Source organism: Rosa chinensis, chromosome 2, assembly GCF_002994745.2.
Source record: "Rosa chinensis cultivar Old Blush chromosome 2, RchiOBHm-V2, whole genome shotgun sequence".
Classification (NCBI taxonomy): Eukaryota; Viridiplantae; Streptophyta; class Magnoliopsida; order Rosales; family Rosaceae; genus Rosa; species Rosa chinensis.
This window is the reverse complement of record NC_037089.1, coordinates 60930643-61001562: the sequence shown is the minus strand read 5'-3', so window position 1 is coordinate 61001562 and position 70920 is coordinate 60930643. Positions and strand designations below refer to the sequence as shown.

Genomic DNA, 70920 nt, shown 5'->3' with positions numbered 1-70920 from the left:
TTGCTTGATAGCGACAAAAAACAAAAACAAAAACTGTGAGATTGCTTCCCACCCAAATTGCATACAGATTGATTACTTGAAGAAAAAAGAACAGAGGAGACCAAAACACTACCTGGATCCAATATTAGCAGACACCAACTTTCACGTTATTCAGAAATTTCTGATATTTTTACCTGCAAAAATTGAAAGAAAACCAAATGGAAAATCCAAAACAATAGAAAACGGATATTGGGGTAGTTTTTTCTCTATTTTTCTTTCATGCGATACCCATATATGACTTTGATGCCTTGTGGGGAGCTGTGGGACAGATCGAACGTTTCATGTGCAAATTTTAGATAGTAAGCTTATGTACACACTAGCAAATTTTGGTTCAGTGACACTTGATATGGAATGAGCATCTTAATTGAGTTTGGTATGGTTCCACACTTCAACTTAGTCTGCTGTCTTTCTCAAGAAACAAAACAGCATCACCGAACCAACAAGTATCGATACATCATTAGTAGTCAAATCAATACACCGACTATTTATAATTTACAAAGACATTATTATTTTTTTATTAAGATCACATAGTTCCTCAGAGACTCTGATCAGCATCGGCGGGATTTGAACCCGGATGTGAGGGTTCCACACCTAAAAGTTCTCACCAACTTGACCCCTGTGATGGTTATAATTTACCAAGGCATAAAGTCAGTTTACTCTTTGATTTATCAATACATCAATTTACATCTTATAAAAACGATTATACAATAACGCATACAAATGGAACCATTGACCACTACCATATATAAGTAGTAGCCTGACTAGCATCTAATCAAGAATAAGAAGCATTCCCACACACACACACACACATATATATATATATATATATATATATATATATATACCTCAATCTAATCCAGAATAATGGAGGTCAATTAACTACATTAAACAAGTAGAAGGATCCAAGTGGTGCTAAGGTCACCAAGTCTGTTGCCAAGAAGAAGTGAATGGATCACAATGCAATTTTACCCGCTGAAGACATCTTATATTTAAGTTTTGTGTTTTTGAACCGTTTGGTTATTCTAGCTTTTAGTTTTCTCGCTTCTAGTTCTCTGTGTTTCTGCTTGTCCAGTCCTTGCACTCAGAATTGGGCGCTTGACAAGCGGTGGTGACCCAAATGTTCTTGTTGTGTCGTCTTTTCAATTTGTCAGAGTTTGAGACCGTTTACTTTTGAAGCTTTTGTTGCTAAATGGATGATTTTTGTTTGGCTATATATTCTCCTTTATAGTTTGTTGTTAAAAAAAAAAAAAAAACTTTAATCCACACTAGTGTTCCATTTTTTCAAACAAGATATTCATTTTTATCATTATTTGAGCACCCACTCTGTCTCTCCCTCTCAACTTCTTCACCAACTGTCTTACACAATGTCTTATTTGGACTTGTTAGCTTAGAGCTTTCTTAAGTGCACCGTGCTGCTTTTTGCTTGATCACTTCCAGTAAACTTTCAGTCCACCGATGACAAAAAAGACAATTCCACTAGGATTCTCTAAACTTTCCAAATTCAAGAGCAGCTTAATCTGGTGACAGCAATTGGGTTATGCCCACCTGACCCATTCTTGTTGTTTTGCTCCAATGTCTCTCACTGATTGCCTCTGTGGGTATGCTTCTGTAATCTAAACTCATCTTGAAGTTGCTTCCTTAAAGGTACTTCCATGTGTTGCTTCATGGTGGTGTTCTGCCACTTTGCTTTCTCTTATTTTTCTTCTCTTTACTTGGATGGTTGGAATTGAGCCCAGAGCTTCTCTGTCAGGGAAATGGGGAGGCAACTGAATCTGCTTTTTATGCAAATGTGCTTGATTCTGGGTGTTTTGCCATTTCATGGATCTGCAGGTAATAAATTTTGATTCTTATGGTTAATTATATTTGATCAGTATAATAGGATTGATTACAAATTGGTCTTCATTAGTTTTAAACTCATAAATCTCTATTATTACCATCTATTTACATCAAATATATTTCAATTTTACAAATTTTAAAAAAAAAATTCAATTAACAGTAACTAACTAGTCAAGAAACAGAACGGGTGGAAACTCATGTCTAGTGGCAGTGAACAACTTTTTGACAGGTTGATCCCTTGACTTTTTGACCTTGACATTTACCCCCAACGGGTGGACTTGCTCTCAGAAGACCTAGAAACGGGGAAAGAAGTGCTGGAATCTTCTTGAACTTATTGGGAAGATGCCACGCCATTCTTGCACCATCCAACGGTTATGAATTAAAAGACTCCAAAAACTCAACTCCTTCACAAAAGCAGTGGATCAACTCTTCCCCCATGCTCTTGTTTCCTTCTCTGTACATACCCCAACCATCACCTTCTCTACAAGAAAGATCCAAGACCCAATTTTCTTGTAGCTGCAATAGATCCAAAACCCAATTCAATCCAAAGTGTAAGTTTGTATATTCAATAGGGCTAAACCAACCCAACTTGATTGATGCTTCAATACATTTGAGTAAATACACAGCTGACCAATGAAAATAAAGAATTTGGAAAAAAAACCAAGAACAAACCAAGACATCTTTCTTGGAATTTCTTTGGTTACAGAGAAGAGAAGGGAGAACAAGAGAGAGGAATTTCTTTGGAATTTTATTGCAGCCACTAAGTACATGGCCAATGGAAACTTATGGTATTAAAGTTCCACAATTTTCATCTGAGATCCTTTTTTTTGTAGATTAGTAGATAGTAGTTCAAATATTTTGGGTTGGGAAGATAGGCTTTTGCTGCTATTCTATGCTGCACAAGGTCAGCAACTAAATGATTCACATTAGTCAATGGGTTGCTTTCATGCTTGCGCAATGCGACATTAAAAGTATTGTTTTTTATTTTATTTATTTGTTACACACACCACAAACTGGCCACTAGATGTAGGAGCGGGAGTTCGAACCCGGGTGTGGGGGTTCCAGACCTGGAGGCTCCACAACCCCACCATAACCTCGTGGTTCATTAACAGTATTGTTGATCCAAGATTTGAGAAAGTTTCAATATCAACTGTCCGGCTTGTGATGATACGCATGCCAATGCGTGTCTCCAAAAGCCACCAAAAAAAGCCACCAAAAGGCTATTTTTTTTGTTGGCATTGTCTCACAAAAGTTTGAAAATGACATTTTTGATGAGAACTGTGACAGAAATTGACAAAAAATGAAACCAAATTAAGCCCATGTGACACGAATTTCCGCCATGCTTTCGCCAAACATCTTGTTCTCATGCTCGAGTATTTCTCAACAGTCGAAAATTCCGAATGAAGTGCTGATCAGCTCACGGAAAAGTACTTCATTACATTAATCGGCAAAAAAACAAAAAAGCACTCATGATCTAATCGTAACAGTAGTGTAATTACAGGCCGATCAAAGGACATTCAAAGAAAGCCCACAATCCTAACTAATTGATATCTAAGAATCTCAGATACGTATGGTACTGCGCGGGCGCGCACACACACAGAGTCAACTGATGCATTGCACAATCTATCACCGCCATTTACTAACCATATCTAATCTCTTCACTTAATATAGGCAGAATAATCTCATCAGCTCTTGTTTTCAATATCTCAAAAAGGTTGGAATGAAATCATTAGAATCCTTGTAACGGCAGTAACCTATAAAGTAGACATGGAGATTCAGATATTAAGTACGAATCAAATTGAATAGACCAAAGCAATTTGCAGATTACTGAATTAGGTATGTAATAATGATAATCAAAGTAACATGCCATGAAAGAATTACCAAAAAGAAAAAAGCAGAAGTTACCGCATGCTGTAAGAATTTACCTTGCTGGTATGCTGTAATAATATCTTCAGATCCCAAAATCTCTTTTGTGCATTCTTCATGCCTCTTATCAATTAGTATCGACAATCCCCCATTATCATCAACATGGCCAAACAAAATGAGCTTGGAATTGGGATGCTTAATATTATCGTCATCTGGCAAAAATAGTTCTGCTTGGTAAATTTTCATCACACCAGCATCTGCTGCCTCCAATGTTAGATAAAAAGAATCCTCCCACCACAGCTTGCTTCCGCTCACCACTCTCTTAAACTGCAGTTTAGCATTCTGAAAGCAAAACCAGAACTTTAAATTTACTATATATGCAAAACCTATATTAAGAAACTCATTCTCCGCAGCAGGGTTGAATCATTCCAGAAACAGATAAAAAATGTTAAATGGAAGGCATGCATATTAGACATTATGTTTTATAAATCAGTCATTAAGAATCAAATAGAAAAGCTAAAGCATGAGGTAGAATAGCATGCTGCTTTTATAAATTCAGAGTGTTTTCAATTCAAACCTTTTCCTTGTTATACATTTTCACAGCCCAACGTCCAAATCGTTGCATCTTGCCATTATTTGATAAGTCATATGCAGGTTTGATACGACATAGTTTGATACATAATTTATTAGAACAATTAAGTCCCTGTTCAAAGACAGAAAAGTGAGAGTGTGAGACAGTCCTCTTGAAAAAGAAGCAACCATTGAACAACATAAGGCAGATGGTGGTCCTGGCCCAACATCATCTGTTAAACATGGACATGAAGGTAATAAGGAAAATGGATGGCTTGCAAATACCTGCTTTTTACACATCGGAATTTGACTCTCTGCTTTGTCTTCATTGTCCTTCTGAGCAAAAAAGTTTTCTGGTTCAAGTAAATAAAACACCCAGCATTAATATCCTTAAATTTGTTGCTTTGTTAACTGAACTAAGAAATATAACCGACCTAACTACCTGTGCCCTCCCCTATATACAGATGTGCATCAATTAAGTTATCAAATCATATCCTTATCGATGATATACTTAATAAACTGAAGTGCCAGAATAGTTACCTAGGTGATCAAATAGTGCTATAGGGCACCCATCATCGACAACAAGACAGAACCATTCCAAAAACATGCCATCAGTGAAATTTACTGAAACTTTTGCTTGGTAAAGTTTAGCGACACCGGCATCAACTGCCTCCAATGTTATATCATAAAGGCTGCTAATTCCTGTGCACAGCAGATGCCTATGTGCCTTGACAACTCTCACAAACTGCAGTTGCATTTTCTAAAGGAGAACCCAAAATACTTTATTTCAAACAAACTAAACAATTAACCTAAAGCTATGATTAGTATAAACAAAATTGCATTTTAGCGAAAAAAGAAGAAGCATTTGGCTTTCATTAATCTCATAATGCTATCAATTTGATACCTTTCGCTTGTTGAACTCTTCCATGGCGAAACGGGCAGGCTCTAATCCTCCTAAATCCATATAATAATCAAATACCTATTCAAAACAAACCAACCAAAAAAAAAGAAAGAAAAAAAGCAGAATTATAATCCTAAAACAAAAATGTGAAGGCATGCAATATGCAGAAGAGCAATTCCAGTGTGGTTATGTACCTTAAGCTCCTTTTTTTTGCTTTTATAGCTTCCATAATCGAATCGGTGACGGAAGTAATGACCGGCAGGAAACCCCGAAACGGCCCGGCTTTGGCGATCGAGGTTTTTGTCGATAGCAAAAGCCCTAAGCATCAGAATTCCACTTCTGTTCTTGTGAATAGAGTTACTCGCCAGCTTTGCGAGTGCAGAACAAATCGCCATAGCCATGTCCGCAGTTTGGAGGAGAGATGGCGGCAAAAAGAGAGAGTAAAACCCCTATAACTAGAGAGGAAAATTATACAGAAAATAAATATATATCATATTATTTCAAAAATATATGTCATACTAATTTGATTTTCACAAATAACGGACAAATATTCTAAAATTTAGAATGATATAAATAAAAAAATAGAAATAATCTATATAAAAAAATTATTTTTATAGAGTTTCCAATGTTAAATTATATTAATCTCTATCCGAACCAATGATTATTCATGATTCCATAATCCAATCAATTTTTTTTTTTTTACAAGCAGGATCTAAAAGGCCCAAACAGAAGCAAAAGAGAAGCTAAGAACTTGAACAAAAACCAATCCTCCTAGCTCTAGTTACATCAGACAAATCATCCAAGAAAGTTTGGGCAGCATGAGCAGGGATTGTCAAAAGTGACCAATCCAGGTTCATGAAGAATGCTATTCTTGGCAAGGGCGTCAGCAGTTATGTTACATTCTCTAAAGATGTGTGTCAGTTTGACATTCTGAAACTTAGCTAGCCAACATTAAATCATAGCTAGCAAGCATAGAACCAAGGAGATGCAGAGAATTGTCAGAGTTTTGCATAAGTTGAACCAGCACAGCAGAATCTAATTCAATCTCCAAATTAGTAATGTTATGCTTTGAGGCTAACTTTAAACCAAAGAAAAGACCCCAAGCCTCAGCATCAAGAATTTCCCCAACACCAAGATTAATTTGAAACTCATCCACCCAGTTGCTATTATGGTCTCTGATAACCCCTCCTGCACCAATTTTCCCAGAATACGAAATTCTAGTCCCATCAATATTCAATTTGAAATAGTTCATAGGAGGTATGCTCCAAGAAAGCATCATGTAGCTGTACATGGTGTCAAAATTGGCCTTTGATTGCGCACAAATCCATTCTTCTGCATAATCCCATATGATCCTCTCAGGACAGGCAGGCATGACAAACTTAGGATTGAAAATCACCTTATTCCTCCATTTCCAAATTAACCATAAGACAAAGACAAATAAACTGCACCACTTGAATAATAATATTATTCTTGATCCTTGTATGGCAGTGAAGCTGAGCAACCACCCAACTATTCCAATCTAGAGAGAAGGAGTTAAAAATGGTGCCAGGTTTAAGGAAAGATTTCCAAATGGCCATAGACCTGTGGCAATCTCTAAATAAATGAAGAAGACTTTCATCAGCAGAATTGCAAATGGGGCAAGTAGGGTTGGCAGTGAGGCCTCTTCTGGCTCTATATGCACATTAGTAAGAATCTTTTTGTGGAAAACACTCCAGATAAACATCTTCAGCTTAAGAGGACAGCTCAAGTTCCAAATAGCATTCCAGATAATCCAATCAAAATTATTACTCAGACTATCACTCCTAATATTTATATTTAATATTAGAATTAATAAACCAAACAGTAGAAAGAGAATATTCATTGGGGGTATAAATAGGCAAATAAGAATTTTAGAAAAACGGTTCGATTTAAAATATATATATATATATATATATATATATATATATAATTGTAAAACTGAGACTGAACCGTAGATAAATATTTTGGTTCGGGTTTTTCATTTTCAAATGCTGGAACCGATAAGGACCCGAACAGTTTCACTTCGACTCAGTTATGTATGTTTCTCGATTCCTGCAGTAACTACCAAAATAGCAAAACTAGTGAACTGTTTACACTTTACAAATTTCCATTTTTCCAAGCTTTTAAGTCTAATCTGGGCAACTCAAACATTCACACATATGCCAAGAATGACCATATTAAGGACTTACATTGAGAAATTCTCAAAACAATCTTGATAAACCATCAAAGTGATCAAAAATCCAAATTGAAGCAAATAATTGAAATAAACAGTTTATCACTTTATTCTAGTTCCAACGGAGTTGCAATCTACAAAAGTGCAAACCATCAAACTAATCAAAATACTAAACTGTACTACACTACTGCAAACTTTAAACAAACAAAAAAATGATTTCAAAGCTCCGAACTACAACTGAGTTGCAAACCATCAAACTAAAGCAGTTATGCACTATGCAATAAGGCTGGAACTCAAGCAGGCAGCCAGGTAGGCTATGCATTTATGCATCAACTTAGCAACGCACAGAACCACAACACAAACCAGCAAACAACGGTAAGTTCAAAACTGCATACATAACATAAAAGAACATTTTAAAATTAGAAAGCACAAGTTCAAAAATCTAAATAGCTAAACTGCATACACAAGAACTTATGCACATTTCCAACAAGGTACAAGTTCAAAAGAATCAAAATTGCATAGTTGAACACAAAAGCACATTCAACATTTAAAAACTAAAACTTTATAAAAAAAATGCAAACAGGCAAAATGTAGACCTTTAACAGTTGGAGGCTTTAATCATTTTTTTGTATTTGGAAAGCTTAGAAGACTTTGATGCATCTTAGATCTTGGAAACCTTTGGAGCCCTTGCAGCCTTTGCAATCCTTTTTTGGTGCTGTGATTGCGGTGTAATTGCAGTTTATTTGAATGAATTTTCTATGGATATAGAAAAACAATTTAGCTTTAAATGTGTGTGTGTGTGTGTATATATATATATATCTATACTATTATTAAGAGAAGAGGTTTTGTAGCCAAAACTAATTTTTTTTTTACATTTTCAACCCTCAAAGATTAAAATATCATGGATAACATTTTATTCATCAGGGACAAAAGTGTCAAAAAATAATAAACAAAATAAAAAACTAATTAAAAAAATTTCCTAGAACTACCCACTCTAAGCATAACTACCCACTACTCCCACACCCATCGGGTGTAGGCAATTGCTAGTGTGTGTATATATATATAATTTTGGCATCACGACCGTTCAGTTTTTAGGTCCTAATGTATAGATCATTTTACAAATTTTCAGCCAAATTGATGATCATTAAGATATCGAACTAGATTAAATCAATGGACAAACCGAATCTATCCAATCTGAATTGTTCATGTTCACAATTGTAAATCGCAGTTATGAATGCCTTAATGATTATCAATTTGGCTAAAAATTTATAGAGATGTACACATATATACATAAAAACTGAATGGTTAAGATGTGAATATGTGATCGAAAAGTGAGATAGCGATCCCCTAAGATGACTTAAAAAAGGGATCCCTCACTAGAAGGACTATATATATATACATATATATATATATATATATATATATATATAGACAAACTTTTCGATCACATTTCGGCATCTCAACCGTTCAGTTTTTAAGTCATAATGTGTAGATCATTTCTGCAAATTTTCAGCCAAATCGGTGATCGTTACGGTATCAAACTAGATTAAATCAATGGATGAACCAAATATGTCAAACTTGAACCGTTCATACTTATAATTTTAAATCGTCATTTTGAATACCTTAACGATAATCAATTTGGCTGAAAATTTGTATAAGTGATCTACACATTAGGACCTAAAACCTGAATGGTTAAGATGTCAAAATATGATCGAAAAGTATGTCCAATGCCCTATCCCAAGAACATAGCAAAAAAAGAGGATCCCTCACTATATATATATCCTATCCAGGGCGGAGCTCCGCTTTGAAATTAATGTGAAGTTCGAGTTTTTGGTCACTGTTTAGGTTGATAAATTTTTTTTTTTTTTATCAAGATCACACAGTTCATCAAAAACTCCGATCAGCATCGGCGGGATTCGAACCCGGGTGTGAGGGTTCCACACCTGAAAGCTCTTACCAACTCGACTCATGTGGTGGTTATAATTTACTAAGGCATAAAGTCAGTTTACTCTTTGATTTATCAATACATCAATTTACATCTTATAAAAATGATTATACAATAACGCATACAAATGGAACCATTAACCAGATTATACATCAATTTACATCTTATAAAAATGATTATACAATAAAGTCAAGCATTTCAATACTTTAATCCACACTAGTGTTCCATTTTTTCAAACAAGATTATTCATTTTTATCATTATTTGAGCACCCACTCTGTCTCTCCCTCTCAACTTCTTCACCAACTATCTTACACAGTGTCTTATTTGGACTTGTTAGCTTTAGAGCTCCCTTAAGTGCACCGTGCTGCTTTTTGCTTGATCACTTCCAGTAAACTTTCAGTCCACCAATGACAAAAAAGACAATTCCACTATGACTCACCAAACTTTCCAAATTCAAGAGCAGCTTAATCTTGTGACAGCAATTGGGTTATGCCCACCTGCCCCATTCTTGTTGTTTTGCTCCAATGTCTCTCACTGATTGCCTCTGTGGGTCTGCTTCTGTAATCTAAACTCATCTTGAAGTTGCTTCCTTAAAGGTACTTCCATGTGTTGCTTCATGGTGTTGTTCTGCCACTTTGCCTTTTCTTATTTTTCTTCTCTTTACTTGGATGGTTGGAATTGAACTCAGAGCTTCTCTGTCAGGGAAATGGGGAGGCAATTGAATCTGCTTTTTTTGCAAATGTGCTTGATTCTGGGTGTTTTGCCATTTCATGGATCTGCAGGTAATAGATTTTGATTCTTATGGTTAATTATATTTGTTCAGTGTAATAGGATTGATTACAAATTGGTCTTCATTAGTTTTAAACAGACGAGGAGGCACCAGAGGGAGGAAAGCAGAAAGATTAGAGAGCAAAAAAAAAAAGAGGAAGGCTTTGCAACATTAAAGAGCAAAAGCCTGCAACACTAGGCACTCAAGAGAGAGGAGACAATAAAAGAGAGAGTTCACAAAACGCCGAAGCTCTATAGCACTTCATCCTTAAGAGCTTTCCAAAAGAAGCCAGACAGAGAACCATGTTGCTGTAGAAGAAGCTTCATAAATCACAGGTATATAATTAAAGTTATCACATGAAATTACTGAGCTTTCATGGTGCAGACGTTACTAAGGTGTTTCTTTAACGTTGTCAAAAATACAACAATTCATGAGGCATTCCCAAAATCTCTTTGGAGCGTTTGTTGTTGCTCTCACCCTCATAATCTCCTGTTGGTGACAAAGGTAATTACCACAACAGCAACAATGGAGGAGTCAAGTTGTTGCCCATAGTAGTCCTTATGGCCTATGCCAAAGCCACAACCCCATTCTTGCCTCACTTTGTTCCTTCGATGTCTATATGGTGGTGCGTCCTGCGTATAGGTGGCAAAAACAAAGTGAGTCAAGACAGACATGGTTGTTTCACTCTTCCAAGCACGTCAAATCACATGAACAACATGGTGGTCTACAAGCTCAGAGGCCTGATGATTCATGATCAGCCACAAGATGAGTGTCGCTGCAACAAATTTGGTGTGGCTATGTATCAAAATCTCGTTTCCGACACCCTCTGATATCGACGAGCTGTAAACTTGCTTGCAATTGAGCGCTCCCTTTTAGTTCTTTAGACATCGAGCGTGATCATTATGCAAGATTGGCTTGGATGATCATGAACGTGTCTCTATGAACAACCGATCATAATCATTATGCAAGAATGACTTGGATGATTATAATCGGGCTCTGCAAATAAGAAGTCAATACATGTTGCCCAAAGACACACCATAAGTTGTCATCTTCTATGTTTTGGTGAAACCGTGAAGCCGGCTAAGAAGTACAAATCCATCTTTTGTATCAATGAGTGAGAGAACTGCAAATGAAAAATAAACTATTGCACTAGTGTCATCAAAAGAAGTAGAAGAAACTATATGGCTCTATAGCAACCCCTCTCTTAATAGCAAACCTCCACTACCTAAATGATGGGACACGGACTCTTAATACCGAAGCTCCACTACTCCACCAAGAAATAAGGATGAATTCTTTAGCTAAAGTGGAAACAAATTGAAGAAGGGAGGATGCAAATTAGAGACAAACTCCACCGCTTCAAAACATGTGTCAAATATAAATTAATGGGAATTATGAATCCCATATAAAATAGCCCACTTGAAATTATGTTGGGTGGCATTTACGCTCACTGTGTGCAATTTTCCTCAACAGTGCTCTACTGACGACTCTATTTGCTTTAACACAACGATAAGGGCTAGTTTGGTATTACTGTGACTTTAAAAAAAAATTGCTGCTACTATGTTGTGAGAATAATCAGCTGTGAATTAAAACAGTTTCGTATTTGATAAATAATATTTTTAAAATTGTTGTCAGTACATAAAACAACTGCAGAGTGTATTTTGATCCACATCAGCTTCTAAAAGCAATCTCTAGGCTACTTCTAAAATCTGCTGCCAGTGACCTATAACTTTCAATTAAAATTGTTTTTTATTTATTTACCAAACACAATAAAATCTAAAATTTTAAACAAAAGCTGATTTTTTAAAAAGCGTAGCAATCCCAAACAGGGCCTAAAGATAACTCAATATGTAAACTGATTGCAACGAAGCATAATTACTATAGACACAGCTTTCCTACTATGTGTCGCCAAAGAATAAATTTGACGACACTTAACCTCACCCTGCCACTAGGAAGTAGCGACTATTTAACCAAGCAAGGAACTCACGGCCTACTTAAAACAGACAAGACACATTGAGTGCACATGCAGACAGATAGCTCAACTAGCCCTACATGATAGCTATAGGGACTTATTACTCGCAAAAAACGCAATCTAATTAAACAACTTAAATAAATAACAACTTTAAAGAAAAAACAGCTAGGGCAGGGCCCAAACCCAAGCCCGGGTAGCAAGGAAAACACAGCTCACATGCAAGGCCCAGTCCAGTTCTTGTACAACTTCCATCGTCCTCCCACAATCCTTGTCACTCCACCACCTGCGACGGGTGCCACCATCAGCGTACCTCTAACCCAAAGTGCCCATGACTGTTGGTCCATCGCTTGCGTCCCACCAATCTGATCATTCCACTGCCAGCACACCACACCAATCCAGAATTTCCAAGAGGGCATGATATTTGAGAAGGTCAACCCTATATATATATATATATATATATATATATATATATATATATATAGAGTTTTAGTCGTGAAAGGATAGCAAGGTCCTCATGAGAAATCTTGGTCAGTTTATAATGAAGGCAAGAAATAATTTCATGCATATATTAATCCTATGAAGGCCTAAAATAATATCAAGGTCCTCAAGTTTATAAAAGTTTTGTCATCACTTGCTTCTATTAATTGACACTAGCATTTCTCTACACATGCTCTACATGTGCAAGTTATTATTATCTTTTTTTTTTTTTCAGAAAATAAAAAAGAAAAGAGTTGGTTATTGCAGAGAAAAGAAAATGGGAAAGAGAAAAGTGGGTTGTGGGTATTTTTTTTTTGGGCTAAATACTGGTTACTACCCTGTGGTTTAGGTCCAAAATCAAACAGTCCCTGGACTTCTAATTTCATTAAAAATACCCCTATACTTTCAATTTTGATCTATTAGGTCCAATTCGTTAATATTCTGTTATAGGTTCAAGTTATAGTTGGATTATTTGTTAAAAAACTATTTATTTAATAGATTTCTAATAGTGGGACGCACTCCTAAACTGACTATGCAGGTCACCTCAACACCACATCATAAAACATAGCTCATATATGAGCCACGTCAACAAGTTAAATAACTCAATTGTCGGAAGACTAATAAATTGGACCTATTATATCAAAATTGAAAGTGCAGGGGTGTTCTTGATGAAATTAGAAGTTCAGGGGCTGAATTGATTTTAGACCCAAACTACAGGGTAGTAATCAGTATTTAGCCATTTTTTTATAACTTTTTTAATAAAAATACATTTTGGAAATGTCTTAATTATCCTTGTGATTTAATTAATTCTCAAAATTTATTAATCTTCTAGGGTTAATTTTGTCAAAATTTTAGATTTTGGCTTACAAAGCCTCTTCTCTTAATAATAGTATAGATAATTATGTTAATAATCACAATGATTAGCCGCAGATATCGCTCATTCGTTAATAGCGGTTATATTATGCCAAAAACATAACAAAGAACAACAATATCTGCTTCCATGATATTGAATTTGTAAGGCCCCGTACCTTAAAATCTTTATGAGTTACGTTTTTACCGGTTTTGACCGAGGAGTTGACTTTATATTTTGTCTGTTACGTTGGAATATTCCTTTGTCTGTTACGTTGGAATATTCCTTGAGAACGTCGTAGGTTACGAAAAATTGAGTTCGTGGACACGCAGTTTGTCTAGATCGGAGTTTTTACGGGGAAGTTGTAATTTAATGATTGAAGTTACTGTTCCTTTATTTATTTTAATTATTGGTTCTAAGGGGGAAATGGGTAAATAAGAGGAGAGAGGGAGAGTGAAAATCGGGATAGAGCTCGACCTCCAACCCTCCCCCTTTTCTTTTCTCTTCTCCACGAACTAGACCCAAATTCCGGCGAAATCACCGCAGCCGGACCTTGTTGGACTCGTCCCCGGCCATCGAAGCTTCCTCTCTTCATTCTCTTTCATCTCAGGTACGTGATTTACGTTGGGTAGCCTTATTTTGAACTAATTTGGGGAGGATTGCCGATCGGGTTTGGGAATTTTAGGTTGGGTTTTCGATTTCCGGCGGTCTCCGGCCTGAAATCCTTGTGATTTTGGTTCTCTGTGAAGTGTTAAACACATTTCCAACCTTATTGTAGCTTGTTTTGGCCGGAGGAAGTGGTAGTGATGATGAATAGTGGTGATGAACAGTAGCCATCGGGTTTTTCCGATTTGGAGTGAAATTCTGACCACTTCTGCTTAGTTTTAGCTGTTATTGCAGGTATAAAGATTGTTGGGTTTGCTGTGGTGATGAGTTTGGGCTAGATAAATTCTAACCACGCGCCGCCACTGGTGCCTGGTGGTGGCGTGTTGAGACTCTGTCAGACTAGTTAACTGCGTTATGTTGTGTTGTTAAATCTTACTTGAGGTTGGGAACCTTCGATTTGCATTGTTTTAGACTTGAGATTAATTGTTTGGTTGGATGTTTTGATTTTATGGTTTACAAATCTTCTGGGTTAATCCCTTGATAAATTGCTATTAAGGCTAGTGCGGAATTGATCTATTTGGTTGAGAATTTGGAGTTGATATGGAGATTTTAGAAAAGGAAATTATGTTATTTTGGTGGGTAATTGTGATTAAGGATTTGAAATTGAATTAAATGAGTTATCGAGACGATCCGTGTGAAGATTAGAGAGTTAGCGAGGATGTTGATTAGTTGACGAATTCTGAATTTGAGAATCTGAATCATAAATTGAAGAGGGGGAAGTTTAGAGGAAATTTTGTGAATAACAAGCATTATTTTTCAAGAGAATGAGTTTTAATTCGTTAATTATTTCCTTTGTGAGGTTAATTATATCATGCCCAATTATTACAGAACGTACTAAGCCCTCGAGTGAGGAGGACACGGGCAGGCAGCAGGATTAGCTGCGAGACTCACTAGTGAGTGGACTTTTATTTTGTTTAAATAATGCTTGCAGCATGGTATTAAGTTTTCAGTTGGAATACTATTTTGAGTAAATGTGATTTTGTGGAAAGAAAAGAATTTAAAAAGAAATCAGTTGACAAGGAGGCTATCTTTGGCGCATGCGTATCTTACCTAGTTGGCAGTCCCTTCTAGGTAATAGTCTGGTTGGCAGTCCCTTCCAGACTACAGCCCGGTTGGCAGTCCCACCCGATGCGTCACCTGGTTGGCAGCCCCTTCCAGATGACATGAGGTAGTTAGTTGGCAGTCCCTTCTAACTACCTGTGGCTAGTTGGCAGTCCCATCTAACCACCGCCTCCTATTCCGGTTGACAATTCCTTCCGATGCATCATCTGGGTGGCAGTCCCTGCCAGATGGCATGAGATGATTAGGAAGCAGTCCTTCCTAATCATCAAATGAGTTTTCTTGAAAAGGATTAAGTTGGAAATATTATGGAATCTCGCTGCATGTTGGTTCTGTTGAAAAGAGAAATGGGGAAGCATTCCATTAATTGTTTCAGATTTTGTTTCAGTTTTGTCCACTCACTCTAATGGATTTTATATGTTTTCCCCTGTGCCCTTCGTTTTCAAATGCCCAGATTTCAGATTGGCCGAGATCGCGTCAGGAACTAGAGACTTTAGAATCAGCGCTTCCGTTTTGTCCGTAGGTTATTACTTAACCTACCTTGTATGATTTCGGCTTAGCTATTAGTGTTGCTCTGATAACCCTTTTAAATTTGGAGAATGCTTTTGTTTGAGTTGATGTTTATCATACTGAGGTTGTGATGGAATTTGTACATTCTGAATGTAATATATACGCTTGAAATGTAAATATGGTAATGTGTGTTTGAGTAGAAGTTCAAATTTTAAGCATGTCCAGGTTTTGTAAAATTTTTGGTTTGCTCATTTTAGAGGAGGTTCTGCCGATTTTTCGTCTGGATTTCCTTTAAAATGGGTCCCGCAGGCTCGTATCCGGGTTTAGGGGTGAAACTTGGGTCGGGTTCGGTCAGAATTAGTTAGGAGACAGGATGAATTGAGGCTTCAACTACCAGATCATTTTATTGCAATTCAGTTTTAATATCAGTGGAATTGAGAATGGTGCTGAAATCGATTTTGCTTCCATCTCAGAGCCTCATATCAGAATTATAATCATACAAATGAAGTTATAATTACAATATCATAATCGATTAACTGACATAATTCAATATTATAAGCAGACATCTGCTTGAATAAAGTTATAATTCAGGCCTGATATCTGCTGCTAATTATTGTTGTTATCCCTCTTATCCCTCTGATAGATTCTCTCAATTTCGATATGCAAAATGACATGTTCTGGCACAATGAGAAAGATGATGCAGACTTCATAACTCCTTGCTTCAATAGGGCAGACTTCTTTAGCGGTGACACTGAGGATGCGGTCATCATGACAGCTATCCAAATCAATTTCTTCTGCCAACTGAAAGCTGATTATTTATTCCAAAGTTATCGAAAGAAACAGCGTATTTGGGTAATCTGCTTTCTGTAGCTCTGGTTGTATTGTAGCTGAATTTACCGTGTGCATCTCCAGTAAAGTAGCACTTTTAAATCATTAAGAGTTTAGGACCAAGTTAAGAATAAGTTGCCACATTTGTGATATTGACAATTACAATTTATTAATTCATCATCACTAGGCAAAACACTTGGCTTGAGAAGCTCTTTCGGTATCTATATTTCGGTATCTATGTTTGAACCTTTACATAGGGGTTTGAATTTATGCATCTATCAGCTGTAATTCTGTATTGTGCCATTTGCAGGATTGGATTTGAAGCAAACAAGGATCTGCCTATTGTTCTAAATACCATGATTACAGGCAGATACTACATAAGTGAATATTTGAGTCCAGCTGCTATCAGTAAGGTTGTACAGGTTCATAATCTTCACACGAGTTGATGTTTGTCTAAAGAGCATAGAAAATGACAGAGATTTATTATTATTATTATTATTTTTTTATCAGAGTTTAGATGAATTAAACTTCTCAAATTTGTATAAAAATAAGAAAATAAAAAATATATAAAAAAAAAGACCCTGCAGATGAATTAAATGTCTTTATTGTATCACTGTATCAGTGTTATATTACATATCAGAGTCTTTTATATATGAGTTATATTTACCTAGTCAGCATTCCGGCGTGGAAGTAAACCAACATTTCTTAAATTATAATTGCTACTTTTCAATTCAGGAAGAAAAGAAACCCGCAGCTTTATGACTAGTACGAAAATAAAGAAGGACAAAATACATACATATAATATCCAAATGATTGATACATTCAAACTAAGAATTCTCACGTTCATAAACATCAAGTTTACCCAAGTAGACAATAATCAAGATTATTGGGAGGGAAGTCCGTGCAACGAGCCAAGTATCTCATCCTGGAGAAAATATCCTCCCCTTGTCTGCAGCGTGACCTCTATCTCTGTTTCATCAGAATATCCTCTTCCCTTGCGTCGAACATCTACAAGCAGAGATGAGAACCAATCATACATCCACTCATACTATGCATATTCTAAAAGTACTTAATATTAACAAAACATATTAATGTCTAAATCACAAGTACCATGATGATAACAATAGATCTATCGTGGTAAGAAATAGTTACCTCGGTCGTCAAGTGTGCAATAAAGTGAAGGACGAACATGGTTATCAGTTAGTTGCAACAAACCATTATCAGTAACAAGACCAAAAATGTGGAGCGATGGCTCAGTAGAGTCATGAACTACTGCTTGGTATGTTTTAACAACTTGAGCATCAACTGCCTCCAACGTTAGGTAATAGTACTTATCTCCCCAGGTATCATCGTACTCCTGGCAATATGCCTTCACCGCTCTCACAAATTGAAGTTGTGCATTCTAAGAGAGAAGCAAAAACATTCACAATATAGTTGGACAATTAAACATCAACATAGAAAAGCATTATTGGATGTATATATCAAATATGCAGCAAGTAATCAAGGGAAGACAGCTTAACGCAGAGTCATGCATAGCTTTAGTACACGAGATAAACAACATTTACATTTTGATACCACAAGCGTCCACATTCTACATAGGTGGAACTGGCTTCTACAGGTTGGCTACTAGTCTGAGTTACAAAAAAGAAATTGTGATCCATCCATCATTACTCTACAATTGATTTCAAATGGACTTGAACATAGCGCTGCACTTGCCCTCTAGTTTTAACTAGCTAGTTGAAATGGAGCATAAGCAAATAGAAAGAGAAAACGATTATCATATTGCTAGCAGCTTTCTGGGAAAGGTCAAACCTTTTGTTTGTTGAACTCTTCCACGGCCAAATGGGCATAAGCCATAACGTTGGGATTATCCGTAGGTTGACGATGTGGCGGAACACGAAAACGTTCACGAGCACGCCTCCGCCAAGGACCAGCTTCACGTAAAAGTTCAATGCGATCGTTCATCAGCCGTTGGTATTCATCATCATCCCAAATGTTATGATACTTGACTAGGGTTCTGGTGTCAAAGGCCGCAACCAATCTTCTTCTTTCACTCCCTTTAACACAATTATTCCCCAGCTTTGCAAGCACAGACCGAAAAGCCATTATATTGCCTCGATCGATCTCTGTCTGTCTCGAGAATAAAAACAAGATCCAATTCAACGACAACGAAATCTGGTATTAATAAACCGAAATTCGATCGGCAAGTCAAATTTACTCACCCGAACCCGATCGGCTTCGAGCCCTCTTTCACGTCCGCGACCGTCTGCACTCTGCAGATCGAGAACAATGTTGTTGTTGTGGTGTTTTGTTGTTCATGTTTGTTAAGGATAGTCCGTGTGAGGGCCGGGCCTTTGTTTCTCTTGTGGGCTTTTGTACAGAAAAAATAACGATATAAATAGGAATGTCCTCTTCCATTTAGGTGTTCAAGGCTGAGGGAGCCGTCGAGCCGTCATCCCTTTTGTACCAGGTGCCTCCTCCTCCTCCTCCTCCTTTTTAGTTTATGCCCTCGACAATCTGCTATTATGCGTTTGCTAAATGACTGGGTGGTAGAGTTGCTCTTGATTTGAGATTTTGAGTCATGTCTTCTAGCTCAATAGTAGTGCTTGGGGAAAGGTCTGTTGAGGGATCACTCTTGGTGGGGTTTTATTTTATTCTGTGGGTTGATGTTGATGATGATGATGATGATGGCTAGGCTGGCTATTGGCTACTCAATTTTAGCATATTAGCTGAAAAAGCTTTATAGCTGGTGTGGGTTAGGCCTCCTCCTCCTGCTGCTGCCGCAAGTATAAAGATTAAGATTTTTCTCTTGTTGTGCTGGACTGATATTTCCTACTGAGCCATGCCATCTTCGCAGTATACCTGACAATTTACCCATGATTAATTGGTGTGTTTATGGTCTATATATGAATTGCCCCTTATCACGCATGCCTAAAATCAATATTTCTAGTTACCTGGCTATGAAGTTGTGGTGGAAGAGTATGATTGTACCCATCTTTACTTGCAGATAAAGAGTAGGACTACATCCATTCAAAAAAAAAAAAAGGAGTAAGAGTATATATGGCTCTTCGTTGTATGCTTGGAAAGCTGGGGAACAATAATAAATTTCTCCACAATAAAGGAAGAGTTACGATGCTCGGTACCTTTGAAGTTTTCAAACACAAAAACAAGGAATTGCTTTCAATGGCTTTCCCTACTCATTCCTCTCCTCACCATTTTGGGGACCTTGAAAATCGTGCCTCCATACCAATGGCTACTAGGAGAGAGGTACGTATGTAGCTAGGTTTTTATATTAACTTGGGTACATTAAACCCTGTACCATTAACTGCATTTGCTACCTTAGCTGGCTTAGCAGTAGACAATAGACTACCTTCCCGAAGTGGTAGACAACCATACCGACAGGGATTAGTCTACCACTAACAGAGGCTTAATGTATTGATGCTTTCATGCTTTGATTTTGGATGTTCTAATCAATTTGCTGCAGTACCCTATCTCTCTTCCTCACACATATTTTTTTTGTTCTTTTTGCTTATTTTCATTTGCATAGGTTTTGGATTATCATACAGAAGTAGGAGGACTAAGACCTGCCCGTTTCGCATTGGAAGAGTTCAACAAGATAAAGGTATCTTCCAATGATCTTCATAATTGAAGTACAACCAATAACATCAATTCCAAATTGCTATACAGGAAATTTGGCACTAGCTCTACGTACATTATATCAAAACCTTTTGGCTAAATTTTTTATGTTTTCCAAATGTATATGTTCTGGTATTAATCTTACTCATTTCTTTCTTTCCGTTGAATATCTATTGATCAGTGTTCCCAGAATGATAATGTTTTTATTATTGTTAGTTTCTTTCTGACTAGTGTTTTTAGATGTAAAGATTAACAGTTTGCTTAACTAAATATTTCTTGTAGAAAGCCCAACTACAGCTTGTGAGAGTGGTGGGACTCTGGATGAAGCCACAGGGTTATCCTCATGATCCTTGTCATTGTTTATATGTTGTAGTAATGGAGGCGGTTGATGCCGATGGTGTGGCACTACTTTACCAAGCACGTGTTCAGCTCCATGATTTAACTGAGGGCGGCATGTTTTTGGAAGCAGTCTATGGCTTTTATGATAATTATGGCCTAATAAGATATATTAGACTATATCATCACCTAGGTAATCTACGGTATTATGCTGATGTTTGCTTATCTTCGTACATGCATATTCTGAATAATTGCTGTGTTCTATATTGGTATTTATCAATTCGATATTTGCTTGAAACAGACAACTTCTATAACTCTATGTTTCCTGAGAGTGCAACGGAATGGTGGTGGTGATCGATGAAAAATGGCAAACCTTGAAAGGACTTTCAATTACTATATGAAAGGCAGCATATCAGCTGTGTAGCTCTCAAGGATTGTGAATAATTCAGTTTCCGTGAGTTAATTTTATTGTTCATCAAGTCTGTAGCTACTGTAATGATATATATTACACAATCCTCATTTCTAAATAATTTGCTTTTGGCCAGCGGTCTAATAAAACCCTGTAAAGAAGAGGGCACAATTATACATAATAAAAAAAGGTTTAAATATGTCAGATTAGAAATATAAAAGTTTGTAGAGGAAAAAATTTAGATGGGAACATAAGGAACCATTTAAGTGACGTTTGAGTGATTGTTAAAAAAATAATAATAACAATAAATGAAAAAAAGAGGACCTTTCAAGTGTTTGCTTACGCCGTATTTGATAACAACTATTCTTGGGTCCCTTAATGCATCGTTCTTCTATTTCATTCTTATATGTGTGAATAATTGAACCACCAAATTTCTCTTCCTCAGTACACAATTCATAATGAACGTGGGGTAATTGAAAAACTGTGACTGGTGAGAATGGAAAGGAGATTAGTAGATTACAGAGGCTTGGGGAGAATTGAAAGGTCTTTGTCTGCTATTGAGGGCTGCCTAACTTTGGGACAAAAAACAAGACTGGCCTTTATTCCAAAGGAATTCAGAAGAGTTCTGGCCGGGCCAACGTTGCATAAACTTCGCTGGGTTAAGTTCATGCATGTGTGAAATAGAGCATGCTCTTTCTTTCCAATTGAGCTTTCTTTTTCCACTGTCCATTTGCTTTTGTTGTCTTTGATCATTGATATGCTTGCAAAGATCCCATTTTTCAATTTTCCATGCTTTCTAAATCTTAATGAGTTTCGTCTACTGGCACATTATATATCCTATTCCTCTAACTTTTGGGATATCATCTGTAATTTTCTTTTCAGAATGCAACCATATTACTACTTACCTCTGTTGTTTCTTTGGGAACTTGTGGAAATATGAACCCTTTAAGAACTTCTTCCCAAGTTTGTACAGGAGTTGGTCTTCTGCTGATTGCTGTTCTCTGAAACCTAACTTCTTCTGAAAGACCAGCATACAAAAGAATGCGATCACATGACTAACTAAACCAGTGATGATTAAGATGGTTATACATAAATTCCAATCATGAAGATCATAGCCACTTTTCAAAAGCGTGCCGCAACGAGTTATTGGCCATACCCCAGAGTACCTGTAACATATGGGAAATAGTTCAGTGTTGGGATCAGAGAACCTCACCAATAAAAGTTCATTAATGCAACCACTTTTTCAGAAAAGTTATGAAATACTTTTCAGCATTTGCATTTGCAATCACAAATACCTCCAAAGCCCACTTATGGTAGCATAAATCGGGCAAAATCTTTAGAATTTCACTATCCTGAGGCTGTGTTGCTGTAAGATTCAAAGCAACAGGAAGGACTGATAACTGCAAGAATAGCAGCTTCTTAGTTAATAAAATCCGATGGAATCTGAAAATTGAATGTTCAGAATTCAGATGACATTCTTTAAATGCTGCATTTCTATTACTTACCAGTTGGGCTGCACCTTCGACAAAGAAGATTGCTAATGCATAAGCTATACCAGTTCCACGGTACACAAGGCGGAGTAGAACAATGTAAATTATCCGCCAAGCTAGATCTTGGGTTGGTGAAGAAGTAGAGAACATGGACACATACACCAAAGGTTTGATCACTGTATTACAAGCTTCTTTTCAGCACCGAGCGAGTATCATACAACCCCTTTGTTCATTCTCTTTTCTGTTTTCTTCATTTCATTGATTGCTTCCATCAATTGGATATCTTTCTGTTTTCCTTCACTTTATAATCATAAATCATCCCACCGACTACTACTTTGACAAGTGTGATCTATGGTAGGATCTGTCCTGTATGCAACTATGCAAGATCTCAAATATCGGGATTCATATAAGTAGTAATTTTTGTTCCATTTTCAAGTCACAAAGAGGTTCTAAAGTGTGAATTCCATGTAAGATAATTAGAAGATAGTCCAAACTGTTGGGATTTTTTTTTTGGCTCAGAGTGATAAGAGAGGCAATAAACCTCCTTATTGCTCCTAAACAAATTGTTGGGAATCAATTCCTTGGAGAAAATAAAAGAGACACAGAGAGGGGAGACTAAACCAATATCTCTCTAGTGAGTAGTATCACGACAAACAAGAAACAAATTAGCCCCCAAAACAAACCGTTGAGAATCCCTTACTTGGAGAAAATTTTCTTTTCCGCTACCATTGTAGTTAGCGTGCTTGTCGATCTCATTGAATTCTTTAGACAATATATTATGGGATCTAAATCAATACTTAGCTCAAATTGAAGTATATAAACATGATGCGCATTCAATTATCTTCTTTGTGTTTTTTTTATCGTGGATGATTCACCAAGTTCATTGATGATGTATAATAAATTTCTCTATTTTTAATTCTACGTCACATGCCATCCATACAAAGAATCTCAAACAACTAATTAATAATAAACGGCATTCAATTATCAAAATCAATAACTTTCACTATGTACTCAGAAAAAAAAAAAAAAACACTCTTTACTAGGAAAACGTGTGAAAGTTAATCCATCTAAACGAACATGTTGGGTGGATATGGACTTTGACATAATTAGCTAGCATCTCCGGAAAGAAAATTAAGTGATAGAAACTTAGAAATCATATAGGAAGAGACTAAAAGTAAGTTAGTGCACTGCATAAAGACTCCACCAACTACAGAACCATTAATTGTATTTTTTTTTTTCGATAACAAAAGAAAAACAAGGGTAAATAGTAGGCCGGAAAGATCAAGATAACAAAGCATTCCACGCTTTGAGTAGGAAGTCTCCCGGACCATGTAGCTGCATTAGTTGTACAATTGAATCAAGTCGGCCTGAAAGTTTACTTCTCGCCAGATATGTTTATTCTGAATTTGCTGGAAGGATATAGCTGTTGTCTGAATATCAAATATTAAACTTGATTTAACTTCAGAACCATTGTTGAGGACTCCCCAGCCAACTAAGTATTTAATTGTATCTTGATTACGAAGGATGCTTTAATTATGATTCAATTTTGCTCATACACTCATGGCCGATAGTATCAACCATTGTTGGTTCTTTGCACAGATGACTGGAGATATTTATCATCCCATACACACTTCTTTTCTTTTTCTTTCTCGGAATTGAGTTTCCGAACCAAATAAAGGTGGGAGGCTCAAACTTGATTGCATTCGCGAATCACACCATGCATGTACACATATATGTACTGAATTAATTTCCAAAGCGCAAAATCTTATACATGCATGTTGGTTCACTTGGGGAAGCACTGTGGTAAGTTTCTAGGTCTACCGCGACTTATGTCAAGGTTTGGTCAAGTAATCAAGCTAGTGCCTTAAGTTTCCACTTCCTTTAAGAATCGGCATGCGCCATTTTACTTGACTTAAGCTTGCTATTAGCCGCAAAAGAATTCATTAGATCATTTGACGGCATCGACAAAGATTATGATATTTTCTATATGACATGTACGTACGTTGATTATTTGCACAAGCGTAGCCTCTAAACTTGGCAAAATGATTGATCTTAAGCTTCTTGGTGAAATTCAGTCAATCATATATGTCCAGATGAGAAACTAGCTAAGACTCATACTTCGACTCCAATCTTACGTACGTCCGATCTCCCAGCTAGGTTTGCATTTCAGATGCAAGAAGTCATATTCTTGGAAGGATTGATAGATTATTCTTTTTCAAGTTATATATGATGTAGGAATATTAGGGTGAAGTATTTCGAAGTCTGCAGGTTCACGTACATTTTTCAAAGATATATCAAATTAAGTAATGCATGCAGAACATGGGAAGCTATATCTTGATGTAATGAACTTAATTGGTTTGCACAGCAGTATACATCTACTGTCATGCATGGCAACTTAGGTTGATGGATTTTGTGTCTTCATCTTCTCCAATGTAATTACTTAATTGGTACAATATCTTGATTTGCCTCCAAATCTAGTCCTCGCTGTTGTCTTTTTTACATGGAATGAAATTAATTGGTTTGCACAGAAGTATACATCTACTGTCATGCATGGCAACTCAGGTTGATGGATTTTGTGTCTTCATCTTCTCCAATGTAATTACTTAATTGGTACAATATCTTGATTTGCCTCCAAATCTAGTCCTCGCTGTTGTCTTTTTTACATGGAATGAACTTAATTGGTTTGCACAGCAGTATACATCTACTCTCATGCATGGCAACTTAGGTTGATGGATTTTGTGTCTTCATCTTCTCCAATGTAATTACTTAATGGATTAAATACTGTTTACTCCTTATACTTATAGAGTTTCATCGTTTCAGTCCCTGACCTTCGAATTTCACCTAAAAAGTCCCTGAACTCTCAATTTTCTCCCAATTGGTCCCTGCCGTCAAAATTTTCTGTTAAATTTGCCAAAAATGTCTATTATGCCCTCACTTTTATTTATTTTTTTTAAAATTTATTTTTCTCTCTCTTTTATTTCTTTTTTTCATTTCACCTCTTGAAGGTGTGTAGATTGGAACCATCTTGATGAGGAGATGAACAAAAAGATGCGAGAAAGCCGGAAGAATAAGAGGTAAAAAGAAAAAAAATAAAAAAAATAGAGGAAGAGAATTTTTTTTTTTGGAAGTAATTGAGGGTATAATAGTCTTTTTTAGGGGAAGATAACGGAGTTTTTTACGGCAGGGACTAATTAGGAGGAAATTGGGAGTTCAAGGACTTTTTAGGTGAAATTCAAAGGTCAGGGACTGAAACGATGAAACCCTATAAGTATAGGGAGTAAGCAGTATTTAACCCTTACTTAATTGGTACAATATCTTGATTTGCCTTCAAATCTAGTCCTCGCTGTTGTCTTTTTTACATGGAATATATGGACAACACAGATGCAAGAATTAATTAGTTGCCGAAATCAAAAGTCAAACAGAAACTAAAGTTAGGTTCATGCACTGCGTTTATTCATTAATTAAGTAGTAAGAAAATTGGGGGAATTATTAGGTAGTCCCGGAGTACCACGTGGCACTGCCATGTGGTGGTCCCAACCAATAATATCACTCAAATCTGGTGGGGACCATGCAGAGGGGGTTAAAAAAGAAAAGAAAAATTAAATTAGAAGCCAATCAGAAATAACTACAAGTCACATGGGCCAATAATATCATCCCGGACCACCACGTGTACTATGGTCCGGGACCATGTAATAATTTCCCAGAAAATTGAGTCCCTAAATTATAAGATGAAAAATTCACATTCCTCCAAGAAACTTTCCAGATTCTTGACATAATCATTTCCATATAATAATTAAGTTTCATCAATGAATGCAAATGCATAAGCAAAAATTCGATAGGGGAGTGCTAGGCTCACACTCACTCTAGTGTGTGTGTGAGCCACATTCAGACATGTGTCACGTTCTCATGGTTTCCAACTACTAAATTATACAATAACAATTAAAGCTGCTTTGGATTTAACTTTTTTCCATCTATACCCTTGAGTTATTCTTTTTGTTGGTGTTTACACGAACGAACCGAATCTATCGAACCGGAACCGTTCGTGTTCATTGTTATAAATTACAGTTTTGAATGCCTTAACGATCATCAAATTGGCTGAAATTTTGCAGAGATGATCTATACATTAGAACCTAAAAAATGAACGATTAAGGTGTAAATCTGTGATAAAAAGTGGGTAAAAACCAGAAATCTGTACCTAAGCAAAAGGTATGAATATCTGCACATGGGAAACCCTGTATATATATATATATATATATATATATATATATATATATATAAAAGGTTTTGGCAAATATGAGCTGAGGAATAAGATGATACGTGGTAACTTAGTAACGGAGGAACTATCCATTGAGAGACATTTGACTAGAAACAAGGTATAGCATTTTCAAATTTGCAGTTGGATCCGGACGACTACGACATAGTAGTGGGGATAGCAACGGTGGATCAGATAATGGAGTAGCCTTGAATGGTGCGGTGGCGGTCATCGAGCTTCTGCAGAAGCTATTAAGGCAGCCTTTTAAGGAAGAATTTGGAGATGAATATCAAGTCAGTTTTTAGTCATTGTTATTACTACCTGAGTAGCCTACATACTATTTGATTCGTTGGCTAATGTGGTGATGAAAAAAATTGGCATCTTTTTTTTATTCCAGATCTTCCTAGTATCATGGACCATGATGAATTAGCAATATTTTTTGTCTGGGAATTGTACACCACTGTAATAAAGTAACACCATAGGATGTAACACTCAAATATACAACTTCATAACACTTAAAAAAAAAACGCAGTTCCCTATCTTTCTTGTTCAGCAATGAAACATAACACTTGGGGAAAAAACTAAATGGATGTGGGAATATAAATTTGTTGATCAATCTAATTTTTCTGCGACTTCTACATTTATTGCTCGGTAAGACTTGGTCATTGCTCAAGGTTAATGCTTCTAGTCCATTTAGTCTGTTTCCTATCAAGTCTGGTTCATGCTTTTTCTTTTCAGAAAAGCTAACATCCATATAGTATCATGCTACACTCGGTTGGAGCTTTGTATTTGCAGCAATGACCGACCATAACTTCTACAAAATTTTGCACATGTATCTGATGTGTTGTAGTGTTAAATAATCTAATAGGATGACACTGACCTTAAGGACATGGTGTCAATTTTATGCTCTTACAAAATCTGCCCGCTTGTTGTCATTAATTTTGATTTTGTTTACGTCTTCTTTTATTCAATGGATGTATATTTCTAACACAGGAAAATGGTTACTCCTGAGGCGAAGGTTAACTGTAGAAGGTTGATGCTAGATAATCTGGTACGTGTAATAATTAAAGTTGATGCTTGATAATTAGACTTGCGTATGTTTTGAACTGTTCAGTGGATGACTGAAGTTAAAACTGATTTTGTGCAGGTTAAATTTGGTGATTCAGTTCCTAGTCATGAGTTTAAAGTGAACGTTGGTGGGAAGGGTGAAAGTGCCCATAATGTGGCAGAACAGGGTGGGCTGACTATAAGAGCTGGCTGCAATCCGAAAGATTTCAAAGAAACAGTTTTAGGTTTGTCAAATGCAAAGGCAAATGCAGTTAATGAAATGGAATTTGGCCCATTGCAGAGGCTAGGGTGCAGCAAACTTAACCGTGAGATATGTCAAATACTGTAAATTTCTTGATTACAAGCTCAATCCTGGTATAAATTTCTTGTATATACTGTGAATTTCTGTATAAAATGGGAATCCTATTGTTGATGAATTCCTTGCATGGAATTAGAAATTGTGTATCAGTTGCCTGTATAGAAATCATGTATAAATTACTTCCTTGCATAGAGATCCTGTATAAATGGAACCTTTGTATAGAAGTTAATAGTTTGACCATAGTTCATAGTTGAACTTGCACTCTTCCAGATAATTGATAGGAGCATTTTAATGCGGTATTTTAATAGTTAATTCCTCACATTTTGCTTAGTTAATTCCTTAACGAATCGATTTTTAACTCAATTTCTATTTTCTTAGGTACATTGGAGTAAATGATGGTGAAATGAGCATTATGTCCACACTTACCTACAAATGGTGGAGATAAAATTGAAGTAAATGAGTAGGAAATCCATCATCATCATCACCCAAAAACATTCCATGTTTTAGGGTGTAATCATCATGTTTTCTCCATCATTTCTCACACTAATCCACCATCATCATCACCCAAAAACATTCCATGTTTTAGGGTGTAATCATCATGTTTTCTCCATCATTTCTCACACTAATCCACCATCATCATCACCCAAAAACATTCCATGTTTTAGGGTGTAATCATCATGTTTTCTCCATCATTACTCACACTAATTTACTCCATCTTTTCCAATTTCACTCTTCTTTCTCTTCCCTATATAAACACCTTCTCCTCTCACTCTAAAACATCTTCCTTCATCCATCTCATCTTCTTTGTCTCTCCATTTCCTTTCCATTTTCTCTCCATCCTCTAGTGCATTCAACGTTTCAAGCAAGGGAGAAGAAGAAGAAGAAGGAGCCGTGAGCATCATCATCCATCCTCCACCTTGAAGCTTGCTTTCGAGATTCAAGAATCCATAACGTTTCATCCTTCATCCCCATCTCCATCTCACGGTGTAATTCAACCTCTTTCTTTGTAATCTTGCTTAGTTTCATGAGAATTGTTTTTAGTTAACATTTATGTTTGAACAAGGTTTATATTCTGAAATTTTATGATTGAATAAAGAATTTCGATTCTTATGTTGTGATTCCAAAGTTGCTTATGTGTGATTGTTCGATTGAATTTGCTTTATAGATATCTTTTGTATTTTAATCTTATGTGGTTCGAAACACTTAGGGTTTTGATATGAATGGTGCTAGGTTTAAGAACATGAAATCGACTTTTCGTTTTGTGTAAACTTGAATCAAAGTAGTAAAGGTTTTGGACAAAAATCGAATTCAATTGAAGAGGATTGCAATTAGGTGAACTTATTCATACTAAGTTGTACACTTGAGTTGATAGCCTTTCTATGTGTTTCATGCGTTGAACATGACATGATTGACTAGCTTTCTAGGGTTTGATTGCATGTTTAATAGGATTAATCTAGGTGCTTTCGCTTAGGTTAATTAGCATTGAAAAGTAAAAAATGGGAATTCATTTGCTTTCGAATGTTTCACATGATCAACTCCTTTCACATGACTTGGAAGAACAATGTAGGGTTAATTCGAATTCAATGATAAACTTGGGTTTAATCTTTGTTTCTTATGTTTCATTCTTGTACATGTGTTTTTATATTTTCTTTATCTTAATTTTCAATTCTATAATTCTTAAACCCCCCCCCTTTTATTTTGTTACTTGTATATATTTCTATTCTTTATTTTATTTTTGTAAATAATACTTTATTATTTTAATTCTTTATTTGTTTATACAATTGTATATATTTATATTCTTTATTTTATTTTTGTAAATAATACTTTTCTTTATTTGTTTCACAATTACAAGTGTACCCTCAATCCCCGGAATAGAACGATCCCTATTTGCTTATACTACTAACGATATTTCAGGGTTAAATTGCGCGCTTGCTTTTAAGCGCATCAATTTTTGGCGCCGTTGCCGGGGATTGAAAAATCACTTGCTAAATTGTGTCATTTGTTGTATATAAATTGTTTAAAACTTAGTTTAAATTTTTATTTATATTATTGAACACGAATTTTAATTGTAGGTTGTAAATTGAGAGGAATAGGTGAAGTCTCTTTTGTTAATATTGGCCTAAACCCCTTATTGGTACCTAGCTCAGGTCCCTTAAGGTTGAGGGCGGCCTTTATTAACACTTGTTGAACTGTCTTCACACTTATGAACTTTTTCATCTTAGTAAGTATAGCCTATGTGGAATGGTGTCTAGGAAGGGGACAACGTTCATGACGGGTTTTTGAATCCAGAAGTGCTTGCAAATGGGCATAAACCACAATGTGGGAGTAGCTCATGCCAAAATGGATTTTTCCTCTCGTGTTCGCCCTCCCCCACCTGGCCATTTCAGTAAGGTTGCCCAAACGATTTGAAAGGGAGTTTGTGTCTAGGCGACTATACTTGGGCCGCACGTCCACTTGATTTACCGCTTGGAGTTTGATTCGATATCAATAATGTTTATAATAAAAGAAATACTTGTGAATACTCTATACGTGTAAATTATTTTGTTGTTTCACACTTTAAACTTGTAAAAATACTTTTCACGTTTTATACTCACTTGAGTACTTAACTTGTGTCTTATGTACAATATACTTGTTAATTATACTTGTAGTTTGTAATTAATAGTTATACTTGTTTTTATTTTGTATTTCTTTGATAATTATAGTTACTAACTTTATTTAATGTAGGTACCGTCTGGCTGCAAGACGTAAAATACAAGCGCTACTTGGGAGGCAACCCATGCAAATCAGATTTGCTTTCTTTATCCTTATCTTTTATTTTTCGTTTTTGCTTATTTGTTTTAGTTGTTATTTTCGTAAATTTCATCCCTATATGCTTACTTATTTCATTGCATGCTTTTAATTGATTACATTGAAGATAATGCAATATTTAAGTGTGGGGGAAGAGATTTATATTTTTGTCTTTCATTTTGAGTCCAATATATATTTATATTTGTCTTTTGTTTTTTGAGTCCTTTATATATAAAAAAAAAAAAAAAACTGCATTCATTCAGTCTTATTAAATTCAGCTATTTACAAAAAAAAAAAAAATATTTAAAAAAATAATAATAATAAAAATACTCTATACTAAACCATGTCTGCATCTCCGTAGGAGTTGAGGCTGAGCTCAAGGGAAATGCGAGAGTCACCGCCATAGCCGCTACCTCCCTCGGAAGTAGTCTTCATGTTGCCAAAGATGTCCTCACCATGCATGGGGAATAGTGGAAGGGTTTCAATCTCCTGGTGATCTCCTCCTCGTTGTTCCATGAAAGATTGTCTTCCTGTTGTGCCAAAGGAGGTAGTACTGGTATTAGTGTTGAAGGGTGAGGAGGAATATGGGTCAACACCATAGCCGACACGTGACCCAAAGTTTAAATCAATGGATCTACCATCATCAGTAGAACTAGTGGATCCAAAATTGAGATCGAGAGATCCACCAACCGGAACGTTCCGAAATTCCTTCAACTTCTGCCTCTCACGAGCCTTGAGGTTCTGGAACCAAAAGAAGACGTTCTTGTCCTCGATCTGCCCATATTGTTGCAGATGAAGGCAGATCTCTTGAATCTGCTCTGGAGTTGGGTACTTAAAACCCTTATCATAGTAAAGGCCCTTGAGGATTCTTAGTTGAGGCGGTGTGGGAGCCCACCGGTTACTACTCCCGGCTGCTTGGATGCTTCCTCCCTCCTCGGTTGGTTGCTGGGCTTGTAATTCCATTTGTTGCTGGGTTTGTAACTCCATTAGTTGCAGAGTTTGTGGTTCCATGTTGATGAAGAAAAGATTTGAGTTTCGAAAGAAAGGCTGAAGGGTTGAGAGAGAAAGGATGGAACTCGGAAGAATTTTCTTTTGGAGTGAATAGTCGCTCCCTCAGAATGCACCTAATTATAGAACAAGTGAGCAGATCTCCACCGTTGGATGGACGACCTCTGAGATTAAATCTACGCATTGGATTAAAGTCACCCGCAAACACGGAAAAGCTGTTGCCGCGTGGAAGACACGTGGGGGAACCAAACGAATCTCGAGGAGCTGTGACAGACAAGCTACAGCCGAAAGCAGGTTTAATTGCCGTGAATCAAGGAAAAGAAGGACGCGTGGGGGAGTCAAACGAATCTCGAGGAGCTATAGCCGAAAGCATGCCATAAATCCAGGAAAAGAAAGGAATATTTACACGTGGGGGAGTTTCTTGGGCCGTGAACTATCATAACTCTTCTCCTTCCCAGAGAAGCTTTGTTAAAACCGTGTGCCTTTTCAAATTCCTTCTACTTCCTCATGGCTCGAACTAAGGTTACCCCTCGCAGGGGCGTCAATCAACGCCGTGTTCTCTCTTTGGAAGAAGAAGGTCGTCAAGCGGCCACTAGAGCAGGACTTACTCGTCCATGGGACCATCGTCCTATCCGTGAGCGTACCCGCAGTCCCCCTCCTCTGCCTCGTCGCTCTCCCAGACTGCATCCCGGAGAGTCTTCTTCCTCACCAGCTGCTCGTGCTCCTCGGCCTATGGCCACCCTAGAAAGATTGTCGGATTCGATTGATGATTTGCGTTCCTCTCTCCGCGATGGTATTATGGTGACAGATTGGAGAGTCAATTGCATGATCGATTACATCTCTGAGATGAACTGCTCTTTGATCCGCTGTCACACTGCAATAAACAAGCTTGCTCAGGAAGTCAATAACTTGTAGAGTTATCCTCCTGGGTTTCCTCGCAAGGACGCTACTGCATCACAACATGAGGACCCGCCTCCGAAGGCTGAAACCAGCAAGAGGGCTGCCACTCGCCCGCATACCGCTCCTCCAAAGGAGTAAATGGAGGTACAAGTCTAGGCTGAAAGACTTTAAACATTAAGCGCTGCATGGGAGGCAACCCATTTCAACCATATCTGTGGAGGAGCCATCAAACGCAGATTTGCTTTCTTGAACTCTTCCTTCTATTTTATTTTCATGAATTTTAGGTTGTTTTAGGTTTCGTTGTGTTAACTTTCTCTTCTATGCTTGATTTATGCTTTGCATGATTTATATTTGTTTATACATTGAGGACAATGCATGAATTAAGTATGGGGGAATGATTATTGCTTTATTGTGTTTTTAGTAGTTAGTAAAAAAAAAAAATGAAAAATAGTTGTTGTTGGATTGTGTTTTTATTGTGTTTTTAATTGATGTTGTGATACACTAAGGTATATTGGATTAAACATAGTCTTGAAAAAGGGTAGCTGTTTCAGTCCCATTGCACATCGAGACTCCCTGTTCCCGTACCTAAGTGTTGAAATTAAATTAATTTAAAAAAAAAAAATTTGTTGGTTTTAGAGTGTTTTTGTTTGTTTGAGTCTTAGGATGCTCCTACCGTCTAGGATGAACATGTCTCCGAATTCATGGCTGAAGGTTTTTACAATCAAAATAGGACTTAATTGAATTCTGTGGTTAATCGACATTGTGATGCTTGTATGAAGATTTGAGATAGGATTGTAACTTGGTTCATTAAGCATGCTAGGATTAAGTCTGATTCATTTGACCCAAGTGAGCTGTTGAGCTAAAATACTTTCTTTTTGAGTGCATACTGATAATTCTAGAATTTCGTGGCTGTATTTGCAAAACCTCATCTTTCTTTGAAAATCCAATGATCATGTGCCATAGATTTTAATGGACTAGAGAGTACTAGAACTCGGCTGTTGTGACTGTCAAAACTTGTATGCCATAATATGCACTGATCCTGGATAGGATAGAAGGCATTAGGGTAACCACCAAAGCCAAACAAGCATGTGTCCCCAATTGTGCCCGTCGTGGGACTCCTTAGAATGAACCCCTTTGAGCCTACGTTGAAAACCTTTGTTTCATCACCCTCACTACCCTACCATGAGCGTAGTACAGGATATCTCTACCCTTGTCTTAAGGACTTAGTAGAGCATGACATAGTATGTAGGGGTGACGATGAAAGACAAGTGTGGGGTGGGGAAAATCCAAGAAGAAAAAAAAAAAAAAATTTTGCCTTGAAAAAAAAAAAAAAAAAAAAAGAAAGAAAGAAAAGCGGCAAAAGAGAAGAAAAATTGAAAAGAAAACTCTTGGGAAATTGTTGAAGTGTGTGGTTTTGGACTTTCAAATTTGTAGAAGGCTCAAAGTTGAAAAATTAAGCCTTTGTCCATTCCCATGTTTGTTAGAGTGAAACTGGGCCCAAAACAATGATAATTGGCCCATAAAAATGGTGACATAAGGTGGTCCATATATGCTCTGCTAGGTCCTTAGGATTTTTGTATCCTTAATCTTCATTTCGAAAACCCTAGCTTAGCCCTATTACAACATGTTTTAAGTGCTGACTTGATCCTTGAGATGGGCAGTCTTTGGTTAGTGGAGTCAGTTACGCAGTCGAGCTTATGGTTTAGGTCCATTTGTGCACTTAGTCATTTCATGAGATCTTTAAAAATTCTTCACAAAATGTGTTTATTGATGAAATATGCAAGCTGTTTGTTGCCTTACAATTTGTTCTCTTGCATATACTTGAGTGTGAAGCTTTTAAGCATAGCCATTTCTGAGAGAAAAATCGAGAGTATGCCCTGTGAGTTTGGATTGGACTTGTTCGAAACATGCTATCATTCACTGTATAACTTAAGTTCTCCATATCTTGCTTAGTCATATGAATGTCACAGGTTTATTAACCATGGAATTATCTTTGTGATTTTGATTAAGTGTTTAACGTGAAAGCCATGAGTTTGGAGTCTCTGAGACAACAGTTAGGAGCAATAGAGTCATTTACTTGCTTTTTGTCAAGTCTTTGTTCTGTTTTGGATTTTTTTTTGTTTTGTTTTGCTAAGGGACTAGCAAAAGCTAAGTGTGGGGGAATTTGATAGGAGCATTTTAATGCGGTATTTTAATAGTTAATTCCTCACATTTTGCTTAGTTAATTCCTTAACGAATCGATTTTTAACTCAATTTCTATTTTCTTAGGTACATTGGAGTAAATGATGGTGAAATGAGCATTATGTCCACACTTACCTACAAATGGTGGAGATAAAATTGAAGTAAATGAGTAGGAAATCCATCATCATCATCACCCAAAAACATTCCATGTTTTAGGGTGTAATCATCATGTTTTCTCCATCATTTCTCACACTAATCCACCATCATCATCACCCAAAAACATTCCATGTTTTAGGGTGTAATCATCATGTTTTCTCCATCATTACTCACACTAATTTACTCCATCTTTTCCAATTTCACTCTTCTTTCTCTTCCCTATATAAACACCTTCTCCTCTCACTCTAAAACATCTTCCTTCATCCATCTCATCTTCTTTGTCTCTCCATTTCCTTTCCATTTTCTCTCCATCCTCTAGTGCATTCAACGTTTCAAGCAAGGGAGAAGAAGAAGAAGAAGGAGCCGTGAGCATCATCATCCATCCTCCACCTTGAAGCTTGCTTTCGAGATTCAAGAATCCATAACGTTTCATCCTTCATCCCCATCTCCATCTCACGGTGTAATTCAACCTCTTTCTTTGTAATCTTGCTTAGTTTCATGAGAATTGTTTTTAGTTAACATTTATGTTTGAACAAGGTTTATATTCTGAAATTTTATGATTGAATAAAGAATTTCGATTCTTATGTTGTGATTCCAAAGTTGCTTATGTGTGATTGTTCGATTGAATTTGCTTTATAGATATCTTTTGTATTTTAATCTTATGTGGTTCGAAACACTTAGGGTTTTGATATGAATGGTGCTAGGTTTAAGAACATGAAATCGACTTTTCGTTTTGTGTAAACTTGAATCAAAGTAGTAAAGGTTTTGGACAAAAATCGAATTCAATTGAAGAGGATTGCAATTAGGTGAACTTATTCATACTAAGTTGTACACTTGAGTTGATAGCCTTTCTATGTGTTTCATGCGTTGAACATGACATGATTGACTAGCTTTCTAGGGTTTGATTGCATGTTTAATAGGATTAATCTAGGTGCTTTCGCTTAGGTTAATTAGCATTGAAAAGTAAAAAATGGGAATTCATTTGCTTTCGAATGTTTCACATGATCAACTCCTTTCACATGACTTGGAAGAACAATGTAGGGTTAATTCGAATTCAATGATAAACTTGGGTTTAATCTTTGTTTCTTATGTTTCATTCTTGTACATGTGTTTTTATATTTTCTTTATCTTAATTTTCAATTCTATAATTCTTAAACCCCCCCCCTTTTATTTTGTTACTTGTATATATTTCTATTCTTTATTTTATTTTTGTAAATAATACTTTATTATTTTAATTCTTTATTTGTTTATACAATTGTATATATTTATATTCTTTATTTTATTTTTGTAAATAATACTTTTCTTTATTTGTTTCACAATTACAAGTGTACCCTCAATCCCCGGAATAGAACGATCCCTATTTGCTTATACTACTAACGATATTTCAGGGTTAAATTGCGCGCTTGCTTTTAAGCGCATCAATAATATGTAAAGCATTTGTAGTACATGTTAAATATAAACATTGTCCATAAAGGAAAGCTGTTTTCATTATTTTGCTTATTCCAACTCCTAGCAAGTTGGTGCAAGATCTAACCAAATTGGAGCATCTGTACATGCTGAATATTAAACGAACAGGACTAGGCTTTAATCACATGGACAACTTGATGCTGAATTCAAGCAAGCAGACTAAGGTAAGATTCCATCAAGTCTCTTGAAAAACTACAACGTTTCAGCTCTACTCCAACGATGACTAGAGCTCGGGATTTGGTCACCTTGACTCTTTAAGAACACAGAATAAGGATGTCAAGGCAGAGTACTAGAAATTACAAATAAACTATCACTCACCCTTCCATCTATCATTTCAGGTGTATCACCACTTGCGATTCATTGAGCAAGACCTTCCACATTTCCAGACTTCCCAAAACAAGGTTCTCCGATAAGACATGGACTAATCTTGGGGGAGCCCGCCCAAAATATCTTTAAAATATAAAACTGACTTACTCACAACAAAATGCAACATGTACAGAAACATGATAAAGGTTACAAGAGGAGTTCCAAACTTCCAACTAGTCACATTGATTACATACTCATCTAGGGTCAGCATCTTGTTACCCATGATTCCTTGTTCAGCTCCAAGTCCAACAACTTCTGTGCAACCCAGCACAAGAATAACCTGATCATATACACAGAAGCACGAATGATATGACTGAAAATAAAACATTTCATACATCAAGGCACACAAGAAAAGAGAGAATATGCAACAATTCTATTCAAGCTCCACAAGGTCTTTATAGAAATTGCAACATCATATGTTAGTTTCTTATAGCTCGTTAAGTATAGGAAGATCACAATTTTCAGAATACAAATATGGTAAACCAGTAATCAGTCATTACCCAAAGGTTCACTAGAATAGACCAACCAACCCAAAATTAGCCTAGCATTATAGACCAAAACCAATCGAACTGCTAGAAGATTATTCGGTAGATCAGGAATTAAAAGTGTAAATTAGAGATTTATCATTAAGATACCTAATGAATAATCTCAAAAGCTATGAACTAGAAATGCTTATGGAAACCCCTGAGCATAACAATTATACTGCCATAAAGACTTGCTTGACAACTGAAAATGAAAGTTAACCAACAGATAATCCATCTAATATATGTAAAAGTATAACATACTATCAATGGAAATATGTAAAATTAAACAGACAGTCATATGACTAAGAAGAAAAACCTAAATGCACCATGGACATTCATAAGAAGTATCATAAACACATTGGGCTTCTCCCAACCAACTATGAAATTCCTCCATAATATCTTATACTCTTCAAATAGCTTCTATGCTAATCAGACCCTCACAATCCATTGACACTTCAATAACATAACAGAAATTCAAACCTACATAGGAAATACTGACTGCAGAAGGACAATAGTGAAAAACACCATCAATGATTACTAGTAGTAGACGTTCGAGAAACCATTCAGCTCAATTCAGTTAAGAATTGAGATTATTCATAAGAAAATGAATAGAAAAACCAATACAATCTGAAACTAAAAACCAAAAGTTTCAATATCCCAACATCAATCTATAAGGCCATCTCGAATCCAGTTTTAAAAGCCAATAAATCAGACCCAGTTCCTTTCTAAAACTCTCAAATAGTAATCCAATTGATCTGGAAATGACGCAGTTCCTTATTAATCAATACTTAGTTGTGTACCATGAGATACTCATGGTCTTTGTTGTGTACTATGAGAATGCATTACAATTTGGTGTTAGAGCTTCTGTTCAATTCGAGTTCAACAAAACCTGATAGCCAGATTGAAAACCGAAAATCGTTGAAGTACGTAAAATCGAGCAAAATAAGAGGAAGTTTCTGGTGTGTGCGGGAACCGAAGGCGATTGCGTGGCATGAGGCTGAGGAGTGTCTCACTCTCGTCTGTGATTGAGAGATGAGAGGATTCTAAGAAGATTTGGATGATGATGGTGAGGATTTTGTTTGTGATTGGGAGGGGCGATTAGGTTTGGGTCGGGAAGAGGAAGACCAGAAAGAGAGAAGAAAGTTCAAATTGAAGACAATAGAAGATAAGGTATCGCTCTATGCATTTCTTGGAATGAGAATTGAATTATTCCGCAAAAATTTAAATATCTCCAAAATTTAAATCCCTCTCTACAGCCCAATACCCTAGATTTCTGAAAGAGCAAGTGGGCAACTAAATAGACTAGCCAGTAAACTTGTGAATTATTCACAAATTAAATTATTTTTTCTAATTTTTTTCTTCTTCTTGAAATATGAATTGATTTCATTAAATCAGTAGCATATAATTAGAGTCTACAAACACTTACATAAGAAATCCGGCAAGAATCCTAGATAACCTATTTAAGCCATGTGTAAACCATTAAGTTTTAAGGAACTCTTATTTTAGCAAGTCCATACAAGAATGAAAAATCTCGCCTTCTATGGAAAAGAAATCATTCAACTAGCTCTCTTCTGCCAATCAGGCAATTGTGATACAAACGAGAAACTGGAAACATCATAGAAAACTAATAAAAGTTTTGCAACCTAAACGCACACAGACTTAATACCCTAGGAAAAATAATTAAAAAAAAACCTAGAAGTTAAGCCCAGGCCTAGAGGTCCAAGCCCAAACCTAAGCAACCAGAGCAGCATCCCTAGGGATCTGTTGCATCTCCATAACTGGGACGACAGTCTCTTATGAACCAAGAATAGAACCAATTATCAAAAGATTGAAAATTAGAAGTATCAACTAATCTAGCAAGATTCTAAATATTCAAGACAAATGGGTTGGAGAGGAATAAATGGCTTAAATCTTTCACCCAAGAGCCACATAAAGCACAAGAAGAATCAAAATTATTAGAATAACGAGCAATTCTTGTCCTAGTTTTTAGTCTCCCTATAATGAGAAGCCAAGAGAAAATCTTAACCTTAGGAGGGATATTAAGCCGCCATACATCATTCAAAATATTAACATTAAGAAAAGAAACAATCTGCAGCTAAACGATCATGATTTGACTACTCTTATAGAAATATAGTCTTAATTGCAGTTGGCTAGCTCCTTTGACCAAGGCTGAAACAACAATATACAGAGCTAATTTATCCACATGGTATATATTACTAGGTGATACATACACGACTATCACTACATGTTTCATTTTTATTTTTATTTTTTTCCTTTTCAAATTACATGAATTCCTTACGTGACTACTAATGTAGTCACATTTATCTATTGGTTATATACAAATTTACAAACATACATCTACCAAGACAAACAAAGTGGAGGAAAAATAAATCGATCAATTCGACCGTTAGATGTGATTATCATGAACAAAAAAGGCTATGTTAAAAAAAGTTAGCTCATTTAGTCATTCCTTTAGTCTCAATCTATATGATCAACTATATATACACATCAAACTAGAAACTCTTAATCATTCCCTCACAATTCTTTTTCACAAGTCATTCGTCTCTGTCAATCCACGTAAGAAAATTAGGGCGAGTAACTTATCATTTATTCGGCTATCTATAAAGAAATCTAGCCTTTGAATGTTGATGACCTTTGTCAAGGCTGAAGCTACTAATCTATGGAGCTAATATTTTTCACGTAAATAGTTAGTTACATATAAAATGTTAAATCTCCCATTTATCATCTTTTTTTTTAATATGCCAAAAATTCAATATTCCCACTAATATATTTTAGGATTAATGTTTACCTACCTGAACTTTTGGTCATTTTTCATGTTAGTCCCTAAACTTTTAATTTCATCAACAACATCCCTGAACTCCCAATTTTCATTAGTAGTGCCCAATTCTGCAAACTCAATCCAAAATTTTCGTCAATTGATGACGTGGTAGGAGACAAAAGGGCTAAAATGGTCAATTTGCATTTCATATGCCTTTTTTTTTTTTGAAGGGGATCAATTTCTTTTTCTTAAAACCCCCTCCTTTCTTGCTCGAACAATTTCTAGCCTCCACCGCCACTGTTTCCTCTTCCTCCATCACCGTCCTCCACTCCATCCTTATTCCGAATCTCATCCATAAGCTCCCTCTCTTCGAGCCTAGATACTGCTCTTTAACGACCACTCCTATGTACATCATCTCTTTCTCTCTCTAGTCTTAATCTTGATCACTTGGGAGTATCGATCCTGGTCTCAGTCCTTATCACAGTCCCGGTCCGAATTGAAGTTGTTGGGGATAGAATTGGAGAAAGAGAGGAGAATCGAGAGAAGCTGGTGCCGGTGGGGTTTATGTTCTTCGTATTCTTCTTGACCGCGTCCACAGCCTCCATGATCGACACCTCCAATCACCTTTATGGCTCATCAATGCACCATCATGTTTGCGGGCCTCCGACAAGTCGAGAATCTTACAACCTTTTGGTAGACCAGCCTCTTCACATGGGAACTCGATGGCCTTGATTTGGATGCTGAACGCAAAAGAAGGTGTGGAGACCCAAAATTCTCGGTTAAATATTTCGTAATTCGATATTTGTTCAATTATATGATATATGAATTTTGGGCATGATTCGTATGTTGTTGTGTGAGAAATTTGGTTTCGAATGAGTTTATTTTCGAAACAAACGTTATTTAGGGGGGGTCACTAAAATCGACTTTTTGTACGTACGGAATTTGGGAAAACTTCCTTCACGAAAGTTGTAGAGCTCGTCGATACGAGTTCTTACATATGCAGAACGCAAGAATCGGAGTTCGTATGAAGAAGTTATCGCGTTTGAAAAAGTTTCCATTTTGGGTATAAAAGGATAAATCCCTAGCTATTTTTGGAAGGTTGCCAAAAATAGCCGGGTTTCCATTTCTGGAAACCGACCTATCTCTCTCCTCTCTCCCGAGCCGAAAACAGATCATGGAGTCTCCGACTCCGTTCTCCCTCCTCCGGCTACCAAACCATACCAAACCACTTCCTTTAGCTTCGCCTCGACCTTGCGCAGCTGCCGGTGGCAGCCTTGCGCCGCCTCGTGGCCGGTATCGGCGGCGGGAGCAAGGTTTCGGTTTGAGCCTGTTTTGAGTTCAACGTTGATTTCTCCTTGTACAGCCACCAAAACTTGAGTTTCTTGGCTTGTTGAACTCGCATCAACCTCCTGATCAAGCTCCAAGAAGGACGGCACCTGAAGTGAAGGTTTTCTCTTTCGTCGGAGCTCTCGCCGGTTTCTGGAAAATTTCCGGCCAAACCAGACTGTTTGAGGTATTTTCGATCACTTCCACTTGTTTTTTGACTTCGTGCTAGTTATGAAAGTTTCTCAGATCGATGAAATGAAGAGCAGTAGCCTACCCCCGACACCACAGGCGGTGGTCGGCGGTGGCCCTGCCTCTAATTCCGGCGACCATTTCCGGCCACCTTAAGGGCATTTTCTGCCCATTTTTTTGTTCTACATGTCGATACGATCATTTCAACATAAAACACTTAAATTTTGGATATCGTATGATTTAGTTATGAATTTTACGATTTCTATCATTTGGTTTGTGATCCGTGAGGATTAGGCCGTCCGATCGACTTGTAGTTTTGCTATAATGATCGTAGGACTGTCCCGATGACTTTGGGTGGTCACGGGTGAAGATCCGACCGTTGGATCTTCATATAAGTGCTTTCTTGAATTGTACGCTAAGTTATTTATCGTATTTGGTTAGGTGATTGACGGTTTGAGTTGGTGGTTGATTGGAAACCTTATTTTATGCTGAGAAGACGCAGCGGGATTGGAGGTGAGTAAGTCTCACATGGTTCATTTACGAACCGAATTTCCTTATTGCACAATTAATTGTTATGTGTGAGAAAATGTTTTTTAAGAAAATGAGATTTAAAGTATATAAGAAAATGAATTTCTTGGTTTTACTATGAGTGAACTATAGTTGGTATTAGTGGTCATTCCTGAGTGGATGATTACGTATATATATATATATATATATATTTACATGATTTTATACGGAATGGTGTGACATTGAAATATGTGGTTTTTGATGATTTCTATTGTTGAAAGAGTGATTTGGAGTTGTGATGTGACAATTGTGAGTCGGAAGGTTTCTGTGGTAAACCTGGGTTTGTTCTGAGGGCCTAATGGTATGAAGTCCGAAGGTTACAGTGGTAACCTGGGTGTAAAGATATCGTAAAGGTGAACTTAGGCCAAGGTGACACGTTACGATTCAGCTAGAGCTCTAGTTTGTCCGCCTTTGTGTGACATGAAAGCAGCGAGTTGGATTACTCGTGATCATGAACACGGGTTGGAGAGTTTGTCTTCCATTGTGTGACATGAAAGCAGCGAGTTGGGTTACTCGTGATCATGGACACGGGATGGAGGTTATGAGGTGTCGAGTGGAGAGACTTTATTTGAAATGGTTTTGAGTTTGTTAATGAATGTTGATTTGTGTTGAAAATGTTGTGATTAAGTTGTGTTTTTGTGATTTATTAAATCAATCGTTCATTTCTTATTTACTCACGAGCTTTGCAAAAAGCTTACCGGGTTTTGTGTTGTTGCAATCCCGGTACACTATTCAAACGGTATAGCGGAAAATCCTGCAGGTCAGGATAATCAGGGTCGAGAGCAAGCTGTGTAGGGCAGCGGGGTTGACATCAGCACTTAGTCTATTTTGGTGTGTTTTATAGACTCCTTTGAGGATAACTTTTATTTATGGTGGTTTTGTAATATTTGACTCGAGAGATAATTGCTACGAGGTTTGTATTATGGTTTGCGAGACGCTGGTTAAGAAAAAAATTCAGGACGTTATTTGTGTTGGTTATTATTCATGTTTCGGATTTGAATTTGTTATTTAAAATTCGGGGCGTGATAGAAGGTTTCCTTGATTAGGTCGTTTAGGCGAATCTGATGGTGTTTTGAGGTGAGACATAGTAGGGACAGGCGACGACAATTCCTGTCGTTCCTGCTGAACATTCGTGTTCTTCTCTCCCTCTAACGACGGGAAGACTGTCTCATCAAAGTGACAACCCGCAAATCTAGCGGTAAGGAGATCGCCTTGCAAGGGCATTAAGTGGCGGACGATTGTTGGAGTCTCAAATCCAACGTAGTTGCCCATTCGTCTGTAAGGACCCATCATAGAGCGTTGTGGCAGCACAATTGGCACATAAATGGCTCACTCAAATATGCGTAAGTACAAAATACGTGTACCCAGTCACTAGCTGTAACGCAGAGGTACATTGAGTGGCGGTAGGTCGTAGACGAATTAGCATAGCTGCATGCGATATTGCATCACCCCAAGCGGATGTAAGAAGATTGGTGCGCATTACCAATGTTCGGACTACCATCGCAGTCGTTTCCGAGAGACCAATTGGGTGTGTACATGGGAATGTGATGTCCAACATCAAGCCCATTGCAGTATCCATCGAAAGTCTTTCGATGTAAACTCTCTAGCATAGTCAAATCCAATTGACTGAATAGGATGATCTGGGGAGTGAGCCCGTTGTCATATGATATGTGCTAGGAGTGTAGCATAAGCAGCATTTATAGGTGGAAAATGGCACAACACATGACCAGCGTGTTTGCGTGTTAACCAACATCATGAAATATTTAAGCGTCCGCAAGTTGGTTGAATCAATTCACAAAATCCCTACGGATTCTTTGTAAGAACAGAATGAGTATTGTCATATCCTTTGCATAAGATGGTCTCAGTCCTAATTTCCCTAAGGAACGGGCTTAGTAAAACGAGCGAGAGGCCTTAGAAGCAACCATTAAGTATTTTGGTTAGGCCTGAGCGTCCGAAACGCTATGTGAAGCAAGTTGGTGATTGCAATACCACTTGGGGCGCCATCACCATGATGGACGCTATCCATGGCGTGATGGATATGGACTGCACCAGCCCTAGGCTGGTGGTGGACGCAGGCGGTGCCCTAGGCAGCTGTGTCGGTCACACTTAGTCTAGAAATCAACGTTTGATTCATGCTTCGTTTCGCTCGAAAGAAATGATGTCCATGTGAAGTCGTTTGAAGACGGATCATCATATCAAGACTAGGATGATATATCCTGTCGTGACAAAGTCAATATGTGTCTAAATCCAAGAGATCTTCTCTCATAACTTTATTGGATTAATAGCTCGAATAGTGACATAGAATCCACTAGAGAGACACATAAACTTCTCTAAGATGCGTCTTTGTTCGCAATCATTAGAGGTAATGCAAAGGAACTTATTTCCGTTCTCTACATGCACTTTCGCATGGAATTCGTTGGCTATTCATAGGGTACAATTTGCCCTAAGAGCGTAGAGAGTTTTTGTGACAACTGTAATAAAGGTGCCATTTGGCAAGTGGAACTTAGGATATTCCATGTCCTTGAATTAATATTGATGGCCTAGCCATCGTAATCACAAAGTCATATGCTCAGAATCAAAATGGAGTCATAATGAAAAGAACTCGAAATTTTATTCATAAGCCAACGGAGTACATCATTGTTTCTTTGATCAAAGAAAATCTAATCCAATAAAAGTAATATGGCAATCGCCTACATCTCTTGGAAAATAAAGACTTAAACATAATTGGCGATCTATTGATCCCAGCCAGATTTGTAGTCTTCAACCCTTCACTCTAGATCATCTTCTTGATCTTCTTGTTCCACATAGTGAGCTTCTCTTGCTTCACAATATGCTTTGTGGGAGATGACAAGTTCTTCACGAGCTCTACAAATGTGTGCCCAATGCTCAGACACTCCACATCGAGAACATACATCTCTTTGCTCGAACTCCATTGATTGAGGCGCTTTGAAAAATCATTTAGATGGCTCTTAGTGTTGGTGGCGCCACCAACATGGCCAGAGGCATTGCCTCCGTCTCTCTTTCCACGTTTACCTCTTCGGTTCCATGTTCGCCTATTTTGGCGGTTACCTTCCCAAGTAGAGCGATTATATGGATCAGAATGTCCAGAAGTATACCTAAGATTAGGGTTTCGCTCTTGGCGCCCTCTCTTAGAGGTGTGATTATAATTAGATTCCAGAATATGCTCTATTTCCACGGATCTCGAATTATAGTTCTTCACAAGGATATTGTCATGCTTTTCAGCGACATTCATAGCTCCAATGAGCTCATGAAACCTTGTGATCCGTCTTGCATTTACATCGATTCGATAGTTCTTAGCAACCATCAATGCAGAGACGGGGAAGGTAGAGAGAGTCTTCTCAATCAACATCGCATCTGTGATCTCTTTACTACAGAATTCCATGAAGGATTTAATGCGAAGTGCTTCCGAGTTATAGTCAAGAACTGACTTGAAATCACAGAAGCGGAGGCTATGCCATCTCACTTCTAGGTCAGGAAGCAAGGAGTCACGGACATTGCCAAATCTTTCTTCGAGTGAGACCCACAGCCTTTTGGGGTCTTCTTCATTCATATACTCGTACTGGAGCGAATCATCCATATGACGAGTCATTAGGATGATGGTTTTTGCCTTATTTGCCTCTAAGGCTGCTCTATTTTCTTCCAAAGCTTGAGCTTGCTCAACAGTTATCACGTCCTGGCTAGGCTCGAGAATCATATCCAAGATTCCTACAGCCTTGAGATGCTAGCGGATATCACGAACTCACCTGTGATATCCAGAGCCAGTTGTTCCCAATGGAGCAAAGTCCAATTTGTTCAGGTTACTCATCCTCAAAGAGAACAAGAAATTAGGGTTAGTTTCGGAGCGAAATAGGCTACCACGAAAACATATGAAATTTCTAAGCGTAATCGCTTCCAAGAAATTAGGAATTTCCGAGCGTAGTCGCTTCCAAGAAATTCGATTCCAAGAGATATTGGATTAGATCAAAACAATGATGTAAGTGGTCGATCATAAATTCTCTACAAACTCTAAGTTTGGAGATCTCAACAAGCTCTAAGCTTGGAGTGAGCACGAACCCCCATAGTTCGGCTTAATTTGGTCTCCCCTATAATGAAGAAAGGGGGGTAGAAGAAGGGAGGTTGCAAGTCCCCGAAAAGAAGAGAAATTTAATTTAAAAACTCTAAAAAACGGGAACGTTTAGTAAAAAATATCTCGAAATAGGCCGCCGGAAAATTTGACGGGAAAAAGTTGCCGGAAAATGGCCGGAAAAGTCGCCGGAAAATAGTTGACCGGAGTTGACCGCTGACCTGCTGACGTGGCAGTGGGTCCCTGTTTGCTGACGTGGCAGTCGGGGATGCATCAGTGGGCTTGGGCTTCTGGGCTTCTAGGCTTCTGGCCTTCTGGGCTTCTTTTGGGCTGGACCTTCTTTTCTTCTCTCTTTCTTCTTCTTTTCTTCTTTTCTTCTTCTGCCGGATGATTCAGACTGCCGGTTAAGTGAGTTTTAGATCGGTTTTCAGCGTTTTTCTTCCGGTTCTTGAAACTTCAGATGAAGAGGCTTCTGCTATCAAAATTTGGTGGAAATTGGAGGTCCGGAAGATTGTGAACCGATGGAATATTTGCTGCTAGTTGTATAGAGCTTCCGGTGGCCGGTTCGGTGGTTTTCCGGCCGGTTCTTGAGGTGGGGCTGCCGGTTCTGGACTCCTGGGATCGAGTTCTTCAAGGTGTGAGGTGGAGGCAGAAAATGCTTCAAGGTTTTGTATTCGGATTCAAAGTTTTTAGCTTCTTGAATCAGGGTTTGGCTATTTGTTTCAGGGTTAGGGCTTCGTGCTGATAACGTGTTTTTGGGAATTAGAAATTGAGAGATAATCGCTGTGTATTCTCATTGATAATAGGGGCCTCTTTATATAGAGAATTACAATGCATAGAGTTAAAATCATACAAGGAAAGATAATCTCTAGATTCTTCTAATTAAACCCTATTACCACTAGGTCAAGTAACATAGAGTTTGGATTAAACACAAATAGAGATATCCTTAAACAAAAATAACATTTTTGATGGAAAACTGTGACAGAACTTGACAAAAAATGAAACCAAATTAAGACCATGTGACACGAATTAAGACCAAAAAGTACTTCATTACAGTAATCGGCAAAAGAACAAAAAAGTACTCATATGATCTAATTGTAACAGTAGTGTAATTACAGGCCGATCAAAGGACATCGAAAGAAAGCCCACAATCCTAACTAATTGATATCTCAGAATCTCAGATATATGGTATTGCGCGCACAGAGAGTCAACTGATGCATTGCACAATCTATTACCGCCATTTACTAACCAGATCTAATCTCTTCACTTAATATAGGCAGAATAATCTCATCGGCTCTTGTTTTCAATATCTCAAAAAGGTTGGAAGGAAAACATTAGAATCCTTGTAACGGCAGTAACCTATAAAGTAGACATGGAAATTCAGATATTAAGTACGAATCAAATTGAATAGACCAAGATGAATAATCAACCCACATAAGCAACTTGCAGATTACTGAATTAGGTATGTAAAGATGGTAATCAAAGAAACAAGCCAAAAAAGAATTACCAAAAAGAAAAAAGCATGCTGTAAGAATTTACCTTGCTGGTATGCTGTAATAATATCTTCAGATCCCAAAATCTCTTTTGTGCATTCTTCATGCCTCTTATCAATTAGTATCGACAATCCCCCATTACCATCAACATGGCCAAACAGAATGAGCTTGGAATTGGGATGCTTAATCTTCTCGTCATCTGGCAAAAACAGTTCTGCTTGGTAAATTTTCATCACACCAGCATCTGCGGCCTCCATTGTTAGATAAACAAAATCCTCCCACTGCAGCTTGCTTCCGTTCACCACTCTCTTAAACTGCAGTTTAGCATTCTAAAACCGAAACCAGAACTTTAGATTTATTATATATGCAAAACCTATAGTAAGAAACTCATTCTCCGCAGCAGGGTTAAATCATTCTAGAAACAGATCAAAAATGTTAAATGGAAGGCATGCATATTAGACATGATTTTTATAAATCAGTCATTAAGAATCAAACATAAAAGCAAAAGCATGAGGTAGAATAGCATGCTGCTTTTACAAATTCAGGATGTTTTCAATTCAAACCTTTTCCTTGTTGTACATTTTCACTGCCCAACGTCCAAATCTTTGCATCTTGCCATTATTTGATAAGTCATATGCAGGTTCAATACGACATAGTTTGATACATAATTTATTAGAACAATTAAGTCCCTGTTCAAAGACAGAAAAGTGAGAGTGTGAGACAGTCCTCTTGAAAAAGAAGCAACCATTGAACAACATAAGGCAGATGGTGGTCCTGGCCCAACATCATCTGTTAAACATGGACATGAAGGTAATAAGGAAAATGGATGGCTTGCAAATACCTGCTTTTTACACATCGGAATTTGACTCTCTGCTTTGTCTTCATTGTCCTTCTGAGCAAAAAAGTTTTCTGGTTCAAGTAAATAAAACACCCAGCATTAATATCCTCAAATTTGTTGCTTTGTTAACTGAACTTAGAAACATAACCAACCTAACTACCTGTGCCCTCCCCTATATACAGATGTGCATCAATTAGGTTATCAAATCATATCCTTATCAATAATATACTTAATAAACTGAAGTGCCAGAATAGTTACCTAGGTGATCAAATAGTGCTATAGGGCACCCATCATCGACAACAAGACAGAACCATTCCAAAAACATGCCATCAGTGAAATTTACTGAAACTTTAGCTTGGTAAAGTTTAGCGACACCGGCATCAACTGCCTCCAATGTTATATCATAAAGGCTGCTAATTCCTGTGCACAGCAGATGCCTATGTGCCTTGACAACTCTCACAAACTGCAGTTGCATTTTCTAAAGGAGAACCCAAAATACTTTATTTCAAACAAACTAAACAATTAACCTAAAGCTATCATTAGTATAAACAAAATTGCATTTTAGCGAAAAAAGAAGAAGCATTTGGCTTTCATTAATCTCATAATGCTATCAATTTGATACCTTTCGCTTGTTGAACTCTTCCATGGCGAAACGGGCAGGCTCTAATCCTCCTAAATCCATATAATAATCAAATACCTATTCAAAACAAACCAACCAAAAAAAAAAGAAAGAAAAAAAGCAGAATTATAATCCTAAAACAAAAATGTGAAGGCATGCAATATGCAGAAGAGCAATTCCAGTGTGGTTATGTACCTTAAGCTCCTTTTTTTTGCTTTTATAGCTTCCATAATCGAATCGGTGTCGGAAGTAATGACCGGCAGGAAACCCCGAAACGGCCCGGCTTTGGCGATTGAGGTTTTTGTCGATAGCAAAAGCCCTAAGCATCAGAATTCCACTTCTGTTCTTGTGAACAGAGTTACTCGCCAGCTTTGCGAGTGCAGAACGAATCGCCATAGCCATGTCCGCAGTTTGGAGGAGAGAGTGAAGAAGAGATGGCGGCAAAAAGAGAGAGTAAACCCCCTATAACTAGAGAGGAAAATTATACAGAAAATAAATATATATCATATTATTTCAAAAATATATGTCATACTAATTTGATTTTCACAAATAACGGACAAATATTCTAAAATTTAGAATGATATAAATAAAAAAATAGAAATAATCTATATAAAAAATTTATTTTTATAGAGTTTCCAATGTTAAATTATATTAATCTCTATCCGAACCAATGATTATTCATGATTCCATAATCCAATCAAATTTTTTTTTTTTTTACAACCGGGATCTAAAAGGCCCAAACAGAAGCAAGCATAGAACCAAGGGGATGCAGAAACTTAGCTAGCCAACATTAAATCACAGCTAGCAAGCATAGAACCAAGGGGATGCAGAGAATTGTCAGAGTTTTGCATAAGTTGAACCAGCACAGCAGAATCTAATTCAATCTCCAAATTAGTAATGTTATGCTTTGAGGCTAACTTTAAACCAAAGAAAAGACCCCAAGCCTCAGCATCAAGAATTTCCCCAACACCAAGATTAATTTGAAACCCATCCACCCAATTGCTATTATGGTCTCTGATAACCCCTCCTGCACCAATTTTCCCAGAATACGAAACTCTAGTCCCATCAATATTCAATTTGAAATGGTTCATAGGAGGTATGCTCCAAGAAAGCATAATGTAGTTGTACATGGTGTCAGAATTGGCCTTTGATTGCGCACAAATCCATTCTTCTGCATAATCCCATATGATCCTCTCAAGGCAGGCAGGCATGACAAACTTAGGATTGAAAATCACCTTATTCCTCCATTTCCAAATGAACCATAAGACAAAGACAAATAAACTGCACCACATAATATTATTCTTGTATGGCAGTGAAGCTAAGCAACCACCCAACTATTCCAATCTAGAGAGAAGGAGTTAAAAATGGTACCAGGTTTAAGGAAAGGTTTCCAAATGGCCATAGACCTGTGGCAATCTCTAAATAAATGAAGAAGACTTTCATTAGCAGAATTGCAAATGGGACAAGTAGGGTTGGCAGTGAGGCCTCTTCTGGCTCTTTGCACATTAGTAAGAATCTTTTTGTGGAAAACACTCCAGATAAACATCTTCAGCTTAAGAGGACAGCTCAAGTTCCAGATAGCATTCCAGATAATCCAATCAAAATTATTACTTAGACTATCACTCCTAATATTTATATTTAATATTAGAATTAATAAACCAAACAGTAGAAAGAGAATATTCATTGGGGATATAAATAGGCAAATAAGAATTTTAGAAAAACAGTTCGATTTAAAAAATATATATATATAAAAAAAAATTGTAAAACTGAGACTGAACCGCAGATAAATATTTTGGTTCGGGTTTTTCATTTTCAAATGCTGGAACCGACAAGGACCCGAACTGTTTCACTTCGGCTCAGTTATGTATGTTTCTCGATTCCTGCAGTAACTACCAAAATAGCAAAACTAGTAAACTGTTTACACTTTACAAATTTCCATTTTTCCAAGCTTTTAAGTCTAATCTGGGCAACTCAAACATTCACACATATGCCAAGAACGACCATATTAAGGACTTACATTGAGAAATTCTCACAACAATCTTGATAAACCATCAAAGTGATCAAAAATCCAAATTGAAGCAAGTAATTGAAATAAACAGTTTATCACTTTATTCTAGTTCCAACGGAGTTGCAATCTACAAAAGGGCAAACCATCAAACTAATCAAAAGACTAAACTGTACTACACTAATACAAACTTTAAACAAACAAAAAAATGATTTCAAAGCTCCAAACTACAACTGAGTTGCAAACCATCAAACTAAAGCAGTTATGCACTATGCAATAAGGCTAGAACTCAAGCAGGCAGCCAGGTAGGCTATGCATTTATGCATCAACTCAGCAACGCACAGAACCACAACACAAACCAGCAAACAACGGTAAGTTCAGAACTGCATACATAACATAAAAGAACATTTTAAAATTAGAAAGCACAAGTTCAAAAATCTAAATAGCTAAACTGCATACACAAGAACTGATGCACATTTCCAACAAGGTACAAGTTCAAAAGAATCAAAATTACATAGTTGAACACAAAAGCACATTCAACATTTAAAAACTAAAAGTTTATAAAAAAAAATGCAAACATGCAAAATGTAGACCTTTAACAGTTGGAGGCTTTAATCATTTTTTGAATTTGGAAAGCTTAAAAGACTTTGATGCATCTTAGATCTTGGAAACCTTTGGAGCCCTTGTAGCCTTTGCAATCCTTTTTGTGTGCTGTGATTGTGGTGTAATTGCAGTTTATTTGAATGAATTTTCTATGGATATAGAAAAACAATTTAGCTTTAAATGTGTGTGTGTGTGTCTATATATATATATATATATGGGAAAATATCACAAATGGTGTATGAACTTTAAGTCATTCTACATTTTGGTGTACCAACTTTCAAAACTATCAGAATGGTGTATCAAGTTTGCTCCAATCTTTCATTTTGGTGTACGCCATTAAATTTTCCGTTATCTTTACAAAAAAAAAAAAAAAAAAAAAACTGACAAAGCTAAAGGAAATATAACGGAATTTTTTTTTTTTTTGCAAAGATAACGGAAAATTTAACGGCGTACACCAAAATGAAAGATTGGAGCAAACTTGATACACCATTCTGATAGTTTTGAAAGTTGGTACACCAAAATGTAGAATGGTCTGAAGTTCATACACCATTTGTGAAGATATCCCTATATATATATATATATATATATATATATATATATATATCACGGATAACATTTTCAACCCTCAAAGATTAAAATATCACGGATAACATTTTATTCATCAGGGACAAAAGTGTCAAAACATAATAAACAAAATAAAAAACTAATTAAAAAAATTTCCTAGAACTACCCACTCTAAGCATAACTACCCAGTACTCCCACACCCATCGGGTGTAGGCAATTTCTAGTGTGTGTGTGTGTGTGTGTAATTTTAGCATCACGACCGTTCAGTTTTTAGATCCTAATGTGTAGATCACCCATCATTTTACAAATTTTCAGCCAAATTGATTATCATTAAGGTATCGAACTAGATTAAATCAATGGACAAACCGAATCTATCCAATCTGAATTGTTCATGTTCACAATTGAAAATCGCAGTTATGAATGCCTTAATGATTATCAATTTGGCTAAAAATTTATAGAGATTTACACATATATAAATAAAAACTGAATGGTTAAGATGTGAATATGTGATCGAAAAGTGAGATAGCGATCCCCGAAGATGACTTAAAAAAGGGGTCCCTCACTAGAAGGACTTTATATATATAGACAAACTTTTCGATCACATTTCGGCATCTCAACCGTTTAGTTTTTAGGTCATAATGTGTAGATCATTTCTGCAAATTTTCAGCCAAATCGGTGATTGTTACAGTATCAAACTAGATTAAATCAATGGATGAACCAAATCTGTCAAACTTGAACCGTTCATACTTATAATTTTAAATCGCCATTTTGAATACCTTAACGACAATCAATTTGGCTGAAAATTTGCATAAGTGATCTACACATTAAGACCTAAAACCTGAATGGTTAAGATGTCAAAATATGATCGAAAAGTATGTCCAATGCCCTATCCCTAGAACATACCAAAAAAAGAGGATCCCTCACTATATATATATATACATATTCTATCCAGGGTGGAGCTCCGCTTTGAAATTAACGTGTGAAGTTCGAGTTTTTGGTCATTTTTCTATCTCATATTCACATATCAACCGTTCAGTTTTTAGATACTAGTGTATAAATCATCTTTGCAAATTTTCAGCTAAAATTATGATCATTAAGGCATTGATAACTACTTTAAAGCTCGTACGGTTTAGGTTAAAAGATTCAGTTCGTCCATTGATTTAAGTGAATTAGATACCTTAAGGAACATCAATTTGCTGAAAATTTGCAGATATGATCTATACACTAGTACCTAAAAATTGAACGGTCGAGATATGGATCTACGACCGAAAAGTGACCCAAAACTCGAACTTCACACGTTAATTTCAAAGCGGAGCTCCGCTCTTGATAGAATCTGTATACACACACACACAAGTAAGAAATTTTCAGTGTTTTTAAATTTTTACCGCAACTCAAACTGTTACATTATTTGATTTTTTTTTTTTTTTTTTGAGAAATTGGCGACAAGTGTATTTTAAGAATTACTATTACAAATAGAAGAGAGAAGACTCCATAGGATCCCCAACCCAGATTACATATGAATGGAATAATTCTACTATGTTGGCTTCACCGTAGACATAATGACAGGTTAATGAGGAGTCCTACAACTAACATATGGAGACCCAAGGCTCTCTTCTTGAAACCAAGATATACAAATTAGTTTTAAAAAGAATCGGGTAATCTAAAGGTTGTCAACTTGTCATGCATCCATAACACAAGCTTCTCATCCTGTAATTGCTTGCAAATGTTCAAGGCTACCAGCCTACCACATGGGAAACAAAGCGAGCTCGCACAATTGAACACGCTGCATCACAAAACAATACCCCAATGCCCCCGGGTTTAGACAATCATTAAGATATTTTTCCCTAACAAAATGATGATAGAAATTTGAGTTCGACTTTATTGATTAAAATAAAAAGAGGGAGAAGAAAAGACCCATATAGGAAAAAGAATTTGGCCGCTACGATACAGGTCTAAAGATAGAGAAATAAGGAAGCTTTATATAAGGACGACCGTCACCGCAGTCAATTCTCACCGACACAATGAATTTCACCTACACATTTGACAGGCTGAGACTTTCTCTGATAGATGATTGCCCATGTTTTCTTGGGTCCTAGCACCACTATCATAATGTAAAAGAAAAAGAGCAGGTGGCCGGCCAATTAGCCATGGCCACCACCAATTCCATATCAACCACCACATCTCAAAGCCTTGTGGGCAGATGAGCCGCAGATCTCAATCAAAATGTATGTCATCATTTCATTTCTTGTTGCTTTGGGATTTCGCTTTGAACACACACCGAAAAAACCTTCATTCTTAGCAGGCTCACAGTCTCTTTGAATTGTCAAATGTTGGTGCTGTGTGGTTTGTCACATTCTGCATGTGGTTTGGAGCCTTGTGGGGAGCTGTGGGACAGATCGAACGTTTCATGTGCAAATTTTAGATAGTAAGCTCATGTCAAATGAGCATCTTAATTGAGTTTGGTGTAGTTCCACACTTCAACTTAGTCTCCTGTCTTTCTCAACAAACAAAACAGCATCACCGGACCAACAAGTATCCATACGTCATTAGTAGTCAAATCAATACACCGACTATTTATAATTTACAAAGACATTATTATTTTTTTTTATCAAGATCACACAGTTCCTCAAAAATTCCGATCAGCATCGGCGGGATTCGAACCCGGGTGTGAGGGTTCCACACCTGAAAGCTCTTACTAACTCGACTCATGTGGTGGTTATAATTTACTAAGGCATAAAGTCAGTTTACTCTTTGATTTATCAATACAACAATTTACATCTTATAAAAATGATTATACAATAACGCATACAAATGGAACCATTAACCACTACCATATATAAGTAGTAGCATGACTAGCATCTAATCAAGAATAAGAAGCATTCCCACACATATATATATATACCTCAATCTAATCCAGAATAATGGAGGTCAATTAACTACATTAACAACAAGTCAAGCATTTCAATACTTTAATCCACACTAGTGTTCCATTTTTTCAAACAAGATTATTCATTTTTATCATTATTTGAGCACCCACTCTATCTCTCCCTCTCAACTTCTCCACCAACTGTCTTACAGTGTCTTATTTGGACTTGTTAGCTTTAGAGCTCCCTTAAGTGCACCGTGCTGCTTTGTGCTTGATCACTTCCAGTAAACTTTCAGTCCACCAGTGACAAAAAAGACAATTCCACTAGTACTCACCAAACTTCCCAATTCAAGAGCAGCTTAATCTTGTGACAGCAATTGGGTTATGCCCACCTGACCCATTCTTGTTGTTTTGCTCCAATGTCTCTCACTGATTGCCTCTGTGGGTCTGCTTCTGTAATCTAAACTCATCTTGAAGTTGCTTCCTTAAAGGTACTTCCATGTGTTGCTTCATGGTGTTGTTCTGCCACTTTGCCTTTTCTTATTTTTCTTCTCTTTACTTGGATGGTTGGAATTGAGCTCAGAGCTTCTCTGTCAGGGAAATGGGGAGGCAACTGAATCTGCTTCTTATGCAAATGTGCTTGATTCTGGGTGTTTTGCCATTTCATGGATCTGCAGGTAATAGATTTTGATTCTTATGGTTAATTATATTTGTTCAGTATAATAGGATTGATTACAAATTGGTCTTCATTAGTTTTAAACTTTAGGATCTGGGTTCTGTGAACCAAGTGTTTCTGAAATAGAGAAATTGCTTTGATTATTCAACATTTGATATGGCACATAAATGATTAACTGTATCAATTGGATCATGGTAATGGTCTACGGAGTTTCCTAATTGACAGGTTTATTTTCATCACTGCATTGTTGAGCATGGAAGTTCATGGTAAAATCTGAAATCTTAGGCTATCCAATAGGCCATTTTCTGGTAAATTGTAATTCAAAAAAATGACCAAATTATGTAATTCAGTTTATATGTTCAACTGGTACTTGAAGTATCATTTTGTGGTTGTCCAGAAGTCAGTGAATATAATATTGAAGGGTTCATAGAGTACAATTCACAACTAGCTATGAGCTGTGCTTACTTGCTTAAACTTATCTGCACTGACTGTCAGTTATTGTGATACAAGAAATCTGGTAGCTCCGCCTCCCGGAAAAGTATTGTTCTGCTCAGATAAGTTTACTGGAAGCAAGCAAGAAATCTGGTAGCTACCAGATTTCAGCTGTGCTTACTTACTGCACTGACTGTCAGTTATTGTGATACAAGAGGGGTTCCACCACCACCAATATTTAACCTTTTTTTTTTCTTAACGAAATTTATTCATTTTATTAAGGGTGAAGATATGAAAAATTATAATTGTGATTTACAACTGAATCGCATGTCAAATGCATATATATTTTTAGAGATGGTTCTTTAAGGCTTCTGCTATTAAGCAGCACAGTCCCTTTCATAGTTTGTCTGGTTTCCTACAATAAGGGATGCAGTAAAGTTGATCAATGTAGAAAAGACCTATGAGTAAAAAGGCAAGAAGCTGTTACCTCATGTAATAATTCATGTACCTAATATATATTTTTAACCTTGTTCGGTGTTGACTACTAAGAGCAACGTCAATGTACATTGCTTGTTCTGTTGTATTCAAAGCTGGCGTTGAGCTTTGACTCAATGACCACTGTTCAGAAAATTGTTGCAGTAAAAGAAAATTAAAGAAGTCATTACATGTTTTAGGCTGATTTTTAAATTTTCATTACCAGAAATAGCATGATAAGATACTGTTTTGCTCATCCTCCGACCTTGTTGTGAGTCTGACTAATTATTTGTTGGATGGTTGTATTGTCACAGACCATGCTGTCTCTCCTAATTCCCCCCTCAGCTTTGGCGGGAAAAAACACAGAAATCTGGTAGCTCCGCCTCCCGGAAAAGTATCCCACCACCTATTGCCAGCAGGCCATGCCACAGCTAAAGGTAACTGAAAATCTATAGCCCTTTTATTTGCCAACTTTGAAATAGAAAATGAAAAATATTGTGCCTATAGTTATCTGTGAAATCTTTTGTCATTGTAGCCATCCATCCTCATGCTTCTGTAAGGCCTTCAAGTATTGCACTTCCACCTTCTATGTCATCTTCTGGAGGTCCTGCAAAGGAATGGGTGCATTCTCCTGAACATTCCCCCTCAAGCTCACGTCACAAAAATCATCATGCAAACAAAAAGTTCCACAGCTCTGCTCCAGAACCAACTTACTCGATTCCTTCCCACACTAACAGTCAACAAGGTTGAAATCCCTTATGATACAGATACACACACACACACACAGAGTTAGTCAGTAACATATTCTTGAATATTTAGATCAATCATATTTACTCATGCCCTGAAGAATATCTTATGAAATGTTTAGGCCCTTCAGTCTCCCCATTTCGATCTCTTTCGCCTTCTTCAAGGAGTTGGACTGCACCTGCACCATCACCAACTACTTTTGAAGGCCACTATAACAGTATGGGGAAGGCTTACTTCAGATTTTGGACCTTTGGTGGATTTATCGTAGAGTCCTTACTTCATTTACCTTAAGTACTGATCATATTAGTTTTGATTTTTTCCGTCTTTTTTAGTGCCCATCTTTCCACGTGCAATTTCTCCCATAGATTCTTCCTTGAAGAGGACAAAGTCCCCACCACCATCACCAATTTTGGCACTACCACCTCCACCTCCCAATGAAGGTACACCTACACTGTACTCTGGCCTTGCTTTTAATTAAAAAAGTATTCACATGTTTTAATTGCAAAAGGTATTGACCTTCTTTGGTAATAACTGTAGATTGTTCGTCAATCACATGCACGGATCCATTAACATATACTCCTCCAGGATCAACATGTGGTTGTGTGCAGCCAATTGAAGTTAAACTCCAACTAGATGTTGCAATATACACATTCTTCCCTTCAGTTTCAAAGCTGGCTGAGGAAATCGCAGACAGTGTTGCACTAAACCATAGCCAAGTTCGCATAATGGGAGCAGATGCATCTAGTCAGCAGCTAGAGAAAACTTCCGTCCTCGTTAACTTGGTACCTATAGGACTAACATTTGATGGCACTACTGCATTTCAAATCTATGACAAATTCTGGCGCAGACAGGTTTCCATAAATGCTTCTCTCTTTGGTGATTATGAAGTATTGAATGTTCACTATCCAGGTATCAATTGATCCGACTTCCTCGAATGATAAGGTTATATTAGACTGTATTTTACTCATCATTGATCTACACTCTACAGTCATAGTTTCTGCACTATGGTATGAGTTTTTATGGTTTCATCATGCTGAATGACTTCAGAGCTTACTTCTGCAATAGTGAAATTCTTAAATTCTTGCATCTGTACAGGTCTTCCACCTTCTCCCCCTTCAGCACCTTCAGCCATTTCTACTATAGATGATGGGCCATACATGGGCCAAGACAACAATGGAAGGGTAATAAAACCTATACCAGTTAACGTGCCAAGAAAAAGAAATGATGGAATCAAAGGAAGTATGCTTGCTGTGATCGTTCTATCATCTTTCACAGCCTTTCTTTTATGTGTGGGGTTTGTCTGGCTTTTGTTACTGAAATGTCGATCTCACTCCCATAAGCCTGAACATTTTCCACAAGCTTTGACATCGTCCCCTACAAAACTCACAGGTACTTGTAATATGGCCAAATGCTCCTAAAGCTTAAGGACTTTTACTCGTAATCAGCTTTTAATGTTGATTTCATTTTCAGCATGCAACTGTGCACAAGAATAATTTATTGGAATTATGGTTATGGAATTGTTTTTCCTTTTAATTAATACTTGTTCAAAATAGGTTGTGATTTGTATTCTTGTTATTTTGGGTTATCCATAACATCATCATATACTCACAGGGGATCCCAGGTCAGTGATGTTTGGAAGCACACATGGTTCCAGATCAATGTCTTTTAGTTCTGGCACACTAACCTATACTGGATCTGCGAAGACCTTTACTCTGCATGACATGGAGAGAGCCACTAATAATTTTGATGCTTCAAGAATACTTGGAGAAGGTGGCTTTGGGCTTGTTTACAGTGCTACTTTAGATGATGGACGAGAGGTGGCTGTGAAGGTTCTGAAGAGAGATGATCATCATGGTGGCCGCGAATTCTTAGCAGAAGTTGAGATGCTTGGCCGTCTTCACCACAGAAATTTGGTCAAATTAATTGGTATCTGCACAGAGGGCCATACTCGTTGCCTCGTTTACGAACTTGTTCCAAATGGAAGTGTTGAATCCCATTTACATGGTAAACACAAGTTCAACATGTCTCTATGCTCAATACTTTTCACATTTCTTGGTTGAAATGCTAGATATCCAGGTGCTTATATATTGGGAACTTTAAGCTTTGAATTATAAATGACTCTTCTTGTGTTCTCTCAGGTGTTGACAAGGAAACTGATCCACTTGATTGGGATGCCAGAATAAAGATTGCCCTTGGTGCAGCTCGGGGCTTAGCTTATCTCCACGAAGACTCAAATCCTCGAGTTATACATCGTGATTTCAAGGCCAGCAACATCTTACTGGAATATGATTTTACACCCAAGGTTTCGGATTTTGGACTGGCTAGAGCGGCGCTGGAGGAGGGAAAAAGACATATTTCAACACATGTTATGGGAACTTTTGGGTACATACTCCTTAACTATATTATAGATAACTCTCATTCCTTAATTCCACTACTGAACAAATTTACTTATTTATACATGAGAAATGTTCTTTTGCCAGACAATTTTCACATGTTTGCTATCAGAAAGTCTAGATGAAGTGAACTCTTATTTAGATGTGTTTTGACAGTCTACAACATAAAAATGTTTGATGAAGATACTACAACATAAGTCAATTTTTTTATATTCTTGTTCCAGTTACTTGGCTCCAGAGTATGCAATGACTGGTCATCTTCTAGTAAAAAGTGATGTTTACAGCTATGGTGTAGTCCTTCTTGAACTCCTGACAGGAAGAAAGCCGGTGGATCTGTCACAACCTTCAGGTCAAGAGAACCTCGTTGCTTGGGCTCGTCCTCTCCTCACCAGCAGAGAGGGTCTAGAATCAATAATAGACCCGGCGTTGAAATCTGATATGATCACATGGGACAGTGTAACCAAGGTAGCAGCAATTGCTTCAATGTGTATACAACCAGAAGTATCTCACCGCCCGTTCATGGGTGAGGTTGTTCAGGCCTTAAAGCTTGTATGCAATGAGTTCAGAGAAACAAAGGAACTTGCAGGTTCAACAAGTTGTGGCCAAGACGATGATGATCTCTGCATTCATACAGATAGTGGTAATCTTGAAGTGGCAGAATCACAGCTTCAGATGCCTGTATTCGGGGCTAGCCATGACACTAAGATACCCTCAACGTCAGATTTGTTGAGTGCAAGTGTGGGATTTGAGGTTGAGGGGCAGGAAGTTGGATCTTTTAGGAGGTACTCTAGTTCAGGGCCTTTGAGGACTGGTAGGAGAAGGCAATTTTGGCAAAGACTAAGGAGTTTGTCTAGAGGAAGTATGAGTGAGCATGGATCTTCATTGAAATTGTGGCCAAACTAAATTGGTGCTTGTTAATTTCGTCAGTTAAGTGCAATAATTTCTTAAAGAGTTGACACTCAAATGGGTTATATTTGGGTCTTGAAACCATGTCCAGGTTGAGCTGAATGATGCTCACGATAAGCTCATTGTAAGATGAGAAAACGATTAAATTTTAGTCGCCAAATGATGTGAAAACTTGCATGAGATTGACCATAGCACACATTTTTTCATGAAGAATACTTCTTACATCAGCCACCATCATACACAATCACAAGGGAACTTGTCTGATTTGTTAGGCCTATAGCGACCATTAGGAAATGTTGACCTCTGAGTCAACAAGCCAAACTCTTCTTCTCAAGGTCAGGGTTGTTAACTGATGGTTAAACAAGTTGGTTAGGCAAGCTGAGCCGTTGGTTAAGCAAGAAGCGAGGTGGTTAGGTTGAAGTTTGTAGAAAATGTATGGTTATATAAGGCAGTGATTTGGCTTGTAAATCTGTGAAGGAAATACAGACTAATATTCATCTTCATCTTCTCCTTGTTCTTCCTTCATCTCTTTCATTCCTTTCTTTGTATACTAATATTTTCTCATCATGCTATTCTCGCATTACACAACAACATTCATATATTTCATCACCACAGAACACATTCAAATGGTACTTATACATATGGCCACTCCTCTTATGGATCTGCTCAATGTTATAACCTGCAACGAGCCAGAGCTTTTCTGAAAATGGCTATCAAAGGTCCGCTTCCACTTATAATCTACCTATTCTGTCATAGAATGCCAAATTTGTATAAGAAGGGTCATTGTACAACTGAGTGCTACTACAGAAACACTAGTGATGCACAGTAATTCAACCACCACTGCCATATATAGTTGTTGCATATCAAACTATGTCTTCTGCCCCTCCCCAAGAAGTTTTGGCTTACTGACTCAAGAGCTTCAAATCATATGACTTCCGATATCTCTGCTTTCTATCAATAATGTTACATAAATGCCAATAATTCAGTCACTGTGGGAAGTGGAGAAGGTTTCCCGATTGCTCATATTGGCAATGGTTCCTTAGGCACTGCATCTGGTGTTTATCTTTACAAACTATACTGCATGTGACTAAATTAGATGCAAACTTATTGTCAGTCTATCATCTTTGTATGATACAGGACAAGAGGGACAGGCAGACCAAAAGCTTCTGTCAACTCCAATTAATTTGTTCTCAGTCTACCAAACCAAAAGCTATTTGTGGTAGCAAATTTAAGCACTCAACATGGCATCAAAGACCAAGTCACCTATCAAACCCTATTATCATTTCAATGTTATCAAGTCAAATTAATCTTGCAGCTTAGATGAGTGTCATTCCTTGTGTGAGTCTTGCTTGTCTGGCAAGTTTACCAAGCTACCTTTGCATGTATGTCCAAGTCTCTGATTTCGTTAAAATAAGTACACTCTGATGTCTCTGTTTGTAATCATCGTCTCAATCTTATAACTCAATTTAGCTGCAGAACAAGACAATTAAAAGCATTTTTCTTGGCTGTGGAGCTGGTTACAAAAGGTTTTATTTGCTTTAATTCAGTTACTCATAAGACCATTTTATACAGATGTGATTTTTGATGAAAATTATTTTCCTTTTTAATATGCAGTGTAAATGATGCTAGTTTACACATAAACACAACACTCCTGCATCATCATGTACTTCACCTACTGTCACTCTCGCTTTTCCTGCGCGCCACTCCTTCAATAACTTCAGCACTATCTCCTTATACTTCTGTCCCATAAACTTCTAATACTTCACCATCTTCCTCCTCTCCCATATGTTCCTGACAGCAATATCTTTACTCAACACAGTGCTTGCCTACTTGATCAAATCCATACTGAAGTAAATGCACCTTCTGAGATACATATGCATCATCATCTACTATACCCACCAGCCATTATTTATTTTCTTGTGGCTTCAGATGCACTGCTTGACCCATCATCATCCACTCCATTTTCACACAATGAAGGAGACGTGTACGTTCCAATTTTAGAGGTTGGAATCATCTTATATGGTCTCACTGAAACTTCAATGACTAATGCATCCACTTTTTCAGCCCCTCTTAACTCTTTTAGATGCTCTTACAAATGATCATCCTATTTTCAACAAAAAGGCATTTGTCGCTAGCTCTGTTCATATTTCTACTCATTCCTCTACAAAACCAAGTTTCTTTAAAATTGTCCTCACCACTTCACAATGGAAAGCTGCTATGGAACAAGAATATCAAGCTTTTATGAAACAAGGCACCTGGAGACTGGCCCAAAATTTGGTCAGCTGCAAGTGGATTTTGAAGCTGAAGAAAAAAACTGATGTGGTTCCATTGCAAGGCAATATTGGTGGCTAGAGGCTTTTTGTCAAGACGAATGTGTCGACTATGAGGAAAAAATCAGTCATGTAGTCAGGCATACTACTGTTAGAAGTGCGCTTGCTCTTGCAGCCAATTTTGGTAACAAGCTTCACCAACTGTATACAAAGTATGCTTTTCTTCGTGGTAGTAAACTTAAAGAAGAGGTTATGGCTCAACCAAAGAGTTTTGAAAATGCTGCATTCCCATACTATGTCTACCATATGGTTTAAAACAGGCACCCAGGGCATCGAATCAGAAGTCTTCTTTTCAGTTGCCTTCTCTTGGGTTCGATCAGATCATCAAATGTAAATACTTCCTTGTTTATTAGGTCACCAGGAACCTTCTTTCTCTACTACTTTTGTATTTACCACTTTGAAATCACAAGTAAAAAAGAATCTGAAACTCAATATGAATGAAAACTGCTCTTGCACAGGAGTTATTTCGCTACGTGTTGGGGTTACAGATACAATATCTCAAACATGATACGTAACTCTCCCAAACCATATGAGCACATGACATTCTTTACAAGGCTGGTATGCTCACTGCTTTAGGGCAGACTTCTAAGCTTCCATAGGATGATGTTTCAGAATTCGGATTATAGAAGTCTGGTGGGCTGATTGCAGTATATCAGTTTATGCAGGCACTTACAGGTATAGAAATGTACCATGCTACTATAAAAAGGATTCTTGGGTTCATCATAGGCACACTTAACTATAGCATTACATACAGAATAGCTCAACTTGAACTAGGAGTGTTCTCAAATGCGGGTTGGGCAGGTGATCCAATGACAGGAGGTCCACAACCGGTTTCATTATTCTCTTGTGAGATTGCTCCTTGAAAAACAACAGAAACAGATTTTCAGGAAGTGATGATTGCTGTATTGATCTGTATATCATATATACAAAGATATAGCTTGATTCTAGGATACAAAAAGGAAAACTATTCGTGGCCTATTAATGCCTAATTATATAGAATTAACTGTGATGATACATAATGATTGTGTTGAATGTTGACAGCTATATCAAGCTAATTTTGCTCTACTTTCTAACACTCCTACGTCTTGGTACTCCACGAATCAAACTTACATGTCAAGGTCATCAACAGAAGCTGAATGCAGAGCTAGCACTGACCGATGCAGCTTCAGAACTGTCGTACCTTGCATTGTCACTTGCAAAAATCCCAATCATAACTCAAAAGTTAATCTTGTTGAAGTAGATGCATGTGCATTTTACGAGAAAATATGATTAGAGGAAAGCTTCAGCTGCATTTTCTGCCTTCAACAGATCAGATTGTAGACTTTCTGATAAACGGATTAGCTTCTCTACAATTTATGGTCCTCTGTTCCAACCCCTGGTCCCAAGTTCTGGAGCTTTGAGGGGGCATGTAGCAACGGTTAGGACATGTTGACCTTCGAGTCGATGAGCCATGCTCTTCTTGCCAAGGTTGTGAGTACAACTTCACAGCTGTCCTAAAAGCATATTAGGTAACTAATGGTTAAATGAGTTAGTTAGGAAGCTGATCAGTTGATTAAGCAAGAAGAGAGGTGGTTAGCTTGAAGTGTGTGGAAAACGCAAGGCTATATAAGGCAGTGATTAGGGTTGTGAACTGAGACTTTATGAGGCATTACAGATTGATATTTATCTTCATCTTCTCTGTTCTTCCTATATCTTTTTCTGCATCTATCTCTAATTATAAATGTCCCAAATTCTATCCTCCACTTAAACTAGATCAACAGAATACATAGAACAGAGAATGGACATGAAACCTGGCCACCTTTTTTTACCACTATTAAAGCTCAATTCTAACAGAAGAAAAAGAAGAGGACCATCCCTCGTTAAACCTCCAAGAGCACACCAATATAAGATTATAACTAGCTATAGAAAACCGATATGAGATGTGACTAAGCTTGTCATGTTGAGGTCAGCAGGTACGAGAACAATATAAGTTACAATAGTTAAAGAGGGAATTTGATTTAGAATTATGGCATAACATATGAATATTAGAGTTTATGTTTCACAATTCAAGTTTAAGAAGTACTTTTTGGCAATAAGCAAGAAGACTGCTTCAAATAGCTGATAAACTTGTAAATGTCGGGTGCCGTTGAATGCTAATTTTTGAATAAGAAAACGACTCAAAATATTTAGATTTTCAATTCTTAGTTTCATTGCCTAACAAGCTGAAGGTGGTTTCATTCTGGACAACAGTTGTTGAAATCATGAACTAGGAGATATAATAAGATAGAAACATGCATTCCCAGGGCAAGCCAATTTCTACACATTGTAGCTTGGTAAGAATCATTTCAACACATTACATCACACTTGCAACACCAAGCCTCAGTCACTCTTATATTCCCACTAACTACCTAGGTCTTGCTTCCTTTTATTATATACCAGCTGCTCTTCCCAATCTGTCTCTCAAGATCTTCAGTCCCATGTACCTGCATACCGAAACACACACATTAACACCAACACATTGAGTTCGAGTTGTTTTCTTTACATGTTGTACATACATATGATGATGCATACCTGCCCATCATCATGACAGTGGCCTGAGGATTAGTTCCGGGGGATTCAGAAAACGTCGAGCCATCCACAACCCTGACCCTGTTGACACCAAGAACTTTGTTGTCAGGGCTAACCACAGTGCCCACATGACACCCACCATGGTAATGCCAAATAGTGATGACAGTGTCTTTGCAGAACTGCTCCAATGACTTTGTGTCATTGATATTCTTAGGTATGAGGTTAACATTAGCCTTCACACTCATGTTAAGTATCTTTTCCACAGTTTGCTTGTCAACTCTTGTGTAGTTTGTGAAATGCTCCGATTGCACAACCTTTGTGGCTATTCGAATTCCATCAACACAGCGCTTAAGATCATAGGGGTGGCTGAAGTAGTTGAAGCTGACAGAGGGGTTATCATCAACATTGGTGTTGATCAGGCTAAGGTCTCCTTTGGAAATTGGACTTGCAATTTTTTCCAGAATAAAGCCCCCTTTAAATGCCTCATGGGGCAAGTTTCTCTTGTGTTTGATGAAAGCTTGAATGGCTTCTGGGGTTCTTTGCTTTGGAGGAATAGTAGATAGCTGTCCAATCTGCAAGTAACAACTCAAAAGGATTTGAACATCATTAACAAATATCAAGGTCATGTTCATAACACTCTAAATGTAGAAAATCCCAAATAACAGTACTTCAAACTTAGTTTAGTTTTGGGGTAGAAGTAGTATTTATGTTACCTCAGCTGACAGGATTCCGTGGTTGCATTCAATGCTATCCTGGGACTGCCCATATCCACTGCTAGCTTCAATGTACACACCCCTTTTGGTGATCCCTACAGTTTCGATTAGCGTCTGCTTTTCTGCTCTACTGCTAGGGACAAAGATTGCATTCATTGGATTATCAGCCATGCCTTTTCCAACAAACTCATTATTGAGCACCACTGGAATGTTCAACTTCTCTAGGTCAGCTTTGGGTCCAATACCGCTTAGCAATAACATTTGAGGGCTTCCAATTGCTCCACTAGACAATAGTACTTCACTCTGTGGCTTATCAACAAGAAATGCTTGATGTTGGCTTCCATTTTCATCTTTGAAGGTAACTCCCACTGCCTTTGGTTTCTTCCCTGTATAATGAGGAGTACTTGTTTAATCACTATATTCTAAAACCTAATTCCCAATGTCACTTATACATTATATGCAAATTTGAAACATTTAGGAGCAAACCAAAGACCTTTTGGTACAGTTACAAGGGGATTCTGGTTGTTAAGCCGAAGCTCCTTTTCCTAAGGTTCACAGGGGTTTTGGTTTTAACCAAATTGCTTGATTTTAATAACCGAATCTCTTTCAAATCCAGCTAAATGACAACTGAAAATACCTTTAACCAAGAGAGGGCTTCTTTTTGGTCACCAAATCCAAAATTTTAAGGATGTTTGCTGTAGAAGCAATTTATTGGACTCTTAAAGATGTGACAGAAAAATAATGGATTTTCATATGTTAGTAACGCTATACCTGATGTGTCAAAAACAATCTTTTGAACTGTTGCATAAATCAAGACTGTGAGCTTCTGAGGATTCCCAGAAGACAGCAGTTCAGCAGAAGAGTGACGACGACCAAATCTATCGAAAATGGTTCCACCAACTTTGGTTCCATAAAGGTGATCATAAGTGAATCCGTTAAAAGGTGAGACCCCAGCATCCAAAAGACTGTCCCTGAATGCCATCTGATATGGTTCAAGCAGTGGCTCGTGAACAATTTGCTTCTCAATCCAGGGATATGACTCATTTACTAGCTTGGCATCCCATCCCACTCTCTTTATAAACCTGTAAATACCACAGAAAGTAGCTTCAGTACTGAACAAAGTGTCCTATTCCCATTTTATGGGTCAATTTGTAATTATATAACTAATTGACAACTATAAAATTTAAATCCTAATTTTTTTTTCCAGCCCAACAACTTATTTGAAAAAAAAAATAATGAGAGAAAGATTGATTGAGTTATTTTGATTAAAAAAAAAAAAAAGAGGAAAAATGTGTGTGTGTATAATAAATTATGAGAGAGAGAGAGAGAGATGACTGCTTGAGCTATGTGCCCTATCATATTTTTTTTCCTTTCTTTTTTCCTATTTAGCGGTCAAGGATTCTTATAGACAGAAATATAGGGTAGGTGGCTTAAGACTAAGAAGTCATACATGTAGGTCATCGACTCATAGGTTATATACTGTCCTAGTAATACAAAGTACCACTATGCATAAGTGCAAGCTCACATAGTGGCTTCCCTAAATGTTTCAGTCTATCAAATAGTAACTACTTCACCTCCATTCAAGAATAGAAATTAAAGCCAGAAAACTAGCATTTATAAATAGAAAAAGGAAAATGAAAAGGAAAGCAAAGAAAAACAAGAAAAGAGAAAAGATGAAATTATGAATGCCTTAATATAGACTACAATGATATATGCATTGTCAATTTGTCATGAATACCGGCCATCATATGGTCACCAACTCAACATCAACACAACAATGAAATTTTAAAATTATAATGACATAGTTATCAGCTGCCAAAATATATGTTTGGGTTTGTTTTCATTAGACACTTCTTTGCTTAAACTTTAAGTGACTTTTTATATCTAAATACAGACAATCAAGAAAATTAATGCATTGGGACACAATTGATTAGTCAGTTAGTGTCTAAATCATGAACAGTACTTCACAAGACAATATTAAAGGTGGTGGGTAGGAGGGGTTGCAATAATACTAACATGGTGCATCTCATCCACTCTGTAAGGAGAGTAAGGGATGCCTATCAATTTGAAAAGTACGTGCTTCATGAATGTGGGTTAAAACTATATTTGGAAATCAAGCACTAGCTACTTAATAAACATCATTTCACTTTCTCCATGATTTGATGTAAATATGAAGCTTAACTATATAATCGGCAGAACGCAACTTAATTCTGTCTTCCATATTCCAGATTTTTCTCATGAATTCTTGGTTTGTTTGTTCTGTACCACTCTGCTTAACTATTAAATTCAGTTGATTAGAAACTTAATACTAGATCTCCCCTGGGAACATAATGGTACACGTTGTTCTTTAACGAAACTTTCTTCCCCTTGTTATTTTCCAGAAGGCTATGTGCTTAAAATTTGAAACAATTTCTTGCATTCCAAGCAAAATTGAAGATCTGGAGCATACCTTGGGCTTGCTCTGGTATAGAATCCAGCATTGATGACACTGCCGCCACCCAAAACCCTAGCTCTGGAATTGATGACTCCATCAGTGGAAACAAAGGGCTGAGAAGGAGATTTAGGTGAAGTGTCTGCCAAGGCAATGTGGAAGTTTTGTAGGAATGAGACATTGGAATTGGCAAAAGGCACCCCCCCTCTTTCGAGCACCAAAACACTGAAATTCTGAGAGAGGGTTGCAGCCAAAGGACACCCAGCTGTGCCCCCTCCCACAATTATGTAATCATAGTCATGGCTGTGGCCGCTTGATGAAGATGATGATACAGATGGGAAAGAGCTTGCTTTTTTGATAAATGGGTATCTGAATTCATTGTAAACCTTCTTACCTGCACAGAAAATCATTTAGATTTGATCAATAGAATTTGTATCACTGTAGCCAAACTTGCTAATTGCAGAATTCTTGTACTTCAACTCCAATTGAGAAATGAAACTGAGAGTGAATGAAGTCGTGAACCAAGATATATGGGATCTTTAACTCCAGTTTTGAAAATAAACACAAAAAGATGATCTATGGCAAAATTGGAGCCAAGAGGAATTTTAAATACCCAAATTGTACTTGTACAGTGGCAATCCCTCAAACATATCTAAGAATTGCAATTAGTGAAACAAAAACAAGCCCCAGTAGGGGAATGCTATGTAGCAATTTGAAAAGAACAAGAAAAATAATTTAAGCCACACATAAAGGTGAAAAAGTTTTTTCAAACACTGAAATGGCAAAACAGAAGGAATATGAGGATAGAATATTGCCCATCCAAAAGATAAACTTCATTTCGATTTTCAGATTTCAGAGCTATTGTACTACTAAGACATGAACTAATAATCACACCAAAAACACATACAAACAAAGAGAGGAAGAGAGAGAAAAGTGCAAGTGAAGCAAGAGAAGGGTATTTGAAGAAGAAGAGAGAGCAAGAGAAAGAAGAAGAACCTTGAGAAGAAGAGAGTAAGCTGATGAGGCACAAAGCCAAAAAGAAAATGAGCTTCTTGAGTACTAGTGCTCCATTAACCAAAGCCATTATCAAGGTAGCAGGCAGAGGTCTCAGAAAAGCACTCTCACAGAAGAAACTGCTGCAGCTTCTTCCCTGTATGTGGCTTCCACTGGTTGGCCTTGTTTTGTGTGAGTCCACGAATTTATATACCCAAATAATTGCCACAAATTCATGCATCAAAATAAACAAATAATAAAATTTCCTTCCCAGGGGACTTTAAAACAAATTATAAAAAAAAAAAAAAAAAGGAAAAATACCACACAGAGAATGCTATGTGCAGGAGCCTCCAAGTAGTCCCAACTGTATTTATTATCACTTTGAAATAATACAACTGAAAAACTCATTATGGTGAAATGAATGCCACAGTTGAGTTAGGAAGCCGTGGACGTTGGGGTAACTCCTTCTCTCTTATCTCGCATGATCATCTTCTTCCATTGGTGAATAGACAGCTCACTGTCACTTAGAACCTTTAGGAGGAAACTCGAGCTCTTCCATCTCTCTCTCTCTTTTTTTCCTTTTTTTTTTTTTCATTCTTACTTGCAATATAGTAAAGAAAATCATGCCATACATGATTGAAAGTTCCAGAGACAGACTAAAATGCAAGCTTGAATGAATTACTCTTCTGGGTATACCTACATCTGGTAAAGCAATAGAAGTTGTTGGGTAATTGAATACAAGCAAGCTAGCTTAGTAAACCTTCCAAAAAGAAAAGAGAAAAAATTCTATAATGGTAAGAAATTTAATGACCAGCACAGCCCTAGTTATATACATTTATTTTCTCAACTCCTCTCCAGAGTCCAGCCTATAAAATTATTTATTATTTATTTATTTTCCTATAATGGGCACATTTTGCATTTTGGGACTTGACCTGGTTGTTATTAAGATTAAATCATATTTAGAATTGCATTATTGTGTGAACAGAACTG

General features: G+C 37.1%; 6 protein-coding genes and 1 pseudogene across 9 annotated transcripts; 2 read left to right on the top strand and 5 right to left on the bottom strand.

Moving 5' to 3' along the window:
- Positions 1-3386: 3386 nt before the first annotated feature.
- LOC112188749 lies at positions 3387-5628 on the bottom strand. The gene is made up of 7 exons (XM_024327944.2): positions 5407-5628; positions 5216-5290; positions 4852-5071; positions 4597-4664; positions 4319-4444; positions 3801-4083; positions 3387-3629 (listed from the first exon to the last, which is right to left on the bottom strand). The coding sequence occupies exons 1-7, from the start codon at positions 5611-5613 to the stop codon at positions 3574-3576; spliced, it is 1035 nt and encodes a 344-aa protein (XP_024183712.1). The 5' UTR covers positions 5614-5628; the 3' UTR covers positions 3387-3573.
- An 11648-nt stretch (positions 5629-17276) lies between these two features.
- On the bottom strand, positions 17277-18849 carry LOC112190758. Its single transcript, XM_024330239.2, has 4 exons — positions 18700-18849; positions 18290-18607; positions 17630-17879; positions 17277-17485 (listed from the first exon to the last, which is right to left on the bottom strand). The coding sequence occupies exons 2-4, from the start codon at positions 18581-18583 to the stop codon at positions 17361-17363; spliced, it is 669 nt and encodes a 222-aa protein (XP_024186007.1). The 5' UTR covers positions 18584-18607; positions 18700-18849; the 3' UTR covers positions 17277-17360.
- A 66-nt stretch (positions 18850-18915) lies between these two features.
- Positions 18916-20939, top strand: LOC112190760. The gene is made up of 5 exons (XM_024330241.2): positions 18916-18947; positions 19485-19744; positions 20025-20099; positions 20396-20642; positions 20751-20939. Exons 2-5 carry the CDS (start codon positions 19538-19540, stop codon positions 20801-20803), a joined length of 582 nt encoding a protein of 193 aa, XP_024186009.1. The 5' UTR covers positions 18916-18947; positions 19485-19537; the 3' UTR covers positions 20804-20939.
- An 820-nt stretch (positions 20940-21759) lies between these two features.
- LOC112184681 lies at positions 21760-23929 on the bottom strand (annotated as a pseudogene).
- A 23359-nt stretch (positions 23930-47288) lies between these two features.
- LOC112188861 lies at positions 47289-49716 on the bottom strand. The gene is made up of 7 exons (XM_024328095.2): positions 49446-49716; positions 49254-49328; positions 48890-49109; positions 48635-48702; positions 48357-48482; positions 47840-48122; positions 47289-47659 (listed from the first exon to the last, which is right to left on the bottom strand). Exons 1-7 carry the CDS (start codon positions 49650-49652, stop codon positions 47604-47606), a joined length of 1035 nt encoding a protein of 344 aa, XP_024183863.1. The 5' UTR covers positions 49653-49716; the 3' UTR covers positions 47289-47603.
- A 5795-nt stretch (positions 49717-55511) lies between these two features.
- Positions 55512-61138, top strand: LOC112188094 (receptor-like serine/threonine-protein kinase ALE2). 4 transcript variants are annotated; one of them, XM_024327117.2, is made up of 11 exons: positions 55512-55779; positions 55886-55965; positions 57185-57307; positions 57406-57615; positions 57739-57834; positions 57950-58057; positions 58155-58526; positions 58713-59006; positions 59229-59621; positions 59756-59999; positions 60235-61138. In XM_024327117.2, exons 2-11 carry the CDS (start codon positions 55890-55892, stop codon positions 60911-60913), a joined length of 2595 nt encoding a protein of 864 aa, XP_024182885.1. In that variant the 5' UTR covers positions 55512-55779; positions 55886-55889; the 3' UTR covers positions 60914-61138. The 4 variants fall into 4 exon arrangements, with proteins under 4 accessions (XP_024182885.1, XP_024182886.1, XP_024182884.1 ...); XM_024327118.2 differs by having other exon boundaries at positions 55872-55965; XM_024327116.2 differs by lacking the exon at positions 55512-55779 and having other exon boundaries at positions 55795-55965.
- Positions 61139-65390: 4252 nt separating this feature from the next.
- LOC112190131 (protein HOTHEAD) lies at positions 65391-70227 on the bottom strand. Its single transcript, XM_024329551.2, has 6 exons — positions 69934-70227; positions 68956-69331; positions 67278-67588; positions 66507-66892; positions 65797-66365; positions 65391-65708 (listed from the first exon to the last, which is right to left on the bottom strand). Exons 1-6 carry the CDS (start codon positions 70169-70171, stop codon positions 65654-65656), a joined length of 1935 nt encoding a protein of 644 aa, XP_024185319.1. The 5' UTR covers positions 70172-70227; the 3' UTR covers positions 65391-65653.
- Positions 70228-70920: the final 693 nt, after the last annotated feature.

Excerpts from the sequence above, each read along its gene's own strand:
- LOC112188749 (XM_024327944.2), bottom strand. The coding sequence starts at position 5,613 with ATGGCTATGGCGATTTGTTCTGCACTCGCAAAGCTGGCGAGTAACTCT. Across the intron at positions 5,291-5,406 it reads GCAAAAAAAAGGAGCTTAAG|GTATTTGATTATTATATGGA; the intron begins GTACATAACCAC and ends TGTTTTGAATAG. Across the intron at positions 4,445-4,596 it reads TTCCGATGTGTAAAAAGCAG|GGACTTAATTGTTCTAATAA; the intron begins GTATTTGCAAGC and ends GTCTTTGAACAG.
- LOC112190758 (XM_024330239.2), bottom strand. The coding sequence starts at position 18,583 with ATGGCTTTTCGGTCTGTGCTTGCAAAGCTGGGGAATAATTGTGTTAAA. Across the intron at positions 17,880-18,289 it reads AAGAGTTCAACAAACAAAAG|AATGCACAACTTCAATTTGT; the intron begins GTTTGACCTTTC and ends CTTCTCTCTTAG. Across the intron at positions 17,486-17,629 it reads TTGCACACTTGACGACCGAG|ATGTTCGACGCAAGGGAAGA; the intron begins GTAACTATTTCT and ends CTCTGCTTGTAG.
- LOC112190760 (XM_024330241.2), top strand. The coding sequence starts at position 19,538 with ATGGCTCTTCGTTGTATGCTTGGAAAGCTGGGGAACAATAATAAATTT. Across the intron at positions 19,745-20,024 it reads CAATGGCTACTAGGAGAGAG|GTTTTGGATTATCATACAGA; the intron begins GTACGTATGTAG and ends TCATTTGCATAG. Across the intron at positions 20,100-20,395 it reads AAGAGTTCAACAAGATAAAG|AAAGCCCAACTACAGCTTGT; the intron begins GTATCTTCCAAT and ends TATTTCTTGTAG.
- LOC112188861 (XM_024328095.2), bottom strand. The coding sequence starts at position 49,652 with ATGGCTATGGCGATTCGTTCTGCACTCGCAAAGCTGGCGAGTAACTCT. Across the intron at positions 48,123-48,356 it reads AAATGTACAACAAGGAAAAG|AATGCTAAACTGCAGTTTAA; the intron begins GTTTGAATTGAA and ends TTTCGGTTTTAG. Across the intron at positions 47,660-47,839 it reads TATTACAGCATACCAGCAAG|GTTACTGCCGTTACAAGGAT; the intron begins GTAAATTCTTAC and ends TCTACTTTATAG.
- LOC112188094 (XM_024327117.2), top strand. The coding sequence starts at position 55,890 with ATGGGGAGGCAACTGAATCTGCTTCTTATGCAAATGTGCTTGATTCTG. Across the intron at positions 55,966-57,184 it reads GCCATTTCATGGATCTGCAG|ACCATGCTGTCTCTCCTAAT; the intron begins GTAATAGATTTT and ends GTATTGTCACAG. Across the intron at positions 58,058-58,154 it reads ACCTCCACCTCCCAATGAAG|ATTGTTCGTCAATCACATGC; the intron begins GTACACCTACAC and ends TAATAACTGTAG.
- LOC112190131 (XM_024329551.2), bottom strand. The coding sequence starts at position 70,171 with ATGCATGAATTTGTGGCAATTATTTGGGTATATAAATTCGTGGACTCA. Across the intron at positions 67,589-68,955 it reads TATACCAGAGCAAGCCCAAG|GTTTATAAAGAGAGTGGGAT; the intron begins GTATGCTCCAGA and ends TGGTATTTACAG. Across the intron at positions 65,709-65,796 it reads ACTGTCATGATGATGGGCAG|GTACATGGGACTGAAGATCT; the intron begins GTATGCATCATC and ends TTCGGTATGCAG.